At 42.1% G+C, this 70,991-nt stretch overlaps 4 protein-coding genes across 9 annotated transcripts in view; 2 read left to right on the top strand and 2 right to left on the bottom strand.

Moving 5' to 3' along the window:
* CTH (cystathionine gamma-lyase) overlaps positions 1 to 3,855 on the bottom strand; it is a 14,388-nt gene extending 10,533 nt beyond the window's left edge. The window contains exons 1-3 of the mRNA XM_080348953.1: positions 3,675 to 3,855; positions 2,257 to 2,338; positions 1,627 to 1,722 (exon numbers count right to left, since the gene is read on the bottom strand). Coding sequence (XP_080205079.1) covers positions 1,627 to 1,722; positions 2,257 to 2,338; positions 3,675 to 3,836 — 340 coding nt within the window. The 5' untranslated portion in view covers positions 3,837 to 3,855. The remainder of the gene's footprint in view (positions 1 to 1,626; positions 1,723 to 2,256; positions 2,339 to 3,674) is intronic.
* A 4,254-nt stretch (positions 3,856 to 8,109) lies between these two features.
* Positions 8,110 to 29,723, top strand: ANKRD13C (ankyrin repeat domain 13C). The gene is made up of 13 exons (XM_080348799.1): positions 8,110 to 8,541; positions 14,063 to 14,104; positions 17,620 to 17,724; positions 18,277 to 18,362; positions 19,834 to 19,879; positions 21,120 to 21,186; positions 22,540 to 22,684; positions 23,399 to 23,530; positions 23,847 to 24,008; positions 24,715 to 24,794; positions 26,271 to 26,369; positions 27,007 to 27,107; positions 28,245 to 29,723. Exons 1-13 carry the CDS (start codon positions 8,193 to 8,195, stop codon positions 28,373 to 28,375), a joined length of 1,545 nt encoding a protein of 514 aa, XP_080204925.1. The 5' UTR covers positions 8,110 to 8,192; the 3' UTR covers positions 28,376 to 29,723.
* A 3,964-nt stretch (positions 29,724 to 33,687) lies between these two features.
* SRSF11 (serine and arginine rich splicing factor 11) lies at positions 33,688 to 52,569 on the bottom strand (the record flags this gene model as incomplete). Of its 6 annotated transcripts, none has more annotated exons than XM_080348602.1 (13): positions 33,688 to 35,008; positions 35,115 to 35,253; positions 35,707 to 35,802; positions 36,414 to 36,503; positions 37,055 to 37,186; positions 37,281 to 37,362; positions 38,321 to 38,448; positions 38,909 to 38,958; positions 40,279 to 40,371; positions 42,289 to 42,398; positions 46,378 to 46,511; positions 52,260 to 52,409; positions 52,540 to 52,569. In XM_080348602.1, 12 exons carry the CDS (start codon positions 52,385 to 52,387, stop codon positions 34,811 to 34,813), a joined length of 1,380 nt encoding a protein of 459 aa, XP_080204728.1. In that variant the 3' UTR covers positions 33,688 to 34,810. The 6 variants fall into 6 exon arrangements, with proteins under 6 accessions (XP_080204728.1, XP_080204730.1, XP_080204732.1 ...); XM_080348604.1 differs by lacking the exon at positions 52,540 to 52,569 and adding an exon at positions 47,070 to 47,214 and having other exon boundaries at positions 52,260 to 52,379; XM_080348606.1 differs by lacking the exons at positions 46,378 to 46,511; positions 52,260 to 52,409; positions 52,540 to 52,569 and adding exons at positions 42,698 to 42,814; positions 43,452 to 43,560; positions 44,060 to 45,452.
* Positions 52,570 to 55,114: 2,545 nt separating this feature from the next.
* On the top strand, positions 55,115 to 70,735 carry LRRC40 (leucine rich repeat containing 40; the record flags this gene model as incomplete). Its single annotated transcript, XM_080349093.1, has 15 exons — positions 55,115 to 55,643; positions 56,480 to 56,661; positions 57,171 to 57,244; positions 58,191 to 58,320; positions 58,692 to 58,815; positions 59,594 to 59,736; positions 60,815 to 60,987; positions 61,296 to 61,386; positions 63,148 to 63,193; positions 65,205 to 65,310; positions 65,906 to 66,013; positions 67,602 to 67,712; positions 68,811 to 68,888; positions 69,282 to 69,467; positions 70,244 to 70,735. 15 exons carry the CDS (start codon positions 55,115 to 55,117, stop codon positions 70,347 to 70,349), a joined length of 2,187 nt encoding a protein of 728 aa, XP_080205219.1. The 3' UTR covers positions 70,350 to 70,735.
* Positions 70,736 to 70,991: the final 256 nt, after the last annotated feature.

Below are 70,991 nucleotides of genomic sequence, written 5' to 3'. Positions count from 1 at the left end.
CACAAAAAAGAAGCTTCCCAAAGTGTATCCTCCAGGAAGCAGGGACACATGCCGGTGCCCAGTCACCCAAAGGTTGGTACTACGGGGTTGAAGTACAAAAGGCTGCCCAGGGCAAGCATGGAGGAGTAAACCCCACACAGCAAGAAGTCAGCACGGGCAGGAGGTGGCTGAGCAAGGACCGGGCACAGTGTGTGCGAACGTGAGCAGGAAAGACAAGGAGGAACAGCCAGAAGAGCAGAGGCCGTGACAAAATCAAGCAGGGACTTTGGGGACAAAGAGTCCTGAATATCTGAGGGGAGAGAGAGAGAGGCTGAACACACGCTGGCCACAGATGTGCAGACGTACCATGTCACAGGGTGCGAGCTCTGCTGAATGAGGCTGTGTGAGGAAGCTGCTTCCTTTGCAACAAAAGTACGAGAAATTTCAGGGAAGAAACAGTGAAATTAATTTCTGCAGAAACCACTACAGGCTGAGGATTTAATGAGTGGCCGAACTGGTTTTGCTTGAAAAACGGGCCTTTCTGAAGTGAGGAACTGATAATATGCTTTGGTCAAATGACTTTGAAGTTCCATGGTGAGAGGGCCATGGATGAAAGGAGCAGATTGCCAGCAGGGATTCCTGCTGTCTCCACTCCGATCAGCTCCAGATGGACTTTGCTGAAGAGCTATCTGGCACGACAGAACCAAGACACTAAAAGCAAATGTGTATATTTATATTTGATGTGCATAAGCACAGAGAACTGACTGGCAAACAGTAATCACTCCTAGCAATGGGAAAGGTGACTACTCTTGCTAAAAGGTTTCCCAGCTATTGCTTGGGAAAACACTACCTGTCACTGACTTCTCTAACCTTCATTTGAAAACAGAGCAGGTTTGATCTCTTTGTGCCAAGGCCTTGAAGCAGACAGAGGGAGACAAGAGGAGACGGCAAGTTTTGTTGAGCAATGAAATGCAGGAGTGGGGCACCCAGGACACTGACTGTCACAGCATATTCTGGCAGATTTCCTGATTAAGGACTTTAGGGTGGCATTGGCCTTTTGAAGGACTTGGGCAGAGGTGGCTGCACTCCACTTGCTATTGGGGAGTTTCTTGAGGAATGGATAAAAAAATAACTGTGTAAGATCAAAACCTAATAGTGGACTGCAGCATTGCTGATGCATTCAGAAGACACGGGCATAACAGATGCAAGTTGTGCTTTCAGGTAAAATGACAGAATAGTTGTCTGAAACAGTCCAGATAAAATCCTGGTTGGTAAAGGGTCAAGCCTAGGGAAGTAATAGTTGAAATACCAGAAGCTGGAAAGCTGTGTTACATTGGAGAGCAGAATGCCCTGCTCTGCAAACAAGTCTGTGTGAAGCTACCATGTTGTTATTTTCCCCTCATTCAAGCATATATTACTAGTTAACTATATTTTTTGAACCTTTAAATTCTGTGCCACAGAATCATTCAGTATTCTAATTTCTACCACCAAATCAAACAGGAGGGTTCTGTGTTTTCATGAAGTGAAAAGACTTTACAGAAAAATAAGGTCCCACATGAGAAATTTGGAAAGTTCACAAGAAACACAAATAGGTACACTGAATCATTTGCACAATGAAGATCAAAACTATGCTTGTGCTTTGCATACCTCCATAGACGTCATCCATGCAGATAATCGTATCCCCTGCCTTTAGGAGGTGAGTAATATTCAAAGTAGCAGCTAAGCCAGAAGCATAAGCTAAACCTAAAACAGAAAAGAGTAAGTGGCAGACAAACTGTATTTTAATGTGATACAACCTTGTCAAACCTGACGTAGCTTTCCTCACTTTACTTTTCAAAAGAACCTGTTCTGTCACTCTCACTCACGCTATCTCTCTGGTTACGTGGATTCAGTAAAAGCAGCAGCTGGATTCCATGTGGGATGGAAGCCAGGATGAGCATGGGTAACACCGTCCGGTAACAGCAGCTCCCACTCCTTCCTGCACTCAGCACTGCTACATGGGATGGATTCAGTTCAGCTCAGGCATCAAATGCAGCATGACGAAGCAAAGCTGCTACAGAAAGTCCAGTGATTGAGCTGGGCTTTCCTGAACAAGAAGCATTGGACTCTTTCACACCACAAGGCTGCTTTTGCCCATCGCCAGCAGCCAGCGCCTGGGAAAGCCTGGTTGTGACACAACTGCTGCTGTGTCCCTGCTCCCCTCGCCATGCCTGCTGTAGGCACTGTCAGGAGACACATGTGCTGACATCTTGCTTGAGGAACCTATTAATTACTTACAATATTTAGCTCCATCTAGCATCGCCACAGCCTTCTCCAGGCAATTCCGGGTAGGGTTTCCACTCCGGCTGTATTCATAACCCTATTGGGAAAGCAAGAAACAAACAGATCTTAAGAGAGAGCATCAAAAAAGCTTCATACGATAATAGCCATGGGTTCCTTAAAAAGCCCTGGCTCACATTGCCCTCCTCCAAGAACAGCGGGCTGGTTTTCTGGCTGCATCAGGCTGCTGTACACAACATGCCATCAGGCATCCTCAACCTGGAAATGGTCTCTCAAGGTGCACAGGGGGCAGTTATCACACTGCCAGCCATGCTCTCCTGTTTTTTCCTAGATATCCATCTCTTGTCACTGGTGGGGAAAAGGCCTTGCTCTGACACAGTCCACTCAGTCTTACGTTAGCAGGAAGAATGTGTCCCATCTCTGCAATGCTCTGGTGTGAAAGATACTACAGGGCACTAGTCAGTGCCAACCTGTACCCAAGAGCTCCTGAATGCTCAGACCTTTCCCTAGCACACAATCAGGCCAAGTTCCACGCTGCAGTGCAATCAGGCTCTTATGTGACTACTGAGAAAATGTAAGGAGAAAAAAAATTCTTATACATGCATGGATGCACTTGCTAAAGAGAGAACCCCGCTAAGCACCCTGGTGTTCACGTACTTTCAGGATTTCTGTCTAATGACAACTTCATCACACTGAGGAATCCAGCAGCCCAGTCTCAGAGCTTCCAGCAGGATGTGGTGACTCTGATCAGCACACGGACACAGCAGTGTGACTCCTGTGATCTTCTAACACAGACACCGACTCACACACAACACTGGGAACGCTTCTAAGTGATTTTGTGTGGAATCAAAGATCACAAGGCAAATTCCTGTTGCCCAATCAGCAGTGTGACATCCAGACCTTGAGTTTGGAACAAATACTGCTTTATGAACTGCAAATTTGAGTCATTTCCCTCACACGCACATGGTACCCATTAGAAACTTCATGATAGTTCAATGCAAACACTTCCAGCACTTTTCTACAATACATCCACTGAATATCTATGAAATATTCATTGGGTCTTGAAGGACAACTAAAGCAGCCTCTTACAGAATACATATAAATGAGACAATGTGTTCTGCCCGGGCCCTGCAGCAAAGTAAAGCTTTGTTATCACACGGTCTTCAAGAAAGGCTCCAGCTGCATGCAAACCACGCGTCCGAGAGGAAAAAAGATGCTTGGGTTTTTTTGCAGGAGGTAGGACGAGGGAAAATATCTCCACACGTGGCAAAGCGGGAGCCCCCTCCCCTTCCCGGGCCTGCCGCCCCCCCGGAGCTCCATGGACAGCCCGCCAGGCCGGGCCGCACCCCCCGCTGCCGTCCTCCGCCCCCGGAGCCCCCCGGACACGGCCGGACCGGGGCTCCGGACGCACTCACCGCGTGCTGCCCGGGAGCCTGCTGCTTGAAGGTGGTAGAGAGGGAGATGGGCGGCACCACGGCGGCCGAGCGCCACTGCTCGGGCTCCTGCCCGGCGTGGATGGCCTGCGTGGCGAAGTGCGCGAAAGGCGGCAGAAAACCGGCCGACCCGCCCAGCTCCATGGCCACACTCCAGCTGCAGCTGCAGCTGCTCCTACTGCTGCTGCTTCTGCTGCTGCCGCCGCTGATATCGCCGCCGCCGCCGCCGCCACCTCAGGCACAGCCGCTGCCCCGCCCCGAGGGGCCCGGCGGGGGCGGGGCCTCAGCGCCGCCTCTCATTGGCTGGGGCGGGGCAGGGTGGTGTCCCTCATTGGCTGGGGCGGGGCTGGGCGGGGCCCGCGCCGCAGGGCAGGGAGCGGCGTCCCGCTGTGGCACCGCCCGCCCGCAGGGGGGCGCCGCCGGACTGCAGCGCGCTGCGGGCGGGAGGAGAAATGGCGGGAAGGCGCCGGACCTGGGGACAGGGGATAAGTGACCAGTGACAAGGGGCCCGGTGGCCCCACCGAGCGATCCCCGGGGAACGGCTTCCTCCTACCGCTGCACCTGAGGCTGCCAGCCCGACGTTTGCCCGTGGTCACACAGATGCAGACGGTGAGAGGCCTTTTCCTAACACACCTTCTCCTCTTACATTTCAGGCTGAATTTGAAATAATTGTCACTGCATCTGCAGGTGTATTTAGAGCAAAACTGGATCTAAGTAGAAGAAACACGCTGATAATTCTCAAGTCCGTTTTTCAGCCTCAGCAAGTAGTAGAACCCTGAAGTTTAGGGTGGCAGAATTGAATCCTGCAGTGACAAATCAGTGGGAAACATCTGCATGGATCCCACGGGCAAAGCTTTGCTTGGAACCCACCGTCCCACTAGGGCACCAAGGCACAAAGTTTCAGGTGGCCAGTTCAGTATCATAACATGTACGCTTTCTTTTTATAATAACCTGTATCATGACATTCATGACAATCAAGCTGAGACCAAGGGGAAAATGGAATTATTGTCATACAAAATTTCTTCCTCTCTCTGGGTTTCTCCTTGTGGTGATCCGTGCAGCCCATGGCAGGTTTGGTGGCTGTTCCTGGAGGAGGTTGTCCTGCCCGTAAGGACACAGCTCCTCACCCCCATATCCCCACAACTGGCTGCTGAAGCACTTCACAAAAAGGAACTAGTCCCACGGCTTCATCTGAGCAACTGAGTAAACAGCTTGTGGTTTTTTTCTTTTCTTTTTAATAAGAAGATATAGACATTTCTGAAGTGCTTCAGGACAGCACCAGTTGAAAAGAGAATTAATACTTCCCCTTGAACAGAAGCCATTGAGGCTACAGTGTCTTCAAATTTCTTACCTATTTTTTCCTGTTAATTTCCGTAAGTGTCCTTTGTCACTTTGACAAATGTGTTGCTGTCCAGCATCTCTCCAGCCACTCATTCTGAATGCCTGGGAGAAGCAGATGTTAATTTCTCCAGGGCTGGCAAATTCCATTCGCTGTCCTCCAGCACCTCATTTATTTTTGTTTTGCCTTGTGGAAATAAGGAAAAAGGCAACCAGAGAGCATTTCTCTATACTCGGGTGCTTTCAATATTCTATTAGGTATTCTTTATGAGTTTAAATGTTATTGTTAGATTTACAGCTAGAATAAATGCAGATGCACACTTACAGTATATCATTTTCATTTACTGCCTACCTTCGGGTTTTGTACAAATTTAGTCTTTTATTCCTCTCTATTTTTTGACCTATTCATTTCTATACTGAAGAAGTCAGCATCCTCCCTGGAGGAATCCACCCATGAGAAATTACTCCCCCATTATTTATTTCCTGATTGAGGAACTCCCTAAGTGAAGTTTCCAAAGACTCACAGCCCAGAAACTGTAGAAAATGCAGTTCCATGTTGCCACAATACCTGATCCTGCTGCTTTTATCTAAACAGCCTAGTGCTTGGAAGAGAGCGATTTAAGTAATTTGAGAAGATGGAGAATATAACCAAGACAAAGTTGTGTTGTTAGATAGTTAAAAAAAAAACATTCTCATGTATTTGTAGGTATGTAATAATTACTCAAAATAGTCCCAGATTCACCACCTGGATTCACCACAAATGCCAGTTTTCACAGGGCAGTTCCTATTAGTAATGTGTTCCTTCTGTTTTTGGGTTGAATAAGGGACTCCATAATAAGCTGGTAAACAGTGACTTCATGCCTCTGTCTCCTCTTAGCTGGCCTCCAGTAATTAAAAATGCAACATGAAGCTTCCAACATCAGCTAAAACCCGATGTTTCCAGCACGGCACCAGGGCAAACAGCCTGTTGTCCAGCACTGGAGAACAGATAAGAGACATCAGGGTTTCCAACAGTGTCAGCCTCTCAAATACTGTTAGTAAATGGCTTTTAATTTTCTCTAAAAACAAGAAGAGCCAGAAAAATCTTGTCAGAAAGACCAGTGAAGTACAAAGCAAAGGTGACATTTTTTTTCCCCCTTGTATTACTTAAAAATCCACCTTAGGATTGTAAGTAGCTGTGCGGGAAGCAGCTGTGCTGTCATGCAGAAGACAGCAGGCACAGAAATCATATTTCATAGCTTCCATCTCCACCTAGAATTCTTCTTAGCCACTTAGTATGAGAGATGATGCAAACCAGGTAAAGAAAGAGGTCACACACAAAGGCAGTTCTTTCGCCACTGCAGATCTAACTCTCCTGACTTGTAGGTTGTTGTCCCTGGACCTATTAGTCAAAAATCCAGTTTACCTAGAATTTGACACCATCCTTTTTATTTTAATGATTCATTGTACAATTGTAAGTAGATCCTTGCAGAACTAGTACTGAAGAGGAGCTCTTTTACGGAAATCTGGAAGCTCTGGACCTAATGCAGTTGCTTTATAAGATGGTAATCATCTGCAAGGGCTGATGTAAGGACAGGGCAACTGTCTCATCATTTCCTGGCACGTGCTTTTGAGGAAGAACACTGCTACAGGTCCCGTCATTCTCCACACAACGTCTCGTTTCACAGTCATTCATCACACTGGGTCGGTTTCCTTTCATTTCCCTTTCCTTTGGTGAATGAAACAGCCACGCAAAGGACACGGGTGTACAGTGAAGGGACCAGGCGACGTTTTGTGCACAACGGCATTAGCCTGTTTCTTGGCTCACAAGGGATTCTCGGGAGCACGGGCAGAGATGTGGGAACGCTGCCTTGAGGCCATGTTGAGAAATCCCTTGACCTTTTGTGACCTGGGAAGCGACCTGGAGCTTCTGCTCCCCTAGCAAACAAAGGGAATTGGCTCATGTCACTTATTACGCTGTTGTGTGGTTTGCTTACACCTCTGGCATGCCACAGCACACACAACATACACTGTTGTCTGTACAGTCGTGTAACTAAACCTCAAACCAAGACGCTCCTGGATCCACCTCGAATCTGATGGGAACCCCCGCGGAGTCCCCGTGGTGGGTTTTGCACCTAGACTGGTGCTGGGATAAATAGGGAGCACCTTCCCATAGGCACAGCCTGTGCTGCAGCACCAGCGATGCTCCGGGATGGGACGTGCAGTCTGGGGCAGCAGAGACCCTGGAAACCCAGTTCCCTTGGGATGAATGGCAGGCTGCCCGCCCCGAGGTGCCTCTGTACTCGTGAGGCCAGGCAGGCCCGCACTGCCAGCACAAGCACACAGAATCACAGAATGTCAGGGACTGGAAAGAACCTCGAAAGCTAATTCAGTCCAATCTCCCCGCCAGAGCAGGAACACCCAGATGAGGTTACACAGGAATGTGTCCAGGTGGGTTTTGAATGTCTGCAGAGGAGACTCCACAACCCCCCTGGGCAGCCTGTTCCAGTGTCTGTCACCCTCACTGTGAAGAAGTTTCTTCTCAAATTTAAGTGGAACCTCCTGTATTCCAGTTTATACCCATTGCCCCTTGTCCTATCATTGTCTGTCACCGAGAAGAGCCTGACTCCATCCTCGTGACACTCACCCTTTATATATTTGTAAACATTAATGAGGTCACCCCTCAGTCTCCTCCAAGCTAAAGAACCCCAGCTCCCTCAGCCTTTCCTCACACGAGAGATGCTCCACTCCATCATCTTCGTGGCTCTGCACTGGACTCTCTCCAGCAGTTCCCTGTCCTTCTTAGCAGCTGTTTTCCCAGAAATGCCGGACACATATTAGCGTGTGCATAAGGACAAACCGCAGCCCCAAACCAGAGCCTCAGGCTCCTGCCCGCCCCTGTGAGCTTCGGCCCTCCCGGGGCCGCCCATGCGGGCCGGGCGAGAGGCGGTATCGAACCCCCCACCTCACCGCCTCTTAACGCCTTCTCGCGGTGCCGGGGAAGTCTCGCCCTCGCCCCGCGTCTCTCGCGGGAGCATTCGGCCAAGATGGCGGCGCTGCCGGGCCGTTGAGCGGCTCCGGGCAGGTGGGGGATGCCGGCGGGACGGGACTCGCCGCCGCGGCTCTGAGCGCATCGACCCTCCGGCTGCGGCGAGCCCGCCCGGCGGGGCCCCGCCGCCGGCGATGACCGGAGAGAAGCTGCGCTCGCTGCGCAGGGACCACAAGCCCGGCAAGGAGGACGGGGACCTGCTGGCGCCCGGAGAGGAGGAGGCGGCAGCCGCGCCCGGAGGCATCTTCACCGGGGGGCGCGGGAGCAGCGGCAAGGGCGGTCGGGCCGGGGGCCACCGCGTCTTCAGCAACCACCACCGGCTGCCGCTCAAGGGGGGCCCGGCGGCCGGCGGGACGGGCCCGACCGCCGAGCCCGACAAGTGCCCGGCCAACTTCCCCGTCCACGAGTGCGTGTTCAAGGGGGACGTGCGGCGGCTGTCGGCCCTCATCCGCACCCAGGGCATCGGCCAGAAGGACAGTCACGGTGAGCGGCCGGAGCGACCGGGCCCGGCGGGTCGGAGGCGGCAGCTGGGGGGCTGTGGAGACCCGCGGAGCCGCTTCCCGCCCCTGCTCGGCCTGAGCCCCCGTCCCTGTGCTTTGGTGTTTGGTGTTTCTTTCTGTTCCCTGGTGTTTCTCTCGGGGGGCTGGCGGGGATTAATGGGTAAAGGGGTCTGCAGAGGAGTGCGGCCTCACGCCTGGAAGATTATTGGGATTTCGGTAAAATGAGTGAGCACGGGACCGGGTTTTGTAACGTGATGCTGCGAGAGCTTCCGCCCTCCGGGTGGTGCTTCATGTCCAAAAGCCTACTTCATTTAGAAAAAAAAAATACAGATATATATATATATATATATCTATATATCTATATATCTATATATCTATATCTGTATTTTTTTTAAAGTGCCTGAGCTATCACCTGTTTGCTTTTGGAAGTGAGTGCACTCAGGAGGGCTTCCTTTGGCTGTTGGTGGAACTGGTTTTGTTTTTTCAACAAAAAGCCCCAACAAGCTTTTTTTTCCTTTCTTTTTAAAATCCTTTAGTTCTGGAATTTGAAAGAGCCAAAATCTTGTTTTCTGCTCCTCTGCAAGCTTGCTTTGGACACAGAAGTGGCAGTTCCAGAGGCAGAAACGTGATTCTTGTGCTGCCCTCTAGTCCATAAACATTTAAAATCTTGCTAGGACATTATTTTAAAATAATACATTAAATTTGGGAAATGTTTTACATTGCTAAAAAATACTGCCTTACAAGTCAGCTTAAGTTTCAAGGTTAGTTTTCACCTCTACGTTTCTACCTATTTCAAGAGTAACATGATAGGTTTCTACTGGAGAACGCTAAGTTGTACCACATGTGGGATCTGGAGAAGTGATTAAAGGGTACAGTTACATTCGTGTTCTGACTAAGATACAAATGTGCCCTTTATTTTACTTGTGTTATGTAAAATAAAAAGGAACATTAAGGTAGAGCAGTGTTTGGGACTGGTACAATGGGAAGAATAATGTAATTGGCAATTAAAAGGCATGTCCATGGTAACAGGAGGCACTCGGAAACATGGACTAATGTATGTGGAGTAACAGACAGCTCAGTTTTCTCAGTCAAGACAGGGAGGAGTATTTCTTACAACTGTCATAACGTTTTTCTAAGAACGTTGTTACAAATATAGCTACAGATATATTTATCCTGTCGTCTTCATTCCAAACGTTGCAGCAAATACTGGTAGAATGAAAGCAACAGACTTGGGAGGAAATCTTCTCACTCCGTGTATTCCTTCTGCTGCCTTCTCCCCTATACCTCCTCCAGTTTTTCATCAAATAACTTTTCATCATAAGTGTAATATCTTTGCTTTGAAGGCACTTCGTGAGCCATCTTTGCTGTACTGCTATTACATACATTGATACAGTCCTTTTTTAAATATGTATATATACACACATGCACATATATATATGAATTTCAAATTACCATCTTTCTGCTTTCTCAGCATTGTTTACAGTAGGAATGTTTGAGGATTTCTCTCTCGTTACCTTCCTCCACGTTTTTACTGTAAGTGATGCTTTGGCCTTCAGTTTCCAAAAAAACCACAACAACAAAACCCTTGGTGTCTTTGACATACCAAAGGTCTGACTAATATTTCCTTGTTATTGTTTTCTTTCTGCCTGAATCCATCTGTCACTTGTTTACATATTTGAATTATGAGTTATTTGGGGTAGTTAACTTCAGCTTACAGTCAGAACTAAGCCAGAAGGATCCTAGTACATGATAAGGAAGTGACAGAGTGAAGAAATAACTTCTAGTAACAGTTATTGTTTATGATTCAGTCCCATTTTTAGTGTGCAGTTAAGTGCAGAAAAGCCAAGTCCTGTAGAATGTTAAACTCTTGATGTTCCAATAAAACAAACGCTGTCTGTGTCTGGAAATTGAGTGCAGCCCTGTCTCACTCTCTAAATTAACCTTCAAAAACATTACCCATTGGAAGATAGTATCGTTATTCCAGAAACAAAGAGTTTCTTGGGTGAAGCTTGTATGTATACCTGTTAGATTACTTTTATTTTTCCTAAAATAGGCATTTAAGAGCTTAAGCATATATTCAGAATAAAAGCGTGTTATATTCTGCAATAGACCAATCTTCTTGCTGAATTACTCTTGTCAAACAGACTGTGCTTCCTTGTAGGTGTGCCAGATGCCTAAGGAAAGGTTAAAAGCTACATGTGCACACGCTTGTGGACAAGTGCTGTATTTTACGTGCACATGGTTGTTGTTTGCGTGCCCTGGCTTGCTGGCACTGTTTGTCCCTGCTCCCTGGGAGTGAGGCCCTGCAGGCTGGATGGCTTGGGGAGGGAAGCACATATGCTCGTTTCCCAAAACTGTAGATATTGATGAAGTTGTCTTTAGATGGAAGGGAACGGTGAGATTTGTTTATATGGTGGATCAAGCTGTTGCAAAAAGAGAATGAATTTGGATGTGCTTGTTCAACTATGTGCCTACTCGTGTTCTGGTCTGTGTCCAGAAGTGATCATGTCAAACACAGGATCATTATGATTAAATTGCATGGAAGTCATCAAAACTACATTTCAATCACTTAATTGTTTACAGTGCCCTTTTTGTGACAGCTCTCTCACACAGGTAAATGATGCAGGTGTGTGCTTGCTCCCTTCTCTCTGGCCAGCAGCTGTCTCATGTAAAGCCATTTGTTTTTGTAGAATCTGACACTTGTGGCTTTTGCTGTGGTTTACCCCAAACCCCAAGCTGTTAGAAGCATCAATGCCACTGAAAGAAGTGAAACTGCTGTCTCCCACTCTCTTCCCTATCCTGGCAGAAACACTTAGTTGCACTGTGCCAGTACTGACTGGGTAAAATTATTAGTGTTAAAGTTCACCCTTTTTTCTCATAGGACTAATTTTATCTAGAATTATTCTGTATGCTCTGGATAGTGAGTGTTGTACGGGAACCACAGCTGTTCTTGCCATGATGAAGCAACTAAACATGATTTGTATTTTAGGATTGGTGGACTTTGAAGTTACAGTGTGATATAATTCCAGTAGATCGGTTCCCTTTGAGTCTTGTAAATACTGATACTAATTAATTTATTAGTCTGGGACTTACATTATTGAAATGCAAGCAGAGTGTGATAATGTGGCCCTGTTTCAGCAGCTGCTGGGACTGGGTTTACATTTGCAGATCCTGTCTCTCCCAAAGGAGCAGAGGTTGAGCTGTTGTACCTGCCAGCCAGCGGGTTTCTGAGAGGGGAATGCGCAGAAGGTCTTTGGCCGCTGCTCGCTTCAGACCCGGATCAGTGCTGCTGCTGCTCCATGGGGATGGTTGGCAGCTGGTGCTCGATGGAGACTGAGGCAGCACCAGTCTCATCCTTTCCAAGGTGTTTGTCTTCCCTGGGTTTTCCTGTGCAGAGCAAACACTTGCCTCTGCTTGAGACTATGGTCATACAGGAGAGGATCTTTCTGCTTCAACAGCTCTGCCCTTTCTCCTGAAGATTGCACAGAGGCGTTCTATGAGCTGCGTGATTCCTCACCTTAATGTCTTCATTTTGTGACATACAATGTTATGCAGTTTGGATGGCTTGTATTGATAAGTCAGAGTTAAATTTGCTACCGATAAAACCCATTTTGTTTGGCCCAAAGAGCATCAGGACCTCCCCAGGTAGCCCAGAGCGGTAGGAATTACAGTGATTCTTCCCAAGTTTCATAATGTCCCTTTTCAATGTGTTTATCTCCTTCTTACCCCTTTCCTAAAGTACTTCCCTGTTGGTGTGGCTCCTCTCCCATTGGCACAGCAGTCAGCCTCTTATTTTATTTCGCCAGTCTTTATTAAACCTTGGACTCCTCACTGCCACGGACTTACTGGCCAAAGACCAGCAAGCAGGATGTTGCCTGTTCTCAGCTTCCTCATAAATAGCTTCTTTAATTTTATTTATTTATTTTTTTTTTCTAGAATGGACAGATTCTACTTTCTGTGCTTTCTCGGTTGTTGTACTCTCTGGTTTTCTGCACGCTTCTCTCCCCCTGTCCCTTGGCTGTTGTGTCCAAGTTTCCCGTCTCATTTTTGAATTGCGTACTTTTTGGTGTGAAAACAATCATTAAGTCAAAGAAAAATCTGTATTGGAAGAGCTCTCTGGAGGTGATGTGTATGTATATCTATATATATCTCTCTCTATATATATATATCCCATTGAAGTGCTTGATACTCTGAGGAAAATGTTTACCCTGGCTTACATAATTTGAATTTTCTGAGTATGTGGTTTGGCTTGTTCTCAAGTTTGCTCCTCAATAACGTTGTTATTTCAGTCACTTAACAAAGAATGGCTGCATCCAGTATTCTAAATTATGTTTTGGCTCACAGATGTTACAAAATCTATTAATAGAAAATTTGAGGTTAGCTTGGAGTACATAATGAGCTAGGATGTAGCTGTCTGTGGTGTTGCTGCTGACCCACAAGAATAATTTGTGCTACATGGTGAGTGGCTCATTCCAAACCACTCAGCAAGTCTGGCTGTGGGTGGTTGCCTATCTTGATCAGAGATTTCACAATACGATAATGTGCTGCCAATTGCTTTGTACACAACCTCTCTGTTTTGGATTGCATCTTTTACATGTATGGTACATCATCCTTTGCATGTGGCAAGTACTTACTGCTAACATGATACTGTGAAATAACCCTAAAATCAAGTGCATTTGTTATAATTGCAAAATAAATTTGGTTTCCAGCAATTTTGCTATTAACTCCACTAAAAAAATGTTTAAGCATAGAAACAGAGTAACACAGTTAAATGGAAGAATTTTACGTCCTTAAGCTACATAAATGCGTCAGAATTCTTGTAGCAGCATTAATCCAGAAAAACAACTCTCTGTACCTTTGCAGTGCATATTGAAGAGCAGAACTACGAAATGTGTCATATGCATAGCCAGGAAAACAGGGTCGTGTTTGTAATGTCTGCTAATGACCTGGGAAGCTTTCTTTCAAAACAAGGCACTAAAATAACCAAAAGGCTTTTTTGTAGTGAAGTTACTGTTACTTCGCAATCTGGCCAATACTGTACTAGTAAAAATCTTGTACTAAAGCTTTGAAAAATTAATAAAATAAGCTCTTAAAATTTTAATCAGTATCATATCTTTGAGTAGCTTTTAACCTAGATATGCCATTCTGCGTAAAACACCAGACTTTTCTGACCATGATAAGCATAGAGGTATGGTTATCTCTTTCTTGAAGATACAATTAGATCTCTTTGGCCGGAGTAAATTTCAAGATGTAGTTTTTTTAAAATGGCTTTTTGCCTATGATTCATGTGTTTCAGAGATATTTATTTCAACAAGTATGATCCAAATGCTTGCTTAAAAAATTGTAACTGCTTTGGTGTATTTTAGTGTATTCCTTGGTTAGGTCATGTAAATCAAGTTTCTTAACACGTCACATTTGAGTTGTATGTGCAAACACCTGAAGGAATTGCAACGGATTCTGTTACCTTGGATCTAATATGTTTTTACTTCTATTATCTGTTTTAGGAAACACTCCTTTACATCTTGCTGTGATGCTGGGACATAAAGGTAGGCAAATCCATCAACTATATTAGCTGTTAAATGATCCTGAAGAATTAAGGGCAAGAGGAAAAAAAGATTTTTCAGTTTCCCTGAACGTGGTCTTGTGTTTCAAGCTAGTTCAAAATTGACATTTTCTGAAAAGAAGACACCATGTGGATTTAGAAGAGTTGGTGAAGAAATTAGAGCTGTTCTTGAGGCCAGAATGAAAGAGCTGGGTAGTGATTGGGTTGGATGGAAAGGAGTTGCAGCAGTTGGACTCTTTATGTGCAGAGAACACGAACTACTCTGCTTTTTGCAGAGTTAGTAGGAATTTGGGAAACTTACACTATCATAGAAGATCAGGAAACAACTGGAAGCAGCAGAGACAAGTGTGTGCACACCAGCTGCTTCCCCTCTGCTGTCTGAACAGCCGAATCAGAGGGAAATACTCAGCATGGGTAGGCAGGGGGCCTGATCCAGGCGCATCTGTAATGTGCAGTCAGTTCATGGTACAGAAAGGTTATTAATTTCTGTTTGTGTGATGATACCTTGTCTCTTTATCAACACTTTGGGTTAGTAGTGTCACTGTGTTTGTTGCTGACCTGCTCACTCGCGGTGCTGAACAACCCTTTGAAGTGAATCGAAATAACACTCTCTAGAAAAAATGACTCTGAGTGGAAATGTGAGCTCACCTGCTTTCCGCACACCCCCTCACTCACTTCATTCCCGTTTCCGACTCGCTGCGGGCACAGGGCGGCCCCTTGATTCGCCATGGCTCTCATCTTCCCAGATACCCTTTGGGGATTTCTTTACAGCAGAATTTCAAGGCACAGGATTTAAATTTCTACTTCAAATAGAAAGTATAGAAATAGACATATTTCAAGAAACCTGTAATATGATTGTTCAGTCTTTGTGACCGTACAATTCCTTTTCACTACTGAAATGAGAATCCTTTGGTTTCATTCATCTGTGTGAGTCCTGTGCCTGGAATGTTGTGCTGATCCATGAGAGCTGTTGTTAACTGAAACACCTGACGATTTGGAGAGGGGAATGCAGGAAATGCAATAAGTTGTCTCAGGATGTTTTGATAATACCTAGGAAGTGATCTAAGATAATTGAGAGTTAGAGTGGGAAGTAATTTTGAAGAAAGGAGGGAGAGAAGTGGTTTATGCAGAAGAAGCGGTAGAGCTTGCTGGAATCTGCCAGTATTGATCTAGCCTGTAGTACTTCTTAAATTTAAAAAACCAGAAAATATTTGCAAGTCTTTTTGAGACAGCAATGAGGCAAATGTGTTTTACAAGTGCCCGTCTGCTAGAAGACACAGATAGGTTTTTTTTTTTCAACTTGCAAAAAATGGGGCTTCATCAAAACTGCTTTTTTTCAGTGAGGGTCCTAGACTAAAGGCTTGAAGCAGCAGAAGGAAACGGAGGCAGAAGCCTTTCTTTAATTTCTCAGGCTTAAATAAGGCATTTTTCTTTTTAAGACAGATTTTAGTTTTGTAACTACTTTGTGTTTTCAAGCAATGAGGATGAGCTATGTGTATGACTTCTGTTGTGCCTTGCTGCAGTGTTTGTTTCAAGCTTTAGTTTATGACAGTCATTAGTTTATATTTACAATTTTGTGTTGTTGGGCAATAGGAGGGCTTGTGTAGTTTCGATTAAAAGGCAATCAGCTATCATGAAGGGATGCTTTCCATATAGCCGCAACAGTATCATACCACATTAATAAATGCAAACAATTTTGATCAAGGATGCCTCTTCTAATAAAACTGATAGAAAAGAGTTTACCCACTTTAATTCAGTACGGTTGAATATTTATTCCAAGTTTCTCTTAAAATGTCATTATGTTTCAGGTTTAGGATAAAAAGCAATCTATTCAGTGCTGGCAGATTCCTTGGATATGAGTTATCCTCATGGCTAGCATATCAAGGAGAGGCATTTCTCTCTTGACTTCTTTTTGCCTTGGCTGCATGTTTTAGATTTCAGTTTGCAGTTCACCCTTGGCTTCTTTCCATATGGTCTGTCCCCCTATGTGTAAAGCCCTCACTCCTTTGGGATGCTTGTGCTGAGTTTTCCTGTAACTGCCTGGAGCAGGGCTGTTTGTGCCTGATATCCAGCACAACACCTGGTTTTACTGTTTTGACTTGGGACCCTGCATAGTTGTTGATGCCCCGAGAGCCCAGCATTTTCCTGCCGTGCTGCTCTGTCTCACTGGTATTGAAGGCTGGTTTCTGTTTCCTGGAGTGATGCAGACAGGTTGTTGAGCTGTGTACATCGATGTTACAGCCTGTCTATTCCAAAGCGCGGGTGAGTTGCCATCCTGTTTGTCTAACTGAAACTCTGGCTGGTCAATGTGAGCTTGTTTGCCTGCTGACTGTGGGGTGGTGGTGTTGTGTCAGGCACTATATTTAAGCAACCATAAAAATACCTCTCTGTGTTTGCTAACAGAGTAGTCAGGGCTTTGGTTTATTTGCCACCCGAGATAGTACATTCACCAGTGAAGTGTTTCTTCCTTCCCAAACACTGTGCTGGCCAGTGACTCATGATTGCTGCATCTGGAATGACGAGTACGGTTTCCTGGAACACTCTATAGGAGAATAATGCAGGAAGTCCCTCTGTCTGTCACGCCTGCCCATCCTATTCGTAATGAGACCTTTCTTCAGCTGACCGGCCCTGCTCTGTCATTACAGATGGGTCAGGTTGGTTTTAATGAGACGTGGTGAGGAAACTTTCCATAGTTAGAAACAGAAGAACCGTTTCAAATGAGGACAGCTTATTCAAAACACGGAAACATTGAAAGCTTTCTTCTCTCCTTAATTTTAAGGCTCGTTCATCTTTCCACCGTCTCCTTTTCCCTGTAGACAGAGAAGGCAGTGCAAGCTGAGCTGTGCCTTTGAGATGTGGATGCTGCTGTGCCAGCACCGTATGTGTGCTGAGCAACGGGGAGCTTTTAGATGGCTTTAGATGCCACAAGATGTTACAGCACAGGGGTTGTATTAGTGCCACAGCTTCAGCTCAGCCTCCTGAACATGCAATATTCTCTCGATTTCCCTAAAGTCTGTGTCTCCCTGCACGTTTCTAACAAATCAGTTCCCCAGGGGCCTTTGAGGAGAGAGCTGTACGGGGAGGACCAGCAAGTGTGTCTTGATACACAGTTTTGTGCGTTAAGTAGAGAGAACTGATGTCATATTTTAAAAATATTTGTTCTGTAATGTTGTGTATGTATGCACATTCAGAAATGCATCTTTATAAAATGCAAAATACGAGAAGCAGAAGGGACGTTTCTTCAGTGTTTTTGTAATTGGTGGTGGATCACCAATGGTGGTTTTAAGTGCTGATATTTAACAGGGAAGTGCTGTAAGTACTTACATAAATGTTTTGTGTCAGTTTAAGGTTTAAGTCACAATCTGGATATGTATCTTTATAAACTATTTAATATATTGAATATTTACTGCTCTTGCTTTATTACTGTTTTCTTTATTATGAATTATATTGCTGTATCCTTGATGTTTACTGTAAATAATTGTTACTATTTTATTACAGAATGTGCCCACTTGCTTTTAGCCCACAATGCTCCAGTGAAGGTGAAAAATGCTCAGGGATGGAGCCCTCTCGCAGAAGCCATCAGCTACGGAGACAGACAGATGAGTAAGAACCTCTGCTTCCCACCTCAAATACAGAGCTTGAAGTGAAATACTCGTTCACTTCAGATAAGAAGTAGTAAAGCAAAAATTATTCTGCTACTACTCACTGGTGAATGTTAATGGTATTTGGTATTACCATGTCTCATAGCAGAAAACTCACTATCCTTGTTCATAATATATTTATACTAGTTTGTGAGATCTTAATGACGTTCTGCATGTCAGCTCCTCACTGCTGAAGAATTTTCCCAGTGGGAGTAGATGTTACGTGATGTACAGGCTCCTGTTCAATAATATATGTGTGTACCCACATGTTTACTAGTACATGTGTAAAAGACCTCTGCCATGATTGTATACTTTCGATTACAAACAGTTATTGAGGCTTTTCCTCCTGTTGTGATCAGGCTATGTATAATTACTATAAGTTGAAGTAAATTTAATCAAAGTCTGATGAAATGTTACATTTGTTTTCTTTTTTTTTAAGATGTCAAATAGTGACACTAACGTGTTAATAACAAATAAATAGAATAGATTTACCTTATAGTTAATTTCTGTTTAGTTACAGCTCTCCTAAGGAAGCTTAAACAGCAATCCAGGGAAAGTGTTGAAGAAAAGCGACCTCGATTATTAAAAGCCCTGAAAGAGGTAAGTTCAAGGCAGTTGTGTTGACAAAATGGGATTGTGATGGAAAGCAGTGGCTTGTACCCTTAGTGTGGACACTCTGGCAATCTAAAAAAGTTTTTTACTTGTTTTTACCAATCTATTTTGCTCTTAAATTCAGTCTTGGCTTTCAGTGTCCATTTTAAGGAGTCACAGAATTATTTTAAGGTATTTTTAAGATAATACTTCCTTCTCAACTAGAAATTCAAATAGGAAGGTTTATGTAAGACAGACATGCTAGCTGTCTTTGCAATCTAAAAGTTAAATAGTGTATTTTCAATCTGTATCTATATCATTAGATTTTTAAGGCTTTCTTAAATCTTTTGGTGAATAATTTGCTGGTTTTGTTTAATCACGAGGCATTAATGACACTTTCTTGCTTAGAAGTGGAGGAGTTTTGGTTTAATTCTCCATATACATGCAGCAGCCAGTTCTTGAGCATGGTAAAGCATTTCTCGATTTAGAGAAACCAGTAAAAAACCTCAGTTTCCTACATTTTGAACTACTGCTAGTGTACTGAAAATGGGGTTATAAACCTCAGGTTTTTATTTCCCTTTTAGTGGGGTGGGCTTCTCCTGCCTAGACAAGGGGTAAAATAGGAATGGGCTTGTAGAAAACCAACTATTTATCTTTGGTTAATTAAACCGTACATCTGAACAGCTGAGCTCTACGCTGCGTCAGTGATACACTATGAATACGCTCCACCAATGTGCCTACGTTTTCATTGCTCCGATACAAGAACTGCCACATGTAGAAGTGAAAAGCTTGGGGTTTGTGAGTGTGAGCAGACACTGCCTTGCTAAAACAGCTCTGCTGGTCCTTACTCCTGCTGCTGCAAGGCCTGGCTTTGAGTCCTGTGTTTTTCTTCTGTGTGGGATGGCAGTGTGTGGCTGCCTCCCTGTGTTACCAACATCTGCTGCTTTAGTTGTCACCCCTTGCTTTGCTTTTACTTGTGTATGGTTTAAAGGGATTGGCTGGAGTGTGTTTATGGAGGTAGAGGAATTTTCATGTAAGTACTTTAGCATATTTCCAGAAGATAAATTGAAGTTTTTGTGTGTGAATACTGCTATCTGAAACTCAACTGATTAATTTAAGCCAGCACATATAATTCCATATGATTTGATGTGGTCATGCACAGAGCTCCACAGATTTATTTTATTTTTAAAACCTATATTTACAATAAATCTCTTAAAACCCACAGTTTAATAGCTGTCTAAATTATTATTTCCAAAAATTCACTAAAAAATGGGTAGTTCAAATGAGTTACCTAATTCTATCATTATTGATTGTACTCTAGTTAAAGCTTCAGAAGTGTTTTAAGTTCAGTTTAAATTCAAATACAAACATTAGAGAAGAAGATTTTTCTGTTTGGCAAAACACAACTGCCTATCTTTCAGCAAATTTTACAGTTGTCGTTCAGACTAAAAAGCGTGTTAATATATTCTTTTCATCTCAGCTAGGTGACTTCTACCTAGAGCTTCACTGGGATTTTCAAAGTTGGGGTAAGCAATCAATCGCATATTCCTTTCGGGGTGGGGGGTGGAAATAGTATAATCAGTCTTCAGCACACTTGGTCTCTCAAGCTGAAATTCTCTTCTGGTTTGCGTGTTGGAAAATTCCCAATCCCATTCTCAAAATCAAAGTTATAAAGAAAGGACAGACAGCTTTTTTTTTCTGAATTATTTTTGTTTACTCTTGTTTGGAGCTGAATTCTGTTGTATAATCTGATGACACAATATGGTGCTGTTTTTTACTTTAAGAAATTGATTATTAGAAAAGGAAAATATTCAAATGCATCTGGTCAGTTGGTGTCACTATAGAGCAGTGGTTTGAACAGTTGAGTTGAGTAACTGGACTTGGGGCATTTAACTTCTGGAATTTCAGCCTATATACTCTGAATGGTGACTGTCAGTTAAGTGCAACTCTGTGGTGAGTTCTTCAAACCTCAACGTTTCTCTCGTGACTATATAAGGTTTAGTTTTTTCTCAATCTCCCCCTCCCCTGGAGAAGAAAAGTCAAAATAAATTAGCAAAAATATATTAACAATGATCAACATGTGTGAATAATGTAAAAATACCAAAGTGATCCCTGCTGTTCCTGGTTGAAACTTCAGTTAGTTAGCCAGGCTGCCATCACGGGATGGACATGGAACAAAAACCTTGTTTTTCCAGGTGCCCAACCATGCGCTGTGCATTGAATTCTTTGTAGTTCACTTTGGGTTGAAATGCCATTGTGCTGAATTGGTTTTATTGCTATATAAGTGGGCCCGTAAGGACAGACGCAGTCTCATATCCATCCCACAATACTGGACGGGCTCTCAGTTCCGCTGGTGGTTTAATGTTTGCTTGAGGTTTTAAGCTTAGTGCATTGGATTTTTATTCCTGCTCGAGTGTGTTGTGCTGTAAATGCAGCTAGGATTGCAGTTGGTACAATAGATAAGTAAACAAGGAAACCATAGAACTAAAATTTCAAACAGCTTGAAGATGAGTTATTGGAATTTATGAATGATTCAGTTGTGGCTGAGGACATATTAAATTATCTGTGCAATTGCAGATCAATTTTGCAGTTATTGAATAGAAAACCCCTGGTATTTGTCACTTGAGTTGAGATTCTGATGGATAATGGGTGTGCTGTATTTGTATTAAAATACACTGCGATTCAAACTGCAGTATAGTTGTAATAGAAACACTTTCCAGAGGAACCTCGGTGTCCTAATTATATTTTTTCTCTCTCTGCTTCTAGTGCCTTTACTTTCCCGAATTCTGCCTTCTGATGCATGTAAAATACACAAACAAGGTATAAATATCAGGTAAGTGCTGATTTTACACTGTGTGTCATCTAAGTCATGAATATCCGCATGTTAGTGAAAGGCAGGTTCTGGTGTACGGCAGCATCGCCTTGTGCAGTGCTGTTCAGAGGCAAGCAGGCCTTTGAAATTCTTTTTTTCTCTCTTGATCTGAATTTAACTTCAATTCTTGAGTCACTTAAAATATAAATGAAAAGCAGCTAAGCTATATAAGGCTTTGTATACCAGACAGGTCAATGATTGAAAAGTAGGAATTTTATATTTTTAACATACTTTCTAATAAATGAGCTTTCAGTATTTTGTGGAGAAATGTTTCTGCTCGTTTATGTCATAAAAAAGTGGTGTAGTTTCTCTTTTTAATACACTTAATGTGAGAGATTCCCAAACTCCGTGGAGCACTTCCACAAGTCTTTTCTAGCTCAGCTCTTCAACTGGTTTAGTTTGGGCTTTTGGATTTGTATGTCTCTTCTGTCTTTGCTTTAGTTTCTAAGGTTTAAAACAAAAAGTCAATAATATGATTCCAAAGATTCAATCTGTCAAAAATGTAGTTCTACTAAAGCTGTGAGCATAGCTGTGTGAACTGCCTTTTTAGGTCAAATTTGAGTCTGAGACCAATTTTTTTCCTTCATATTCCTGTGTGCTCTGCTGGTCCAAGACTGGCACAGATGGAAATAGCTACAGATTGTTTCTTGAAATCAGAGGCCAATACATGACCCCTTAGAGCTGAAATGGGCACTAAATTCAGGTTCTTTAGCCATTTTATTAAAGTAATAAATGTTCTAGCAATAATGGATATGAATTACTAGAGAGATCTTTGTCCTTGGCTCCATCTTCTAGTTATTAGGTCAGCAGAAGCATTTCTTTTATGCTGCTGAGGGGCGAAAAATAGAAATAGCAACTAAAATAAGTCAAATAAAAAAAAATCAGACTGTTTTGTAGTCCTCTTCATAATTTGGGTCATGTCCTAATATTGTCACTCAGATCAGTGGCTGCTGCTTGTAGAGCAGGATGCTGATCACAGGGAGAAGTTGTAGTTCTCAGTGTGTAGCACATACTGTATAAATTCTGTCACTTCTTTGTGCTGGCAGTTTTGAAATAAAGTTTTCTCCAGAAAACTTGACCTTTGCTTATGAAGTTAGTGTAAGAATAGTTTGGGATGCATTTATAATGGTAGAGATGTTATAATGTGAAACTTATCAACTGTTAATAGCATATATTTTTTTATTTTGGCATCCAGGCTACACTTAGAAAATATTCTATGAAAATGTAGACCTTAGTATGTTTGGTTGTGATTTTAAAAAGTGTATTTGAGTGTTTATGGGTAACTTCTTTTAAAGTATCGGTATATTTTCACAGGCTGGACACAACTCTCATAGACTTTACCGACATGAAGTGCCAACGGGGGGATTTAAGCTTCATTTTTAATGGTGATGCCGCACCCTCTGAATCTTTTGTAGTTTTAGACAATGAGCAAAAAGTTTACCAGCGAATACATCATGAGGTGAGATCTGTGTGAATGCAGGGTGGGAAGTACCTCAAGCTTTTACTTCGCATCAGAAGTCTGACTTATTTCTCTCAAAAAGACCCAAACAAGCTCCAAAGAAATGCAAACCAGAGAAGTTTTTGTTCAGTTGTTATAATTTAAGCTGTATAGTTGACATAAAATGTTATGAAAAGCAGTGCTTTTGAATACAGAGTGCTACATGAGGAAAAAGTTGGAATGTGAATATTTTGGGAAAATCTTTCACCATACTGAATAGGGGAATTACGTTTTAAGTTATGACATCTGATACTTCGGATCTTTCCAGTGGGCTCAGTTCAGGTGCCCTGAGGTGGCTTTTCAGACTTACTTCCATCCATTTGGTCACTCACTGGTCAGGTCGGTTGTTAACAACGCAAAGGACAACAGGGTGGACCCCTCCTATTTAGTCCAGTTTTTAATTACAGCTTTTTTGCCCAGTCACTTAAGCATGTGGATCTTTGCCTGTGGAAAGGTGTGGCTGCTGAGCTTCTGGGTGAATCACACTTGGATGCTTTATTTGCATTAATATTGGAGATAAAACTGTTTGGTAAGAGTTTGGCCAGAGCTTCTATGAAACAGTTTGAAAACTCAGGAAATGCTGTTTCTGGGAAAAGTGCCAAAGGAAAAGGTTTATTGATTGATTTATAATTTTTTTTTGAAGTTCTATTCAGTATTTGGGAATTTTTCTTCTAGGAATCTGAGATGGAAACAGAAGAAGAGGTTGACATTTTGATGAGCAGCGATATTTACTCAGCAACATTATCAACCAAATCAATTACGTTCACGCGTGCCCAGACAGGATGGCTCTTCCGAGAGGACAAAACAGTAAGCTGGAAGAAAATTGCGCAGACTGCATTGCTGGAGACAAAAGTAGTTCAGCCAGCCTTGCAGTGATGTGGTGGGGAAGAAGAAAAGAGTTAAATATGTTGAGGATGAAGGAGAGATGTCTCCCCTTACCCTCCCCAGTTGTCACTAGTTTGGCCACAAAGAATATATATAATGATCTGCTTTCATCAGGAAAAAGCCTGGAAGACAGATAGCAAACTGTGGCTATTGTGCAGGGGGAGAATAGATAATGTATAATTTAAATGTTTTTATTTTATATTCTGTGAGTTGTTAACGTCCAGTTCCTTTTGTGCAGGAAAGAGTAGGCAACTTTTTGGCAGATTTCTACTTGGTGAATGGACTTGTATTAGAATCGAGGAAGAGAAGAGAACATCTCAGTGAGGAGGATATTCTTCGAAATAAAGCAATCATGGAGAGCCTGAGCAAAGGTGGCAACTTAATGGAACAAAATTTTGAGGTATACTTAAGGAATTCTTCACAATATGTGATTTTTTGCATAGGAGAGTAATCTTTTACACCAGTTATTTAGCAAAATCCAAAAGAATGTGTTTATTCCGATTGTCTTAATTTGAAAATAACAATGATGATCCACAAGTATAATCATGGTGATATGTTAATGACTTATCCTGATTAGTGCACACATTGGGGAATTCCTGTGATTATATTGGATATTTCAGTCTTAATTTGTCTCTTAGTAAAAGATGACGGGTTTGGCTATGGCAAATCACTGACTTCTAGACCAAGTGGTTATTTTTAGAATGCCTTTCTGGTTTTCAGTCGTGTTTTCCTTTATCTTCATTAAAATGGACTAAGGCTGTTATTATCACCACGAAATCAAGAGCTATTCAGAATGAGCCAGATATCATCTGCGAACAAGCATGCGGCCTTTGAAAAATGATTAATTTATTTCTGTATTAGCGTATGCTTTGTGCTTGTCGTTCAGACACTTCAATTAACTGATTAACTGATGACTGAAACCAGCCAGCTTTTATCGTAAAAGACAGTTTGAGGCCAAGAGCAGGAGCTGGAAAAGCCCCCAGACTGCATAGACCACACTGCTCTTCTTTGTAGAATCGAAGTATTATACGGTTGCGCCTTTGCATGGCAAAATCCTAAGGGAATATAAGGTGAGATAAAGGGTTAAGCCATGTTTCTCTGAACAGCCTGTCCGCCGGCAGTCGCTCACTCCGCCATCCCCCAACACCATTACGTGGGAAGAGTACATCTCTGCGGAGAACGGAAAGTGAGTATTGGGGTTTGGTGGCATGAACTGCCTGATATTGTTGCTTTGGGGTTGTGGTGTGTTCTCTAGTTCCTGGGTGCTTTTTGTTTGTAGTTTTCTGGGGACAGAGGAATGTTGGTTTTGATGTCTCTCGGCCATTTAATTTGTCAGTAGGCTGGCTGGGAAGCTGATAGCTGTATATGTAAATAGGATTATTGCATCTGCTCATGATTAAAAAACAGCAGATGGGTGTCTACCTGATACTCATGGCTTGAAATTCAAACATTTTGAAAATACACACATCTAAGCTGGCATTTTATTTTAAGGAAAATTTTCTGACAAATTCACTGCTGCAATTAATTTATCTTATGATACTAATGAATAATGCAATTCACCATGTTTAAAAGAAAAGTTTAGGATTTAATGAGACTGATAGCATTGGCAGAGTACAAAAATGTACCCTTCTGGAATATGGGGAGGTACAGATGCCCTAGGACTGCCCAGATCTTTGCAAGATACTCCCAAGTGTGTAGCTAGGTGGCAAACAGCTATAATTTCAATTAATTTACAGTACTTGACTCGTAGCAGATGCAAACAGTGGAGTTGATTTCCTGGGGCTGTGTGCTGCCCAGCTGCTCCGTGGAGAAGGAGCAAAAAACGTACTGGAGGTTTTACATAAGTACTAATGATAAAAGTCCTTTCTCCAAAAATATTAGACTAACCTGTCACGGATGTTACTGGGAATATGGTGATATGACATTACAGGCTTAGTAAAAAATGACAGGTGTCTGATTTGGGATTTGTAGGGTTTTTTGATCTAATGTATTTGAGGTAGAATGAATGGTTAAGCAAAATAAATAGGTTATGATTACTATTGAGACAGAAATATGTGTGTAAGATTTTGCTTTGTTTAATAGTCAGATTAACAGAAGGGAGTTTAATGGGAAATTTAGTTTCTAGCTAATGTAAAGCAAAAGAGGAAAGATCTGCTCTCTTGTCACTTTTCTGTCATAGGAGAGGAACAGACTTTTCTGTCCTGTATTTTCCAGTATTGCCTCCTTGTGATGGGAACTTTTCCACTTTCTCTGAGATTGTTTCACATTTTAGGCTGAATGCAAATCAACCTTTTTCTAGTTCCACGTGGTACTTTGCTCACATATTGACTATTTTAATTAACATCTGAAATCAGTTGTGTGTATTTCTGGGTAGTCGTCATGTCTTTCTGTAGTGTTTTTTTTGATAGAATGTTAATGATGAATTATTTGAAGAATTTTAAGTTCTTTCCCTGTTTTTGTCTTGTCTCCAGATTTAGCAGAACTCTAAATTACAATGGTTACTGATCCATTTTTACAATGCATAGCTTTTACTTTTAAAGCATTAGATTTATTGTAGGGGTTCTTTACTGACATCTTCAACTCAAGTCTGTCTTCCTGTCTTTCAAACCAAGGTTTCCCTGAAAGCAAAACTGACTGTGTGTCCCTCCCATCCCTCTTGCAGAGCTCCTCACCTGGGCAGAGAGCTGGTGTGCAAAGAAAGCAAGAAAACCTTCAAAGCCACAATAGCTATGAGCCAGGAATTTCCCCTAGGGATTGAATCGTAAGTCAGAATTACTGGCTGTGAATGTTACTTGTATGGGGAGATGTTTCAATGAGTTTATGAACTGCAAAATTCTTTGTGTCTTTGGCTCTGGGAATTCAGCAGTTTCAAACCTGGGAATGAGGTCTTGCTGTTCAGTGAGTAAACTTAGAATTAGAGACCTTGGTGCTGATGGGCCTGGTGTTGGGAGGGCCAAGCACGGGTCTCCCTTGTGAACACCAGAGATTTGATAGCTTTTATCATTTACCACAATACTCACGTGCCTGATTCCACAGAATTCTGAAGCGTTTTTGCCCGTAACAAGTTTTAGCACAAAGTTATGTCCTCTAAATGAATACAAACCGTGGCAGGTTCCTTCTGGCCATGGAGGAGAGGATGGGGTGCTATATACTTCAGTCTTTTGTGTGAAATTAGGAGAGTAAATTAATGTCTTGATGTCTATTTGTACACCTATGGTAATATGACACATTGTAACTGAATGTCAGGATGCTGATCTTGAGGCTTGAAGGAGATAAATAAGCATGATGTCGTTTTTCATCTCCTTTTTCATCACCTTGCTCTTTGGGTCACTTTTATCTTTCCTTGAGGAAAAGCTTGTGAAACAAGACTTTGTAATGAAATCTGGTTTCCTTTTCAGATTGTTGAATGTTTTAGAAGTAATTGCACCCTTCAAGCACTTTAACAAACTTAGAGAATTTGTTCAAATGAAGCTTCCACCAGGCTTTCCTGTAAAATTAGGTAAGATGACTCCAGCAACTCTTGTGGCTTTACATTTCCAAAATATGTGTACTTACTCATGCAGTATGTTTAAAACGTCTGAGTTTTGGATGAGAACTCTCTTACATAAATGTGTTGCTGTACATTTCAGGAGGACATAGTTAAGTGAGTGGAAATAACATTGGGCAGGAAATCTGCAGCTGGAAGGTGACTATAGTCCTAGTCTGGAACAGAGCAGTGTAATTTACATTTTCCTAAAGCTGGAGCCTTGCTCTGAGGATAGTGTAGGTATGCTGAGTTATCCTTGCATACAAGGATGATCTCAGTCACGAGTTAAGTATTTAGTAGCATTTTTGTATTCGTTTTTTCTCAAGGATAACTGGCAATATATTATTTCACTTACAAATTGATAAAAGAGTATTACAGTTCTAACAAAGGAAAATGTATAAAGCAATTTATTCATGGTATAGATTATCACAGCATAAACTGCCAAAAAGTCGTAGTACCTTTTTGTAGCATTAGAGGATTTCTAGCACACCAGTGAGCTCTTTAAGCCGGACAGTTCTGAACAGACTGTGTTCTCCCTCCTATCATGTTTGCACAGCTCTGTTTATTGACGGCTGGATTTTTGCTTGGCTCATTACATTAGTCCATGGGCAGACCGGTGTTACTGAGGACAACTCTTCAGTATTCAAGCTCAGTTTAAATTGGGAAGGGGTATATATTTAAAGCAAGCATTTAAAGTGTTCATCTTTTCGTGTGACGTTGCTCAGCTGAAGCCTATATGTGACAAGGTTATTTTATCCTGTATCACTTTTGGGCCAGTGTCCTCTGTTTAACTGGTCAATCTGAAACCACAGCACCTTGGTTTCCATGTCAGTCTGCATCAAGAAAGGAAAACCACTGATTGGGAGTTTTTTGGATGTTGTATTGAGCTGGGTATTGTTTCCATGCTCAGGGTACCTTAGTATATTCTGAAATGACTTTTTTGAAACCACCTGCTTTTGTAAGAGCTTTGAATCACCATGGTATAGAACAGTAAAAAAGAGTCTATGACTGTAGCAACACCGAAGTTACAAATCTCTCAGTACCAGTTGGTTACTGTTGGTCAGTCTGGGTTTCCTTGTTCCTCATTGTACCGTTTTGCCTCCTCTCTAGATATTCCTGTATTTCCCACCATCACAGCCACTGTGACTTTTCAGGAGTTCCGTTACGACGAGTTTGACGAATCCATCTTCACAATTCCTGAGGACTACAAGGAGGACCCCAGCCGCTTCCCCGACCTCTAACTCAACTGGAAGGTTCCTGGTGCACAGCCCACCAGTGACCACGGTGACAGCAAACGGTGCACACAGCCCACAGTCACAGGCAAAGTGGGTTATAAAGGAAGGGATAAACTTAATAATCCAGAAGAAAAGGGAACATGCATCAAATGACTGATGTATTGATACTATAATGGGCATCTAATCTCGTTCCTGATTTACAGCAAGTCTCCTTCTCACTTTTCTACATCCAGTACTGCAAGCGTGCTAGTCTGACACCTCAGCGACCCTGAGAACACGTAACAGCCGTGAGGACTATCATTCGTTTTTAAAGTTTTTTACACTACTTGGTGATACAAAAAGCACTCTTGGACCATTAGCGTCAAAGTTGAGATGTCTTAGCTGGATATTAGCCCTATAAAACAGCCCACCGTACTTAAGGTGACCATATTATATTCTTTCAAGCTTTGTTTTCATGGATTGTAAACTATGTATCATTATGTATAGTTCAGTAATTTGAATGTTAGTTGAACGTATATTAGAAGGAATGCATTTTCTGTAGATGAATGAACCAAATGGTGACCATTAAACGATTGCGTTTGGATCCTGCAGTGCAGGTGGGAGGCGGCGTTTGCTGCGTGGGGAGCGCGGTCCCTCCAGTGCAGCCTTTCCCTTCCCCACAGAGCCGTTTGTCCATCCTCCTGGTGCCGGCTCTGCCGCTGTGCTGAGGTTCATCACCCAGAAATTGTCCCTTTTTTGTTCTTGTCTCACCCTCCCTTAAGAGACTTGCTGAGCATCACCTGGGTTGTCTTGCATTTGCATTCAGCAGCCACTCGAGCGCATGGGATGTACAGAAAGTTACTAGAACAATAAGCTCGAGCATTAAATTTTCATATAAGCAAAAGTTTCTCTTGAAGTTAGTTTAATTGTAGTGCACATTGAATAGGGCTCACACTGGGATATTTGATTTGCACATGCCTTAGGATGTTTCCAGATTCATTTCCTTCCTCTCGATGTTTTGACTACGTAGGTATTTCAGTACTCCGGCTTCTTGAGCTGATTCTTATTCCAAGTGGTTCCAGTCTCCTAATTCGACAATAATCCAGCTTTCTGGTTTGTTAGGAAGAATTTGTGCAAAAGGCTAATGGTGCTATTTGTTTGTATTAAGAAATTTAGATTAAAGTGCTGTGGTGTAATTGTACAAAAATGTAAATATTTTCAAAATTATATTCTTTGTGCACTGTAGTTAAAACTTTTTCTGGAAATCAATAGAGTTAAGCATCAAATGTTACGTTAGAGTGTGATCAGTGCTAGTGCAGGTGCCCAGCCTGGCTGACCGAGCGGTGGAGGCGACTCCTTGCAGGCAATAAAGCAGAATCTGTCTGTATCAAACCCAAAGCGGCTGCTCCAGCTCTGTCAGAGTCCCGGGCAATCAGATGGACAGAAATCGGGAGCCAAGGTTGATCCCGTTCCCATGTCGCTGTCACCCTGCGCTGGGCAGGTGAGTGGCGAGTGCTCTGCAGACTGGGATTGATGCGCTGGAGCTACCAACTCAAAATCAGAAATAAAACTATAGGGCGGGGGGGAAAGCAAAGGGAACTGCAGAATTGTGATTGTTGAAATACTGTGTCAGAAGCAGATGTGGAACATGTGGCAGGAATGATGGAACTTGTTCTTCCAAGTAATTATGAATTCCTGAAGTGTGTTACATCTGTAGTGTGTGCTGACCTCCACCTCCTGCTGCTCCGAGAGGCAGCTGAGGTCCTGACAAAGGGTACCCAGGGCTGGGAAGGTTCAGCAAACGCGGAGCAACGTCTCTGCACAAGGTGAATGTCAGAAATCCCTTTTCTCAGTGTTCCAGGGAAAGAATCATGTGTTTCATGTTACTTTGCATTTTTGGTTATTCTGGATTGCCATGCCAGAGCTTGCTACCGCAGGAAGGAGCGCACGTAGCTGGAGCGGTGGACTTCAGAAAAAAGAACAAAAGCTTTTTGTGTAGCCTGACATAAAGCAGCGGGTTCTGTGGACCAGCCCGTGTGTTCGGTGGAGCCCACCGCAGCTTGTGGATACGTTTCCTCTGCTTTCCATGGGCTCTGGCTGCAGATCTGGTGGGTTTTTTAACCTTTGCAATTACATTACTAACTTTGATACATTTTAAGATTTGCAGGAACTTTTTATAGTGGGTTGCCGCATTAAGGCTCGCTCTAATCTGGAGTGTCAGCAAAGGCTGGACACAGGTTTGACTGTCGTGTTTTTACGTTATTACGGTGACCATTCCCTGCTGCTGCTTTTGTTCTTAGTGCGGAGCTGAACGATCTGACTCAGACTGTCCTGTCCGGCTCAGTGACAGTTTCCAGGTTCCTGTGACAGCCTCATGACGTGAGGCTCCAACTGTTCCTCGGTACATTTCCTTCTGACTTTTGGTGATGTGTCTCCTGTTTGAAGCATTCCTGGTGACCAGCTTTGAAATGTGAATCGGGGACACCCAGGCCGTGGTTTCCCGTGGGATTCGCTGCAGGAATCCCTGTTAGTGAGCGGGACGTGGGGCTGAGCGGGGTGAGGAGCGGGGATGGTGGCAGCGCTCATAGAAATATTCCATCCACTGTCGTTTGTTCTGCTTGCCAGGGTGTTTGTGTCGCCCTGTGCTGGTTTGTGGATCTGGATGTGTTGGGTGAAGCGCCTCTAGCAGAGGAGCCTCCGTCGGGTGCTGCCGGCATCTCCTGCTCAGATGCCTTTTGGAAATTTGTTTTTCCTACAACTTCATTTTTGGGTTTCCCCTCATCTTTTCCTGCAGACTGTGTTGGGTGTTCAGGGCTGGTTTTGTCCTGTGAACTTACCACAGGGGGTTTGCAGAGCTTGTCTCCACTGCTGGGCAGCAAGGAGTGAGTTGGCTGCAACACCTCAGCGTCACTTGTGTAGGGATGTTAATGGCAACGAGGAGCCCAGGAATGCATTAATAAGAATGTCTGGGTGACTCAAAATGCTGTAGTGTAGGGCACCGCTCTGCTCAACACAGGTGGGATGACAATGGTTTGGGTAGGAATTGCCTGACAAGACACGCTGACACCATGGTGGCCTTTGGGGTGACGCTGAGAACAGGGCGAGTGGAGGAGGGAAGCCCGACCCCTGCGCATCTGAGCTTGTGTTATTCTGTTTTCTGGTGGCTGCAAGGTGGTTTTTTTATGAACAAGTATTAAAAGTCAGCCATCAGTGTGGTAACTGAAATAATAAGAAATTGTTGCAAAAGAATTCCTGGGGTTGTTTCTTAACCAAACTGTTCCACTGGTCTTCCAAAACATTGCTTTACTTTGTGGCAAAGGGAATGTGTTTTTCCTTTCAAGGAGCTGCTGTTCCAGTCACTGTCCTCACTTTACTGCAATTCTTCATTTATATATTGAAATTATTTGTTACAAAAAAGCTCTGGATATGTTTGTGCTGGAAACCCACCTTGTTGAGTTGATAGTCAAAGCAACTGTCTGGTTTTTAAATGTATTTGTTCTTGAGTTGTAATTCATGCAAGGATAACTGCATTATTTAATCTGTATTAACAAATTTCCTGTAATGCTGCAGTTTCACATTTATTTTCCTTACAATTTGTAATTATCATGGAAACAATGTCACTTTTTTGCATTTTACTAGTTGTCTGGTCCATGTTTTTAACTTACCTTCACTGATAGTAACTTTTGGTTGTATCATTTGTTAGAATAAAGACCAAAATACGATGTTTGATTCTTAAACTGTTCAACAGGTGAAAATCAAGTTTACTTTTCCCCTCCCCATACTTTTCCAGAGATGCAGATGTATCTACAGAGACTATAGACGTGCATCTCTGAGGGAACAGGTTCACAGTGCTGCATTCTGCAAGGGCATTTGTTTGGTCCATTTTTAAATATAATCTTGCATTTTCAGTACAGACTGTTCTCTACCCTGTGGCCTGTCTGGTTCAGTGGAACAGCAGCAGTTGGAGGAGCCCTTGGAGTTTGCTGAACCACAATTGGTAATTACACAAGTTTTATCTCCTAAAGCCAGAGGTGTTATCATTTCAATAACACGATGTGACAGCTGCTTATAACAGTTGTCTCTTGGAAGAGCTGTGAATGACTTAAAGGGCAAAACCTGGAACTTCAGAAGATTAATTTTTGCCTTGTAGAAGGTTTTTTTGGTTTAGTTTTGACCCAGAATGGATCTTCTGGCCTCCTGCAAGCACCAAAGCTTGAGCTTGCAGAGCAGAGATCAGCACATCCCTTTACAGCTAAGAGTTTGCTAACCCTTAAAAAAAAGATCTCATATTTACAAAGGGTAAAGAGAACTGACATTTGCAGTTACAGAAGGTGCTTAAAACACCACGGGCTAGAACCTGAGATTGAGGTGAACTGTGGTTGTAGTCTGGATGTTGCTGTTCTGCATTCCTGGAAAGCAATAAACAAAATATGTAAGTTGTGTTTGTGATTAGCAAATGTGGCCTAAAACCACCTGTTTCTCCAGTGTGTGTTTGCGCAGGTAGGACACAACACAGCCCTGGGGTGTTAGTAAAATAATTACACGTATCCCTTGATCTCCCCTCTTGAGCTCAATTCCCTGACTTGGGCCTTTGTTTCAGCATGTGAACAACTCTCACAACAACGGAGTCCCCAGAGGTTTTACCTTACTACTATAAATCCATTTATGTTCTTGTACTTCACATATACATATGTGATGACAAGGATGAGACACATCTCTGAAGTCATCATGCACCTGGTACTAACTCTCCCTCTCTCCACTGGAAATAAAAGCCTAGAACTGGTTGTATAACACTTACCTCTGTATTGACAAAATACTCAAAACAGAATTGGTAGAAATGTACATTTTTACCAACTGAAAGTGATACCATGTATCTAAATGGCAAGTTCCGCTTTGCCTGGGGCAACAGGCTGGTTTAGAGCAGAGGGGTTTTGACCATTGAGCTTCATTCCAAACCTTCCCCATCCAAACCCACAGGGTGTAGCTGCCATGGACAGCTCTGTCCATACACTCAATCGCTGTTCCCACGCCTGGAGAGGTGGGTGTTGGTATTTCAATGAAAATACAAACAAGTTTTACAAATGCATATTTCTTTTTAAAAGTACTTGTCCTATAATGCCTCTAGATTCCCAGTCTAAGCCCTTTCCCTTCATTCCTCCCCAAAATACCATAATTCTTTCTTTAGTGTAACATACTCACCTGTGCTTATAGGAGTTGTCAAGATCTTTTAAAAATAGACAGAAGAAAAATGTGTCCTCTAACTGAATGAGGTAAAGCCTCATATATTCAGTGGTGTAAATAAATACCAGCAGAGTTTTATAGGAACATGAGTATAAGTTTAAGGGTTTTATTATCAAAGTTTTGTAAAACAATTTCAGAAACTGTACATCAACATGGCACAGACTGTCGCCTACTTTTGTCTTTTTACCTGCACAAAAGTAAAAGCTCTTGAACTTGGGTAACTAAGAAAACAGCTTGTCTAACTACTCTGCAGATAACATGGAATCACTGTGTGCATAAGATACTACTGCAGTGACAGTAACACAAATTTATTAGTTTATACAACTTGAGATCAAGTAAAAAGTACATTATCAAGTAGACCTGCTTTTAAAAGCATACAAAGGTTGATCTTAAAATGCACTACCTTTTTGCAATGTGTTCAGCTCAATAACAAATTAAACGACCTGGCTTATGAAAACTGCACAAATCAACCTTTAATCACTGGGCACTGATCAAGCGGAGATTTTCAATTCCCAAGGCTCAAGAGAAAAAGCGAAGAACCATTACGACTCACCTGAGATGGACTTGAACAGACAGATTACAAAAAGCCCTCAAAAAGGTTAGTGCATTTTAACTTTGTCAAAGCAAAACAAAACCCACTGGGAAAAACAAAACAAAACCAACCCCAGCCACACGCATGGCTTAAAAAAACCCAAAACAAAACAAAACCCCTACCTATACCAGAATGCTTACTTGCAGATGTACTGTCACTTTATTTTTGTGTAGTCACACTTAAGACCCTTAAGTAGATCCACCATATGCTGTAGGATTTTGGAACATGTAGGATGTTTCTGCCACGATCAACATGCAGTCAGTGCATTCCCTATACTGCTCTATTACTGCAATGAATCAAATTCTAGGAACACTATCGTAGGTGAGCTGGTTCACTACAAGGAGGTCAGACACCAACAGTCTGTGCCTGCTGGAGACGCATGCAGCTGGTCACTTGCGCTCGAAGCGTCACCAAGTCAGCGAAACCGCCTTGGGACGCGTCCCTCTGGGCCGTGACGAGGATGGTTCCCTCTCTAAAAGCGTTCGACGGGAGTTAGTACGGGAGATTTACAAACCATGGAGAGCTCAGAGCTGTGTACAGCTAGATTTAGGATTAACGAGTACAGCGTAAAAGAATCACACAGGAATGACACTGACGCACGTCTGCAGCCGGTTCGCTGCAAAGGCTCCTCAGTCACTCATGTCCATGTCCTCCTCGTGATGATCATCCCCATTGACTTTGGATTCCCTGCCTGAATCCCCGCTGCCCTTCTCTGCCGCAGACTCCTTCACCTTAGGGGAGGAAGAATCTGCCATTTTCTTTTCTTCTTTCTTCTCCTTCTCGCTGTCATATCCTTGTTCCTCTTCATCATAATCCCTTGTGACCTGCTTTGCCGAGATAAATAAAAAAGTCAAACTTGCTTTCAAATCCCCCGTTGCTTTAAGGTTAATACTGTGGGACAGGCAGGGAAGGTAAAGAGGTTTTTAAACATACTTTCACGTCTTTATCACTCTCGGATTTTCGTTCTCGATCCTTCTCTTTGTCTTTGCTCTTTTTTTTCTTGCTTGTTGACCGCTCCCTCTCATCTCTACTTCTCTCCTTGTCTTTATCCTTCTTTTTTTCCTTTTTATGCCTACAACGACAAAGCACGTGGAAAAATGAAAAGCACAATCACAGCGCTCCATCACCAGAGCACAGACCACGGCCAGACTGTGACACACAGCTCATTACAGTCTGACGGGAGAAATGGCTGCATGCAACTAAATGCACCATTCACTCAGAAAATAACCAAACATGCTGATTTGTCAGCCCTGGATCAAACCCCATGCTGAGATGAGCGACACTGTGTGTGTGATGCTGGAGCTCCTTCCGTCCCAGTTCAGCCCTGGGCACCAGCGCAGGGACGCTCGGAGCTGGAAGCCGATTAAACCACAGCAGAGACGGCAGCAGAGATGAACTTGCTGCTCCCAGGACATCACGTGAAGGCCAAACAGCACCTTGACAACCCATCGTCACCTTCGCTACATCACATCTTGGGAATTTTCCACCCACACACCGTATTTTTTTAGCCAAGAGGTTCACTGACCTTCTTGGAGATGGGGAGCGGGACATTTTCCTTTTGGGAGACCTGGGTTTTTTAGGTGACCGTGATCCACTCCTGCTTCTTCGACGTCGTCTTTCTCTACAGGAAAGAGAAATAGAGCATCTTTTTTTATTTTATTATTTTTTTAAAGCTACAAATCAATCTCTGACTCCAAAACCAGTACTGCTCAAAAGGCAGCGAACATGTTGAGTTGAGAATGGATATTTGATCTCAGCAGCACTGCAGACCCACAGATACAGAGCAGCAGAGCAAGTCGTGTCCTGCTCTGCCTCCACCTTTGTGAGCAAAGTGCCAGCTTGTACCCTGCTACAGATACTGCCCCTCTTTCTTTGTTTTTGTTAATATGGCAAGTTGATTTTCAAAGCTTTTTTAAAAGAGAATGGTACCCATTTGCATGTATTTATCCCATAAATCAGGAAAGCGTTTAAATGTGACCTCAAAGCATCATGTTCTCCTTGATACAGAGCAAGTAGAAACTATTCTAAGCCCAAACAACACTCCAGAAAATTACAGCATCAGGGACAAAAGTAAAGCATCTTCTAGACACAGGTAGAGAACACATATATATACATATCCTCAATATATCCACAACAGAATCATCCTCCTATTGCACACTAGAACGTTCTTTCTACTAAGTGGATAAAGCATGCTGGAAATGGAGACCAAGGAAAACTTTCCTGTTACTGTACCTGCTTGTGCTTCGCGATCGTCTAGTTGTGCTGTAGCTTTTGGGGGGAGTTTTAGAACGTTTCTTTTCTTTCTCTTCCTTCTTTTTATCCCTTTTAGTAAAATACAGATTTTAAGTTTAAGTCATTTTCAAACTATTCAAGTAGCATTCACTACTTTTGCTATGTAGGAAAATGAATGCAGACATCATTACTTTGGATAACATAGATGGTTTAGTTTTTTCTGGAGCCAGTCGTATTATATTAATGGAAAAGAAAGAAAGATTACAGTTATCTCACGCTATATACAAGAACAGCTCTTTTGTAGCTTCTGTGTATGAACAGCACAAAATCTGCAAGTCTGGACGCCTCCTGCTCTGCAAAGACAGCGACTGATTCAGCCCCAGCCTCCGGCACCTCCTGACTCTTGGGAAAAGCACATTCCCTGCTTCCGTGTCCCTGACTGTGCACACATACGGGACAGTGGATCAGAGTTCCATAGGATCTTACATGGGACTGGTACTTCAGAAGAGCCGCTAGTTCATTTTTCCCAAGGTCTGTTGTTTCTTTGTGGTTTTTGTATGGTTTGTTTGGGGTTTTTTTTTAAGCAAGCACCAAAACATAAGAACTTCTAGCAAACAGGATGAATTTACTGAAGCAATTACCTGGTTTTGGATGTGCTCCTGGACCTTCTGCTCCTCTCTCTGGAATGAGATCTTCTCCGCCTTGGACTTTTAGATCGCCTCCTGCTTCTCGATTTTGAATGGGACCTTCTCCTTGATCTGCTTCTTGACCGTCTGGCAGCAACACACAGACACAGGAGATAAATAGTTAATTATTGTTTCATCTATGGTTTCTGTTTGTTTGTTTTAAAGCAAATAAGCTACCTACCTGTGTCTAGATGAAGAAGGCGTCCTCCTCCTCCTTGAGCGTGACCTGGACCTTGAATGCCTTCGTTTTTCATCTTTTTTGTCTGGAGTTAAAAAGGAAAAGCAGAGTAAAAAACCCAATGTTATTTTAGTATTCAAAAAGATTTTATAAAGGTAAGGAAGTTGAGCTTCATACTATAGATATAAATAAGGTAAAGAAAACCTAAGGAATATTTTGACAATTGAAATAAAGGCTTATCTATCCTTTTCTTTAAAAGATGACACACAAAGAATGAGCACATGACAAAGACAGGTATGTGGCATAAACCAGCATAAAGTTTTATGCAAAATTCAGAAAATATTTTATTTACATCAGTGAAAAGATGATAGCTGCAGGGCAACGTAGTCTCCTTGGAATCTCAGAATCTCTGCCATTTTGCAATGGACTAAAGAACCTCTCAAATTACTGCTTTGAATTGCCCACAAAAAGTCTCAGGCAAAACCATCATCACTTTTTTTCTGGTATAATAGAAGAAAAGGAGCTCTATTCTTTCCTGAAAATGATCAGGAGGCTGCAAAACTATATTTACGGTGTTCCACATTATTGCTTCTCAGATTTGTGGATGAACTGCTGCATCTTATTCTAAAGTAAAATCTACTGAAATAAGTTATTAAAAAAAAACTCTTTAGAGAGTTCCACAGATGAGAAATGAAAAGAAAGGACATCGCCCCCAAGAACAAACCAGCAGCACTCAGGTCGTTCAGCGACTTGCTGTTTCCAGTGAAATCTCAGAACTTCAACCAGGGAAAGCTCAAAGCATTTTACCATCTTCAAATCAAGTGAATTTTGGGGCAAACAAGAGGCGATTAACTCCCTGCATCATTCTGCAGGACATGTGCAGAATCCATGTTGTGGGACAATTACAAACCTGTCAACTATAAACTGAGTCACTTTAGAACATGAAAGCATTAAGCCAATATTCTGCAGACCGCTAGTTTTTATCACACACTATGTCGAAACTCCATCGGGACTGAAGGAGTTCTTCTACAATTTCAAATTACCTGGCTCAATAGCAGCAGAAATTAACGACTGTGCTTCTCGTACTCTTTTCATTGCCTCTTCTATTTCTTTACTGGAGGTATCTGATTTCAGACTCGGTGAAACAAGACCTGCAGCTACATGGTTCAGCCTGGTAAATTAAAGAGAATATTGGAAGTTCAGCATTGATGAGCCCAAGAAATACATTCATAGCGGCTGATTCAAGTGAATCGCAACCTGCCTGCATTTTGTCACAGCTGGGTAACAGCGCAGTAAGTCTAAGATGTGGTATCTGTGCTGAACGCAGTGGCACGAGACACCAGCACCAACAAGACACAGTGACAAAAATGACATACAAAAAAACCTGGATTTCTGTCCCTAGCTCAATTAAATCCCACAGATCGGCTGGTGTTACTCCATAGATACAAGGCTGAATGACGTTCATTTCCTCCCCCTCTTCTCTCTACCACAGAGTCTGCACAAGGCTCCAAGACACAAGTTTTCTACAACGTTAATTAGATCCAGCCGGACACAGATCAGATACTGAATCCCAACCGACACTCCCCAGATCAGTGTACTGAAACACAAATACTTCAAGCACTGATGCTTACTTTGGATCCACGGTGCTCATGAGTTTTAGTAGCTGATCTGCTGCAAGAGACTGGGAGAGGAAAAAAAAGGTTAAAACCATGTTGCATGCTCAAGAAGATGATCTTCCTTCAATGTGGCCAAAGCAAAGATTTTTTTTCCAAAGTGGCCAAACACAGGTGCTCTCTTGGAAAGAATCGAAGCACTTTAAAATAAAACCCACCACACTTCTGGTATCTACAGGTTATTTCTCTGTTACTTCAAGAGAACAGAGACCTCATTAGCAAACTAATTCACCTGTCCATGGGCAGTCCTCAATGTCCATTTAAGAACAATATGTGAAAGCTTGGTTATTCTAAAAATTCCATTAAAAATATATTTTGCAGCTCTTAGGAAAATCTAGATGTCATTACAATTGCACTTCCCACTAATTCTCTTCATATAGAGGCAGCCACGTGCTGAACCCAAACAGTTCTACAGTCAGTTGCCTTAACGGGCACAGAAAATAATCCTTCATCAGACCAAGGGTAGATTTTTCTAATATGCATTTAGAATGCTTATTTTTTTTTATTTGTTATTTTACTATCAGCCTTATTTACTTGTCACTACACATGGTATGCATGGAGAATCCTAAATGATGGACTTCATAGCACTGCATTAAATCATTACTACTTCTTGCATCTATAAAACATGTTCTCTGGTTTTATATCTTAAATAAGATATTTATTTATGTCTTCAACAAGACATTTTATATCTTAAATATTAACTCAATATTCTACTATTTCTTAGTAAAGTCTTTTAAAATTCATTTTTAAAATGACTACAGCCTAACAAAGTCTCATCAGTATTTTCACCATCTACAAAACTAAAACAAACATTTTTTTTTTACTATAAGTACAAGAGAGATTTATAGCTTGATAATGACACCTATCTGGAATATTTCATCACTAGTCCCAAATAATTTTTTAGGTCCTTCTGGACTTTAATTTGACACTACTACTGATACTATTTATTCCAAACAGGTACTTGGAAAAAATAAATCACTGCATTTTCAGAAAGTGGCTGTTGAACTGATATAAATGAAAATTGCTTTTAAGACAGGCAAAAGCGGTCATATATCAACCGGCTATGCCAAGAAACAAAGACTGTATGCTATAACCACTTTAAGAAGTTTAAAGAACCATCAGGATGTGCAGACTACATCGATTCAGGCCTTTCAGAAAAAGTAATACCTCCTAACACTTGTTCCAACCTAAGTGTAGTATTTCCAGATCTTCAGCTTGTTATTTAATAGAACGGGTAAACACTAAGAGCATAACATATTCTAGTGAAATGTATCTGCTATACAAATATAGATAAAAAAATAAAGCAAACGTTAGTATGTGTGACATACCTGAGAGTTTAAGTTTGCTCCAGGAAGCCCCAGAGCCGCCAGGGCAGGATCAAGAGCAGGAGCTCCCAAAGCAGCTAAAGGAACAGCACCGATCTGCAAAGAGACACAGTTACACACAGCCCTCTGCCCAGAACGGCACTCGGATCAGCATCCCGAGCCTCAGACACCTGGAAACCTGACCTGGGGTTTAGTCAGGCTTTAGCTACAGGAACCATTACACTAACGTCAGTCAGAATATTCAGTTTTCCTTATTCAAGTATTCCAAAGCTTGGTACAGGAAAGACTATTTTTCTTCCCCATAAATCTTCCAACAGGAAATTCTGTCTCCTTTGCATCCCAACAGGTAGGAGGAAAAAAAAGAAAGAAGTAAAAAAATGTAAAAATAATAAAGCATTCCACTGTCTTCACAAATAGTTTGAAATGAATTTCTTTTTCAGAGTTAAAATGAAAATTAATTTTAAGTTTCTGAGCCAACTACCCCATACCTAATGAATTTAGTATTGAAATAAACATGTTTTATCTTAAATGACAATGTAATATTGTTACATCTCTGCAAATTTATCTAATTTGGTTAAAACTGGCAAATGGGTTGAAAAGCCACTAGAGGATGATGGCTTAAGTCTGAATTGCTTAAATTAATCTAGACACCTCAGGTAAGAACCTCATTTTTTGGCCATTGGAAGCGAGATAATCAAAACATGCCCTTCCTTCCTTCTCACTGCCCCTCTGCCTGCTCTGCCACCCAAGACTCTTGTCACCCAGTTCAACCCACCCACCCATCAGTGAATAATTTCTGCGCTGTCTGCATCGACATAGAGTTCACAAAAGGACCCGACGAGCTCCAGAGCCGGCACAACCACAGCTGCGAGGGCGGGTGGTGGAAGGGAGCAGAACCTTCCACTTGGTGAGTTTTTCACTCAGCTGATTTCTGGAAACTGCCCAGGCCTCTCCCTGCGGCCTCCAAAGAAAAAGCCGCATTCCCACATCCTGATTTTGGGAACATGAACTACAACGATATGGAATTTTTACCAAGTGAGATGAGCAGCTCCCAGTGACAGTCAAAGGAGCTGACTGTCCACCATCATTTTCCCCAAAACGGATGTGCTAAATTCCACCATTAGATAGGCTGTGATTCAACATGACAGAACTCAAATTAAGGTGTTTGCAGGAATTTATATAGATACAGCTTTTGGTGAAGTGAATCTTTAAGAGAGTATTTGTTTCTTCCATTCCTTTCCTCAAGTTTCCAAGCGAAACTTCAGACTTTTTCCTGTACACAGGATTAAAATGCCATTCTGAGCAGCTCAAAGGCAAGTGTGTCTCTCACACAATCAGAAATCACAGCAGATGCTGCACAAGGAAGAGCCCAGCACAAGCTAAAGAAGTACGTTTGAGAGCTGCAGGACTAATGACGCTTTATTCTTATTAATTTGACTCTTGTACTTTTGATTCTCTGTTCCCTAACAAGATATGTGCTTCGACTAAAACTTCTTCCACAATGTATCATTCTTACTGTTCATCTTCCACAAGAATTCTTATGGATCTAGATAACGAGCAAACAGGCTACAATTTTTTCCCCTCCGTTGCAGTAATAATGGAAGGTATCTCCACAGCACGTCAACTCCTGGAATTAAAATCTACGAGATCTCTACTGCTCGTCAAATCTGCCCCTAAGTGTAAAATGGATAATAGGGGTGAGAGATAAAAACACAGGGCCCTTGAGATACCAGTAACATGGTATTAGGGAAATGAACGTGCATCATCTAGCAACTTAGCACCATTTTGCCACAGTTCATATCAGACAGCGGTAACAATCCATCAAGGTATATGCACTAAAACATTCCAGAAAGCAGCATCAGCACATCAATCTACTTGTGCTGAAAATAATTTAAAATAAAACTAAAAGTAGTTTTTTAAAAAAGGAACACACACAAAAATCCCACCAAAAACCCCCCAAACAACATCAAAAAATAAAGCAACTAACTGAAGAGAATCTGTACAGGACAGTACCTGAGAGAGCGGGTTGGGTGTGGGCAGCAGTCCCCCCCCGGGCAGCAGACCTGCCACCGCGTTGGCTGGTGCCAAGAGAGACAGAGCCTTAGTCTCATCAGGAATCACTCCTGCAGAGAAACAGCCTCGCATTAGAGCGTGTCCCATTCCCCAGGCAGAAAATACACAAATACACCCAGAAAATGTCTCCCTGATACACCACCTGAGTTTGTTGAAAGTACTTATGTTGGCTAAAATACAAAGCTTGATGTCTATTAATATTTATCATTAATTTTTATGTCAGAATGAAACTTCAATGTGTGAAAATTTGACTGTTCCTTTTTCTCTACAAAAGGTTAAGTTTCTAGAGCAAAAAAAAAATAGCACAATACACACTACTTTTTTGTTAACACTGCCAAGATTTCATCACCTGTACTCGATTTTTAAGTCATGAACCAAACGTAAGCAAGCACAGTCGGTTCTCCAGGGGTGTGCTCTCAACTTTCAAAAGCTGTTTTATGAACAACGACTCGTGTCGGCTGCTTCACTACAAAGCACACAGAAAAATCAAGATACACAAGACAAAAAAAGTTTGATTTAGGGGTTAATAATATGGTACAGTTCACTAAGTTTTCTTTTACACCTACCATATAAATTTTGTAAAACTTAAAGAGAAGGTATGGAAATATTTTGGGTTGAATCAAGCGTAGGGCTTTTGCTGACTTGTCAAATGACCACGAAAGGCTCTGCAGGTCTGCAATGCGCTGTGTGTGTGTCTGGGGGTGGTGGCTGCAGACATACAGTACGGTGCGGCACATTCCTTACCTGCGCAGTAAATTGCATTTGTTCCAACATGTGCCATGTTATTGTACCAAGAATGCTGCTACATACTGCCACTGCAGAAGGAACTTCTGGCCCAAAATCTTGCAGCCAACTAAGGCAAGTGTCTTACTTTACTGCCTGCTCTGCACATATAATTTTAAGGGCCCTACTATGAAACAGGTAATTGTGTAGGTATTTTTATTCTATCCAACAGCAAAAGCCCTATACAGATGGATTAATTTGTTAATGTGCCCAAGCCCCCAAAATGAGAGTTCAATAAAACAATTTTACTATATAGTTGCAAATACCAGTAGTGTTTCTGTAATACACATTAAGAAACTGCATCTCATCATAAAACATACAATATGTACAGGGCACTTAAGAGAAACTGGATAAGCTGCAGAAGAAAACTGTTGGGTGGTATTTTCAGCAGGGCCTGGTATATAGTTCAGGCTGAACCAGGGAAAAGAACTGTAAAACACAACAACAAAAAAGAAAAACCACTGTTAAATAAAGGTAATGGTTCCTTCCACCTATACTGAGAAGTGCCGATAATATAAACAAATGTATAATACACAGCACTGTTATCTTGCTTGTGTCATTGAGCTGTCACCAATTTAGATACCAGAAGTTATGGAGGGAGAGGGGGGAAAAAGGTCATTTAGATAAAGGGCATTAATGCATAAATATATTAACATACCTACAGAGAGATTATGGGGTAATTTTGCATGCAAAATTATGTCTCAGAGGATATTTATAAATTATATCTAAACATTTCAAATTAGTGCAACTACAACATTTCTGGCATCTAAATACAAATCCTCAGACTTATCTTGAGACACCTCATAGAAGATCTGCATCCATTAAAAAAAAAATCATGCATCTGATCCTCTACTTGTTTTGGTTTTTTTTAAAAATATTTAGAAATAAATAAACTACAATTTAAAAAAAAAGCAATGAGGCCCCTCACCAGTTAATTTTCATGCTTCAAGAGTTTTTTTTTTACTGCTGCTTTGTTAGAACCATGAAATACTGCATGAATGTGTAGAAATGAAAGAAAAAGAAACAGACAAAAGAAACAAACATTAACCAAAGAACCTAAATACCCCCCCAGCCACCTTTAACCTTAGAATTCCTTCCAAATCTAGGAATATCACAGAGAAAATTACAAATACTAAACCTTACCGTAGACTTTGTGTATAGTTCTATAACACAAAGCAACAGCCAACACCAAAGTGTCTGTGTATGTTAAAACTGGAGTGCACTTGTGATATAGGGGATAATTACTGCACTAAACAGACAATAAACATTTACTTTAGTGACAGGCAATATTAATACAGCATCATCACAATAGAAAATAAAAGAGAGAAGGGCCCAGTTCAGCACAGTAGTTAAGCATATGCCTGGCTTTAAGCACACAAGCAGTTTCACTATGGTTTTAAGAACCTTGCTGTATCATGCTCAAACAGCTTCTTCAATTAGAACTCTGGCAGGATGTGTTTGTGGGGAAAACTCTCCTCCAGCACAGGGACGGAGCACTGAAAACCAGGGGGCAGAACTTCATGGGCTGAACATATCTCTTGTGATATGCCACATCATTATGCCAAAAACATTAATATTCTGAACCGCTAGAATGTCCCAGAAAAGGCCCATGAGGAACTCCTTGATTTAAATAGGCCCATTCAAATATTCTGCTTTATTAGTTTTATTTTCTTTACACAGTCTGCACCAAAACTGCTGGGCGGATTTCTCCATGTGCCAGATTTATCTACCATGAAGCACACGGACAAAGGCAGACTGACGAAGAGAAAAATGTTTTCATCCTTATTGGAAAAGTTAAACACTAACACTCTTCACCATGGGCCTTGGAGAACATTTCAGGACTAACTCAGAGGGACTGCTGCTATAATATATCATGTTTTAATATGAAGACAAGGACAAGATGCCTTTCAACTATGCTATTATACCTAAACTGGTGAAAGCAGAAGCAGTAACTCAAGGGCAATTTCAGAATGTGTTCCGTACCCTAAAAAGCAGCACATCTTAATCAAAGGTCACGCTGCAGATTCCTACATTCCAGAAATTAAATTTTCACATCTTTTAAGTTTAAGGAATACAAAGATAAGACAGCTCACCAGGCCTCAAAAGGCAGCCTACAGCGTTACCATGTCTTGATTATAGGTCTGAACCCAGGCCACGTACCAAATTTATTACTGTAGTACGACTTAATCTGCAGAGATTCTATTGAATTCAAGAGATCTGGGAAAATCCATTATTTCAGAAGAAGATAAAGAAACAGTACAATGGAAATCAATTACGTCTAAAGCAAGTCTAGAAGAGTTTAATAAGACTTCTGCAAGAAGAGGTGTCTTCTCGGCACTTTGCTTTTAAGGTAAGTTCCAAAAACCCTGCTCATTGCCTTTCAAATTACTGTAACACCCTAAAATGTAAAAATAAAAAGAAGAAGAGAAAATGCAGTTAACAAGTGGTTACACCAGGAAAACACTTGGGGACTTGAGTGCTTGCTGGCCTTTAGTTAATGTCTAGAATCCCCTGTAGCTGCAGAGGACCCACTGTTTTTCAGTCATCTGGAAGGGCTTTGCATTTGCCTTCTCCACTACAAAAATCACACACACAAATAACAGAGAGAAGAGTTTATTATTCAGTGAAATTCGGATGAACAAGAAAACTTGGAATAAAAAACTAGTACCAGTGCCCATTTGGCACCTCTCGGAAGATCTCACTTTCAAATTACACCAGAATTATTCAAACCCTTGGTATACCGGACTTCAGAGGAGAGCGAGCGCCCTGGCAGGGAAGCTCCCAACTCAAGGCAGTGGCAGCATATCTCAAAATAACATTAATCTGCTCTCCCAGGCACTCTTGGGGAGGGAGAAACCACTCTCATGAAGAGATTTATGCTTATGTGAAAGTGGCAAACAATTAAGGCAAAACTGCCTTAAAATGCTGACCTGTTTGGATAAGTCTGTTTAGGAAAATGTCTCATTGAGACTGATAAAGAGCAAAATTTGCAAATAATTCTGCCTAAAATGTTAATATTCTAAACTTAAAGACACACAAAACCAGTAAGAGGTAAACTTTTCACTTTCATTCAGTGGCACTAGATAAAAATATATTTAATCCATGGGCCAACGGCAATATACCAAGGGTTTCAAAACGTTAATATCTTATGTGTTTGACATTCTACTAATCCTCATTTTTGTGAACTATACTGGAACAAAATGCCATCATATGGTGGCTTCATAGGCCATTAAACAATGCACAAACCTTCTGCATACGGTACGACTATCAAGGCTCTGTCAACGAATACAGTGTTTGTCAGATGTTGGGCCACAACTGCTGAGTCCGGATCATGGAACTTTACAAAACAGACACGCGATGAAACAGGCAAAGGAGAATCACTGAAAAAGAAAGAAAGAAAGAAATTACTCATATGGGAGCAAGTCTGACAGTATGAAACTTGTAAATTGTCCTGTCTTCCCAGCCCAGGAAGGCACAGGGGACTCCGGGTACTTCTCTGTGCAAGAACACGATTGCAGGTTTCATACCAATCATCATTTTGCATGACGGTGGACACAAAATTACACTGAAGGAAGCCAATTCACTGCAAAACTGCAGAAACAGTGTTATTGACTGATTTGTAACTGGGCATTAATTCTGTTATGCACAATATATCTACGACCAGTCACCTAAATAGAAATCAGTTTTCATGACCAGTCTATGAGAAGGGAAAGAGACAAAGAAAAGCTTTGTTTGAGAAAGACAAAAAGTTCCCTTCTACAAAAACCACGTAAATTAACAAAACCAGCAGTTTTACACTCTCTGGTTTAGGCCTCAAATTACTTATTAAGGTAGATTATGAAACAAAGAGGGTAATGATTGAAAGACTGCTATGATTTTACTTATGAACACAATTTCATTGAAGCTTCCAAACCAAACTTCATCAAACTCAAACATACAGAAACTGCCAAGTCCGTGCTGAAGGGACGGGCACTGCTAAAAATGCATCTGTCATTCATCGTTAAGAGAACTAAACAAATATAAATTCAGGAAGTTCAGGCAGGCAACACTTCAGTTTAAATCTCACTAATGGGTGAAAAGTTCCTGGGGGAAAAAAAAAAAAAAAAGAAAAAAAAAAAAATCAATCAGGAAACAGAGAGTTCTTGACACAATAGAGCTTTAACTATCTCCAGCCATGGAGAATGCAAAAGAGAATGCACAAGTTTTGAGTCATTTGGAAAACAAACAAACAAACAAACAAACCCAAACAGAATACCTACTTCCTACAACAATAGGAAAGAATGCTTGGCCATGTAACTGTGCCCCCCGCAGCTTCCCTGAAACAAACCAAACCCAACCCGCCCCAAACCAGAGGCAGAATCAGCTCTGTAAAGGGCCAGAATTGGTTTTGAAAGTCCAGATATCCTGAAAACGGTGCAGGTTTTGCTTTAGTCAGGTGTATAAGCTACAAAACAGCAAGAAAAATCATTATGCAGACACAACTGTGCAGCAGGTGAGTCAAAAGCTGCCTCCAGAAGGCACAGGGCAGGTACTGAAAATAGTAGAAAGTCCTAAACCCCTCGTTCCTAAACGAGGCCACGGTACAGACGTCAGCCCTGCCCTCAAGTACCAGAAACACAGTCACTGATTCTTTATGACAAAGATCTGCCATTACTAACTAGGTTCCCAGAACCTGTTATAAGACCAGCTCTTCAAATTGCATCCCGCTGCCAAAACAATTTTATCTGGGTTGAAGAACACTGATCAAGTCCTAAAGCACTGTAAGCACAGAGAGAGTTATCAGAATTCAGGAGAATGACTTCGACATCAACAGACATCCCAGATCTATTTTTGTTAGTGCAAATGCCAAAATCTCTCTAACCTTCACCACCACTGAGCAAGTCATGCAAACTCCAGAACCGCCCTAAATGCCCTAACCTGATACTAAAAACTAGATTGGAGCCAACACACTGTAGCTTTTAAAATACCAAAATTAGAAACATCCACTTCATCTTGCACATTCAATAAAACAGAAAGTAACATTGTAGAGGTAAATGGCACAGCCATAGAAAAATGGAAACTATTAGCCCTTTTGTATCTAGGAATACACAGCAACTTGCCAAAGTGGTGCCTTTTCTTAACCCCTTTGTATGAAAACATAAAAACCAAAGCAGCATTAGCAGATAGTGCTTAACAAAATCACAGTAGTAACATTTTAAAGAAGAGTAAATCAAGGAGTTATGGCATACCTGAATGGCACACTAACCTAAGTTCCAAATAATTTCTAACGTAAATGCAGTACAATATTTTCAAACATTCTTAAAATGTCTGTGGTAACATGAGAACATGAAATAGGGAAGATACTGTTGATAAAGATCAGTACCACTACCTACTAAACTGTACAGCTAACCCAGTCTACAAAACAACACCAAAAATACATAAAGGCTGCGCTTATGCAGCCTGACATTTAATATAAATCAGCATATGTTGTTTTAAAAATGTATTTCCAGTCATTCTAAAAATCCAGGCTGTGGCTGAGCAAAATTCATCAAGAACAGAACGTTCCCAACAGTTACCAAAAAAAGACCATCATTATTCTAATTCACTGGAGATCAAAAAAATTCAGTAATTCTCTCTCAGACATCGTGCTAGTGAACGCCAAGACATCCAACAATTTACTGCGTCTGGTGTCTGAACAACGTGCCCATCCTGAAGCATGGCAGATTCTGAAATACAGCGGCTAAACAGGGAAATCCAACCTTCGTATTGTAATCTCTAAGTACTCGCTCCACCAAGTTCCCTCATATTGCAACCAGCATCTTAAATATTAAATCCGGGGTTTTTTAAAGGGATATTTGTGCCGCTTACACAAACTTTATTACTGATGTAAAATCAGGCTAGAATCAGGCTGGAGTTCATAGATTATCCATGCAAGAGATGTTCTTCAACATTATTGTGTTCATGGGGTGGGAAAAAAAGAAGAGTAAAAACCAAACCAAAACAAAAACAAACAACAGCAAAAGTCGTTGTCATCCTTTTTCACACTTTCTCAGCAGAGCAGCAGCAACTGCAATAATGCCCATGTTCTGACACAGGCCTTGGAGAATTTTCATCAGCAGTTACCGATCAAGGCAAAAGATGTTGCCAATTACTATGCCATCCAATACAAGAAATTATTATTAAGTATGCTCCTAATTTCATCAAGCTTTAACTCTGCAGACTGTATTTTTCACCTGATGAGCTTTTTTCTTTGTAAAATTCTTTGTCCATAAAAATTTGGCCAGATTATTCAAATCTAAAGAGCAACCACAGAACATGCTGGTTTATCTTTCAAGCACAATGGCGTAAGACCTTTTATGTCAAAGTTTCAGAGCAGAAACTTAAGTTTTGATGGAAAGGCAGTTTTCATATGCTAAACAGAATATGCTGGAATAAGCTTTTTAATATATATGCGTGTATACGCACACACTTTTTTTTTTAAATAAAGCACTCTCAGAAAATCCATTCCCTCCACTTTTCAGGTTTGCCCACCACAGAAAATGAAGCTCCATGGAATACAATAAAGACAAGAACCAGGAAATGGAGTTGAGGAAAAGCAGAAGAATGAGGCCAGAAAAGGTTTGGCAGAAGCCACCCAGCTGGCTGTGGATTAAAGCTGTAATATGAAGCTGAGGTATACATAAAGCTTGTAGCAGCCGATTAAATAAACTGGAATAAGGAGATGGATAAGGGGAAAGAAATAAATGTAGAGACACTCAGGAAGTTTTATCTGGGAAAATCGGGAGCTTCTCTAGGGGCCAGCAGAACCTGGGTGACTGAGGGAAGGATCAAACAAGGAGGCGGAGCAATGGCAATGGGACCAGTTAGGCAGGAATACTATATGCAAAAAACAATCCCAACATAATCTGGGACACAGACATTCCGATTATAGAGAAGATTTACAAAGCATAATTTATATCCTGTGCCCTCCTAAAAATGGGTGAACACCATGGGCACGGAAAAGTCAGGACGTGAAGTTTAAAGGAGAAAGAACAGAAACAGCTTTAGAAGAAACAGATAAAAGAACCTGGCGCTATTAGAAAATACACCCCTCTTTGATATGAAATGAAGTCGGAGGCTCCAAAATACCCTAAGATGAGATCCCCAGCAGAGACCAGCAGTGGGTTTAGAGCACTGTTGGCATCCCTGTATGGACTGGAACACAATGGAAATGACACAAAACCTCCTTAAAATAAAACTAAAAACTAACCCTAGTCCAAAAAAGTGCCTGGTCTAGTTACCAACAGTACAATCTTTGTATACATTTTGCAACAATGGTCTTTTTCCACCAAGACATACACTCCAGAATGGAAATATATAATAATGTTCTCTTTCAACAGCTGTTCCATATTTTCTACATCTTCTGCGCAAGACTATTTAGTTACATTGTATCTCTTGTTCTGTATTAATTTATTCAGTGGCTTTTCTATATTTTTTCTATATAGTTTCCTTTAAAAAATTTTTTTCTGTAACTTTTACATAAATATTAAGAAATCCTCACAATATTCCTATGGGATGAAGAAGTATTATCCTCCTCTTTCATCACAGTGTTTGAAATACAAAATAAAATTGAGGCCAAATTTGTAAAGTAATTTTTGGTCATCCAGTTTGGGCTGACACCTGCATTACTGGGGTTATTTGCACCTTGTTGCCTTTTGTCCACTGCCACGCTGTAAAGGCAGGCAGCTTGGTATGTTTCTGTACCAACAAAGTGACCCAGCTGCAGTGACAAGAATGTGATGCCAGAACAAAGGAGGCAGGTGTCATCACTTCATTCTGATACCACAGAAGTAATCTTTCAACAGATTGGTAAACGTTATCTAAAACTACAAAGTTTCAGAAACAGAATTCACCTATAATGAACTTCATTAAAAACTGGACAAAACATTAAAATACAGTGCAGCACATCAAATAACTGCATCTGTTTAAAGGTGAGGTACTTCACTAGCTGCCAAGCCTTAACAGTTTTGCCATTTAAGAACAATTATCCCAGCTATTAACACAACTCTTGTGCCTGGAACTGTTCCCCAATTCCAGTTACACATAAATTCCAATTCCTTCTATGCTTCAGTTTCCAACATGTAATTGTCACAATTCAACCCAAAAAAGGAAACCGCAAGAACACCGGAAATACTCTTTCTGAATTTGCATATATGACCAGCCAGCGGGATGGGTGAAATCTCCAGGTTTTGTGCTAGAAAGAATTGAAGACTCAATGATGAAAAGAACTAAATTATGAAAATAATAAAAAACTCAATGATGAAAATAACTTTTTTTTCCCCTAAAACAAAAAAATCCAAATAGTCTCGGGTATCAGAAATAATGGACTGTGTTCTTGTTTGATTTTTCTCTAATCAAACAATCCTCGTTCATCACAGCACAAAGAAAGCTTTTTACTTACATAATATCCATGCAAAAGATCAACATATAATGACATTAAGTTTTGTAAAATAAACTGACATTGCCAAAATCAACGTTAACATCTAACATCAGAAATGTACATGTTTTTTATATTAGTGATTACCTGCCCACTTTGCACAGAATTCTCTGCAAGGAATGCATATTGATGTGGAAATTTTAGTTGTAGGGCCAACTGTCCAGAAACTGCCTACAGTTCTGGAGGTTAAGCCGAGAGAGACAAATAGCTCCTGAAGAAAAACGTGCACTAGGAAGAGCCTGCGTGTAACTGAACCATGTAAAGCACCGTCTTTTCCCCACACACGTGCGGAGTGTAAATACACGAAAAATCACCATTGCAATAAGCACGTGAACTCTTACAGCAACTTTATGAGAGAGGAGAGAAGGCAGCAGGCGCACAGGAGAGGAGATTCGTTCCGCCGAGCACCCCCGCACGGCGCTGAGCGAGGGGGCCCGCGGGGATCCCGCGCCACACGATCGGGCCGAGGGGCACCGCGGTGGGGCCGGGGGCAGGCCGGGAGCGGGCCGGGCCGGGCGGTTGTCCCGCCGCCAGCCGCCATGGAGGCCGCAGTCGGGCCGCGGCCTCGCTGGGGGAGGGGAGGGCGGAGGCGGCGGCCGGGCCGCGGGGAGGCGGAGGAAAGGCCATGCTCCCCGCGGGGGATGTGGGAAGAGGGGCCGGGGCCGGCACTCACTCGGGGGGAAAGAGCCGCAGCTCCTCGATCTTTCCGAGGAAGCCGAAGAGCGTCCGCATCTGCTCGGAGCTGGCGCTGGGGGAGACGTTGGTGACCTGGATCACGTCGGTGCCGCTGCTCGAAGCCATCGCGCCGCCGCCCGCTCGGCTGCTACAGACACACCAGGGAGAGGAAGAGCGCGTTAAGCCCGAGCAGCCCCCGGCGGCGCCTCCTCCGCCGTCGCTCGGGCCCGGCCCGGCCCGACCCGGCCCCGCCGTGCCCGCACCGCCGCCCGCCTCACCAGCCTGCCCGGGCCGCAGTGTCCCACAATGCTTCGCGGCCGCTCCCCGCGCAGGCGCACGCAGGCTCACCGCGCGGCGCCCGCGCCCAGCGGCCGCGCCTACGCACGCGCGTGGCCCCGGCCCCTCCCGGGAGCGCGCGGGGACGGCGCGTGCGTGGACAGAGCTCCCTCCCCCTCCCCCTCCCCCTCCCCCCCTCCAAGTCCCGCGAGGTTTCCCCCCCACCCTCGCGCACGCGTCGTACCGGCTCCGTGCGCGCGGGTAGCGCCGCTCATGCGCAGAATGGGAGCGGCTGTTGGCGGGAACGGCGTGAGGGGCTGGCGGGCGCTGCCGGTTGCCTCAGGGGCTGACAGGAGAGCGCTGGGCCCGGGCTGTCCGTGGTTCCCAGGCTGCGCTTTGTACCAGCTGTACTCGAGCTCGTCCAGCTGGCGGCCAGGCTTCCAGAGCACTGGGGTTCTCAGGAGGCTTCAGCTGAGGCTGGCATGTTGCTAAAGGTGACCTGCCTGAGGTGTTCCAGGCCGGCTTGGTGATGCCACAACACCCAGATGAGGTTACACAGGAGTGTGTCCAGATGGGTTTTCAATGTCTCCAGAGGAGACCCCACAACCTGTTCCAGGCTCTGTCACCCTCACTGAGAAGAAGTTTCTTCTCAAATTTATATGGAACCTCCTGTGTTCCAGTTTGAACCCATTACCCCTTGTCTTACCATTGGTTGTCACCAAGAAGAGCCTGGCTCCATCTTCGTGACACTCACCTTTTACATATTTATAAACATTAATGAGGTCACCCCTCAGTCTCCTCCAAACTAAAGAGCCCCAGCTCCCTCAGCCTTTCCTCACACAGGAGATGCTCCACTCCCATCATCTTCGTTGTCCTGCACTGGACTCTCTCCAGCAGTTCCCTGTCCTTCTGGAACTGAGGGGCCCAGAACTGGGCACAATATTCCAGGTGTGATTGCAGTGTTTTTAACAGGCTAGGTCAATTGGCACATCAATTAATTACATAGAGATGAGAGGAACGGGTATTTTGTTGCCTGGATTCACTGAGATGAACGTATTTTGAGTGCTGTGGAGGAAATGTTTTCTCCTCTATCATTTCTGGCATCACATAATAAATAAAGCAATCAGTTATTTCTGAAGTCCATAAAAGCGATTTTTAAGTGACCAATATGAATCATTTTAGGAAGTTCAGCCTTCTCCTCAGCCCTTCCTATCCGTTGGTATTTCTGTCTCTCTTGAACCAGCCTCAGCTTGTTAACTCCAACTTTCCAAATACATTTTTTAGGGGAATAAACAAACTGAACTAGCAAGTGTCCATAGGAAATGGGGATTTCCAGTACTATTTTTTTTAAGACTCAGTTGAAATACCCAGCTTTTTCTTAAGATGGCTGCCTGGTGACTCCCAAAGGGAAACACAAAAAAGGGTAATTAAAAAGTAAAAATAAGTGGGCCATATCCTTAGTCAAGTGCTACTGCCTGAAGTATATGAAACATTTCTTGAATCACAAGCTGTTTTACCTAACGTGGTATTTGGTCCTTAACTAATTAGTTTTAAATTAAATTGAACTATTAGTAGAAGCTATTTCCAAAAAGGGTGGCGTTTGAAACACAAATCTGGTGATTCAAAGTTGAAAGAGCTACAACTCAAAACAAGGGCTGGGCAGGAGCTTCTCAGCAGGAGCTGAACTGCTGGCAGGATCTGCCAGACTCACCCTGACTTGCAGAACTGGTAATTTCAAGCACTGGCAGGCGGCATCTTTCAGTCTGTACTGTTGTTATTTAGTTTGCAAGCTCAGGACAAAGGGAAAATGAAATAATGAAGCGCAGTGCCTTCTTATTTGATATGTGCCACGTGTATCTTTAAAATGTTTTCCCAGGCTGTCTGGTCTGGATGCACAGTTGTGACCCAAGCGGACAGATCAGCAAACACAACTGGGGAGGAAGGGTGGGAGGGGAGATCTGTGTCATGGGGCAAGCAAGTTGCTGAGTCTCCTTTGTAATTATTAGTAAGAATTTAATGTCCACAGACCTGTCGTCAGCAACAGCTTCTAGTCTTGCTTCGTCACAGGATGCCTGGGGTTGCACACCCTTTTTTAATGAATATTCAGGTTGCTGTTGAGGGGACGGGGCCTCTCCTTTGTCCTCCCATTTGGGGGGGGAATTATGGCCAGAACTGGGAGCTGGTCAGTGTAGGAAACTATTACCTTGCCAATAGAATAGGCCAATGCAGAATCTTTCAGCAAAGTGTATTTTATTAATGATTTTGCAAGACCAGGTGTTCTACCTAAAGGTCAGCACATGGAATAGGGCAAAAAGCCCTTGCTTATATCCCTCCCCCCAATCCCAGCTGCAAATTCCCTCCCTTGTTCCCCGGGGGGTTGGTATTGCAGGGTTTACAGACTGCCCGACCCTGCCTCATTTATCTAATTCTAACAATCCCCTCCCCTTATTGATTAATTTAAAATAGGGATTCCTGGCTCTTTGGTTACTCTTCCCCCTAGATTAACTTTTTAAATACAGTTTGCATTCCGGGATTAGTTCGAAGAGACTGTGTTTTACATTAAGGATTGACAGTCCGATGTCTCTTGCTCCGTCCGCCACGCTGGGGTCAGACGCCAGGTCCCCAGCTTTTTATAAAAACATTCCCCCTTCAATGGCTCCTCACATCAGGGCGGTGGGAACCCGTTCGGCCCGGGAGCGGCCGTGTCCATGTCGCATAGAGGTGACACTGCTACATCTCAGCACTGTAACAGCTTCGTCCACCGCAAAAGCCCTTTGGGGCGATGCCTTTGTGCCCGCAGCCCCGGGGCCGCTCCGTTGTCGGTGCCGGGCGGGAAATGGCGGCGCTGTCGGGCGGGGGGGCGGTGTCGGCGGCTGCCAGCACCGGCAGCCCCGTGGAGCGGCCCCGCCAGGCCCCGCCTGCTCGGCGAGCAGCGGGCGGTGCCCGCCCGGCCCTGGCTCACAGATGGCGGCGCGGAGAGCGCGGGATTCCCGCGCGGGCTTCAGGCGGCCGGAGGCAGACCTGGGCCCAGCCGTGCCGCAGGGGCTGCTCCGGGCGGCGCGGAAGAGCGGGCAGTTAAACCTGGCGGGCCGGGGCCTCGGCGAGGGTGAGCGAGGAGACGTGGGGCAGGGGTGTTTGTGGGCGCTTGGTGCTCTCGCTGGGCCTCTGTTCGGAGAAGCGAACGGAGCTGGTGAGGGGCTGGAGCACAAGTGTGATGGGAGCAGCTGAGGGACCTGGGGGGTTCAGCTGGAGAACAGGAGCTGAGGGGAGACCTTCTGGTCTCTGAACTGCCTGAAAGGAGCTTGGAGCCGGGGGTGTCGGTCTCTGCTCCCAAGGAACAAGCGCCAGGACAAGAGGAAAGGACCTCAAGTTGCACCAGGGGAGGTTGAGGTTGGATGTTGGGAACAATTTCTTCCCCAAAGGGCTGTCGGGCATTGGAACAGGCTGCCCAGGGCAGTGGTGGAGTCACCATCCCTGGAGGGGCTGAACAGAGAGAGATGAGGTTCTCAGGGACATGGGCTAGTTCCAGCGGTAGGTTAACAGCTGTACTTGATATTAAAGGTCTAGAACTATTTTAGTTGGAACAGACTCTCAAGATCATCAACTCCAACCATTAACCTGTAATTCTATGCTTGGCAATGTCATCCTGGCAGTACTGAAAAAATAGGGAGGGACCAACAGCCATGAATATTTCCTGCCATTTGTTTGCAGCTCAGCTTACTTGTGGCTGTTGCTGGCAGATTTCCAACAGCATGTTATTGTCAGTTCTGGAAAAATGTCTCTAGAAATACATTTGACTATATGTGCATATGTATATAGAATCATAGAATCACAGAATCGTTTGGGTTGGGAGAGACCCCCAGGTATATGAAAAGCATTACAACAGTAGAAGTTTGAGAGTAAATAGAAGAATTTAATTGATGCGTGTGTTTGTTTATTTAGTGCCTCAACATGTGTGGCGGATAAATTTGGATACTCCAGAGGAAGCTTATCAGAATCTCTCTTTTGGTGCTGCGGATCGCTGGTGGGAGCAAACAGACCTGACCAAGCTGATACTGGCCTCAAACAAGCTGCAGAGTCTGTCAGAGGATGTCAAACTTCTGCCTGCACTCACTGTTCTGGATGTAAGTCCAATGATCATGTGGTGCCACTGTCCTCTCTGGAGGAGGTGGGAAAACATGGTCCTAGATCTTTGTTTCCATTTCACTGCAGTGGTGAATGTGGAGAGGTGGCACTGGTGTCTTCTCAGGATAAAGAAAAAATGGTTACAGATTGCTCTGTTAATATATCTGTTTATATACCAGTGGCAGGTACTGATCTGTAGAAAGATCTGGGAAGTTTTATTGTGGACACTGAAGGAAGGAGTTTACTGGATGCAACCACTTTTTCTGCACTCCCCCTTCCCTCCTCCCATCATATCTAATCTCTCAGTGTTCACTATCAATTCAGTAGAATTTTGCCAGATTGGCAGTTGCAGTGCTGCTGTTGGTAGTTGATTTGAGACATGTACATTGCTGTTACTTGTGCACAAAATTAGTCTGTGTATTAGTTAGCTTGATTTGTTTCTGGAGTAGGGAAGGAAAACCTGCAAGGTACAAATTAGTAACTATATTCTAAAAACTTTATTTTCCAGGTGCATGATAATCAACTGACATCGCTTCCTTCTGCTTTAGGACAATTAGAAAACCTTCAGAAACTTGATGTCAGGTGAGTACATGTTACAAAACTGGAGCGTGAGTAATATTGCAGTGACTTTTGTGGTATCAATAAGAGATTGCAGTATATCAAGTTTTATTTCAGAAAATTAATTTCAGATTTTTTAACTAGAGAATGTAAGTATATTGAGAATCCCAAGTTTTGGATCAAAACTGATGATCTTAGGTTTGTTAGAATTATTGTCACTAGCGTTCAAAGTCGCCGTCTTACTTTGGAAGGTGAAAATGGTGATATTTTTAATAATTACACAAAAGCAATGTCCACATACATTTGCTTTAATCTGGCAGATTTGACTGAAAATATTTTTTGCCATGAATAATAAACATTGGAAATAATTGTATAGATCTTGTTCAGGCTGGAAAGTTTATAATCTTCTCTTTACTGGAGTAATTTTGTGTATTTGTGCACGGGGATAAAGAGCGTATGCTGCCACAGCTATGTGAACTACATAAACCAAAACGAATTAAGATCCAGCTGGAATATTGTAAATTCAGATGAGGACTAAAAGCACTCTTGAACAAACAAACAAACACACAAAATTAATTTCTCCCAGGAAATGAATCCATTGTAGAGGGCTGTCGCAGTTGTAGGAGACAGATTTTCCTTAGGGGTGACAGTACCCGGCACAGCAGGTGTATGTGCTGTAGCATGGGAATGTTTTGCTGGAGCCTATCTCGCTGCAGACGCAATCAATAGTTGGTCTGTGCCACACGAATATCCAATGTATGTGATGCTGGGTGCACTTCGTCTGTGCTCTGGAGTGTGAAGACTTTGCGTTTCAACAGACTGTGTGTGGTTTGGATAATCCAGCCGATACAAGCGTTGACGCTCTTGGTTGGATCGCGTTGTGTGTAACAGCAATGTTCTGTATGCAGTTGTATTCTTAAAACTACTTAGTAAATGCTTTTTCCCTTTGTGTTCTGTGTTTTAATACCAGCCACAACAAACTGAGAAGTATCCCAGAGGAGCTGACGCAATTGCCACATTTGAAGAGCCTTCTTCTTCAGCACAACGAGCTGACTCACTTGCCGGCAGGGTTTGGGCAGCTTGTCAATTTAGAAGAACTAGTAAATTACAACTTTTTGAAAAATATTTATTTGTGTAGAAAGGCTATGTTTTGTTACTGCTAATGGTAGAACTTTGTGAATATCCTAGTGACTTCCGTAGATTGTCAGCTATTACACGGTGGGCTTTATTTTGTTGTTTGAAACCAAGTTTTGCTCTTGGTTTGCTAAATATTTTAAGAAATATCAAATCCCTTGTAATCTTTCAGTCATGGGAGACTTGTTTCTTCTTTTCATATCCTGGGAGATCCTGAAGATCTCAGCCATCTAATTTTAATGTTCTGCCAGTAATTAACTTTGCAGCAGCAGTACTCATGGGATATTTTAAACATCTCTATTTCTAACCTTTCTCTCTTTCTTTTTTTAATCTTCAGGATCTGTCCAACAACCATCTCACAGACATTCCAACAAGTTTTGCTTTGCTCATTAACTTAGTGCGTCTCAATTTGGCCTGTAACCAACTCAAGAGCCTACCTGCAGATATCAGTGCCATGAAAAGTAAATTAGTTTCCTCAGATTATTAAATGCCACGTAGCCAGCTCTGTAGTCATGTTCAGAAACATAGTTCATATTATTCATGATTGAAAAATACATTCTTAAAGTGTTAATGTATTCTCAAGAAGTTTAGTCCAGAATTATTTTTAAAGATCAGCTACTATATGTCGTCTTGAGGTTTATATTTCTTGATAAATGGGGCACAGAATGATCAGAAGAGTTTAAGAATTAATATTACTCTGTTTAAAAGTTACTAGTTTTAAGACTGCAATAAGAAATTGACTTTTTTTTCTTTATTTCACATTTTTAGTGGAAAATAAAGTATAAATGAGAGACAGCTGAAATTATTGGAGAGAAAAAAATAACACCAATTATAGACTAACAAAATTGACTTCTAATATTAGAATGTGAAATCCCAAGGTGACTAGTGGTTGATATGAAGTGCAGGTTTAATAGGTGTGGCAGATCCACAGGAGCAGCAGGGGACGGCCAGCATTGAGAGATGCTGCAGAAATTACCTCCAGACCTTTCGGAGATGTCTGTGAAATCAGACCCTTGCTTGCCAAGAGCTAATGTCTGGCATTCCAGAACATTCTATGAAAAAACAAGATGCCTTGTTTTCAGGCATGTTGATGTTAACTGATCTGTTTTCTGCCAAAATTCTGGTTGGTGAAATGCTGTTAAATTTATTATAAAGCCACACGATTTTTATGCTTCTGTAGAAAACAACTTTTATTTTCTCTTATTATCCCATTTGTCACTTGTCCATTTACTTCATCAGGCTTAAGACAACTGGATTGTTCTAAAAACTACCTGGAAACTGTACCTTCTAAAATAGTGACTATGGCATCTTTGGAACAACTTTATCTGAGAAAAAATAAATTACGTTCCTTACCAGAATTTTCCTCCTGCAAGTTACTGAAGGTAAGGCTTTAAATGGTTGGTACACTGCGAATGTATTTGCTGGAGACTGTTAAAATAATGACAGTTACTTTCAACACAGATTTTTGCGAATTGGTGTGATCAGAAGTTCTTTGTGTAGAACTCTGATTCATACATCTCCATTTTTATTTACTGCCCACATGGGTCAGTCTTAACGTCATTTGGAAGACAAATCTGCAGAGTACTCTTCAGATTTGGAAAATAAATATTTAGAAGAGCAAAGACTGAAAAAGTGGATCTAATATTTCCCGCAATGGTTATTTTTTATCTCTAGTAACATTTTCTGGATATAATTACTTTGTTCATGATAATTTTTTTCTTTATAACTGTAGAGAAAGTATACTTCTTTTTTCTTTTAGCATAGTCAGATCTTCCAGATATTGAATTCCTAACATGTTTAAAATTGAAAGTCACCTGTCTCATAACATCAGAATATGGTTACTCAACTAATAGACAAATGAGTGGGCCAGTGAAGGTCTGTATCACTGTGCTGTTTCCTCTGACCAAATCCATCCAAGGATGCAGATACCTTCTTAGTTCTGCATAACTCTGAGCTGAGCTGTTACAATCTCCAGCTATTTCAGCATTTTCTAACAAAATGTGTGTTGGTGAGTGAAGCTCTGTGCCTTAGTGCATCCAGCAGCATGTGTACACTCTTTTTGGTCTCAAGAACCATTGAATTTTTCCATTTTAAGTGAAACACTTCCAGCAGGGACACGGAGAGCCGCCCTTGAGATTTCCTGTAACTTGGAATTTAAGGAACTTCTTGAGTAAAGAAGTTGTTGACAAGTTCTTGACAAAAGTGGAGCAAATTTATGCCTAGCTTGGGGATGGAGATCAAACCTGAGGGCTCTGTGACAGTTTCAGAAAAGCCCAGTTCAGACTCATGTCTCTGGATCTTCACAGGCTTTGATATTTCATGTGCAAATGTAAGGAAACACAGGTGTGTATTTTCTCCACATCATTGTATGCTTTTACCAATGCATGATTTAGGAGATAAATAAGTTATAAAGTAATTTTAATAGAGTAACATCATTGTGGGTGATCTTTGTTTCCATAGGAATTACATGCTGGTGAAAATCAGATCGAAACATTAAATGCAGAGAATCTGAAGCATTTGAATTCCCTCTCTGTACTGGAACTTAGAGACAACAAGATAAAATCAGTTCCTGATGAAATTACTTTGCTTCAGAAGCTGGAGCGACTTGACCTGGCCAACAATGATATCAGTAGGTAATATTAAAAACTGCATTATGTCTGTGATGAGGCTTAGCTAATGACCTCTAATGACAACTAATTCTATAGCTGATGTATTCCACTTGGTAAAATGGGATTAAAAACGGACTCAGTCATAAAATAAAGGAACCCTTTCTGTGTTATGTAAATGCTATGAGCAAACTGTGCCCTTCTTACATGTAATATGTTCTGTATCTTGTTATTTGAACCTGAACTTCAGAATACCAGGCCATCTGACAAACCACTGCAAATTGTTTAAATTTAGTTTTGAAACTCCTTTGAAATGAGTTGTTTTCCATTTGCAGGTTACCTTACACACTGGGGAACCTTTCTCAGTTGAAATTCCTGGCATTAGAAGGAAATCCTTTGAGAACCATTCGAAGAGACCTTCTGCAAGTAAGCATTCTAGACAGGGTATCAAATTTGGTGATGTTGCATGAGTATGTTAACCAAATTGTGTAACCAGAGCATTAAGTGAGGTTAGAAAACACCTGGATTTCAAGTAGCTGGTGCAGCTTTAGTCCATCTCTTTAGTTTGTGTGTGCTGTGGTTTGGGTGCTCTTCCCACTGCAGTTTGATGCGATGCATGAGACCCTAGGAACTGTGGAACAAAGGTGCTCCCAGCTTCTTAGGACCTGTTTCTGATTGCTACAGAAGCTGTAATGTAGGTTGCAAATAAAACTGCTACTGCTACTCTAGAATTCCCTTTTGTTTTCTCTCCAGCAGGCCCCTCTTCTTATTGTTGGTATACATTACTTTTCTGTGTTTTTGCCAGTGTTATAAATGTTTAGAGAGCACTGGGATTCTTTAAAAAAGCAACACTGAAGACTTTCTGTTGAAATGAAGTTTTGCAATATCTGTCAGAAGAGGGAAAACATGGTGTGCCTGATTAAGTGGGCATTGTATGCACTAAGTTAATGAACTCGGGTTCTGCGGATGGAAGTCATGTGTGATTTCAGAGTTCTAAGTAGGCTTAAAATGCACATGAAATGGAACCTGGGTTAGTGCTGCCTGCCCACTTTAGTGCTGGTATTCCCTGGCTTCTGAGGGTTTGCTGTCTTTCAAATCTAAGAGCATAGATGTGCGTAATCTCTCGTGTATATTTCACATTTGAGCAAAGGACAGGTACAAGGATTCCATTATGATCTTTTATACTTATACTGTCTTGATCCATTCCCAACACTGCAAATTCATATAACTGGAATTTTATATGCCTATATAGATTTTGTTGCACTTGATTTAGAGGAGTAATTGATAAAGCTTGTAGGGTTCCCCAGACGCTTCTTAGCAGCAGGTGAATACTGAGGATTGGCAGGGACTGGGGTAAGTGTAGCCTAGCAGGCACAGATTCTTTTGTCTCTGTGTTATCTCAGCAGGTTCCTTGTGAGAGTCCTTCCCCTTCATTTCCTTCAACCCCTCTGCGTTCAGATCATTAAGTCTCTTACTGTGTATAATACAGTTGTCAGCTGGAATGAGAAATATTAATTCATATTCAGCACTTCAGGTCAGTCCCTGGTTTTAAAGCATCAAGGAGAAGCGTGTAAAATTGTAAGGAAACCATAGCTTTATCATAAAAGCTATGGGTGAGATTATGTTTAATTGCTCATAGATTGTGCAGATAATAACTGTGTTTGACCAGCAGAAGTTGCTATGAGAGGACTGAAGGTCAAGTCTTTGGAGAAACCAGCTGTTAAAAATGCACGCAAATTATGTCAACTGAAGTGTTTTACCCAGACTTTGTAATTTTGGACATAAAAAGTTCCTGGAACACTGAGCAGTCAACTTCCTTGACAAATTTTAGATTTCTTCCCCAAAGCATAATCATGCTAGACATTTTTAAAAAGGAGATTAAGTTCATTTGAACATTTTTTGCTTGTTCTTGGAACTGGCTCACTTCTTCAGATAAAAAACTAAAAATGTGAAGCCTGAGGTAGTGATGTGGGATTGGAAATTTTCAACTGGAATAAATAAACAGAATTGTGAATAGGCAAATTCATACACTGTTTCAAAGAGGGTTTTTCTCTGGAAAGCATCAGGTGGCTTTTATAGTCTGCAGTGCCATGGGCTCCACCTGTGTGCCTGGAATTGTCATTATGCACCTGTGGAAACACTGGCTGGCAAACGCTTATTGACCTCTCTTTTGTGTTTTCTTTTAAGAAAGGCACACAGGAACTTCTGAAATATCTAAGAAGCAAAATCCAAGGTATGCTCCTCCATTGCATTGTATTTTAATGAGAATTATTCTAAGAAATTCAGGTAGAACCTATGAAGGGTAGCTGTTTCAATCCAGTTATCCTTCAGTTATCCTGCAATAATAGAGTTTTCTTCACTTACCAGTTTGCTCTGCTATTTTAGTGCTGTTTCTTATTCTGGTAGATAAAACCAAATAACAAACGTTCATTATTGAGGATTATAATTTAGAAAAATAATCTGAAGCGTTTTCCCCCAGCCCCTTTATGTATTTTGCATGAGGAATTCCAGTAGTTTTTCTATTTTTCCTCTAAACATCACGGGGAGTTTACAGAAGGGGTTCTTTTCAAGCTTTGCCGTCTGTCTGCTGCCCTGGTCACAGTATAGAGGAGCAGGTGAGGTTTTGCAGATGTATTCTGTGTTATTCATTCGTCAACAACACGGGCAGTACGGTCCTGGGATTCCTAGTGTGTACGTGCATGGAAAAGTCTGTGTGATGCCATGAAAACTGCCCTGCAGCTGACTAAGGATATAATAAGTTTTTGGGGAAGAAAGTAACTGATTATTTTAAACATCATTCTAATCCTGGCCTGTTAGAATTCATCTTTCTACTATCTAATAGTCTTGATCGCAACATGTCCTATGGAAATAATTAGAAAGTCATAAAGCAGAAAATGAGATGAAATATTTCAAGGGGGTTACTTCTCTGTGCAAATGCTGTGTGCTTTCTGCAGAATCCTCTCTGCTACTGTGGACTGCAGAGCGCCTAGATGATTCTGTATCACAATTCTCTAACAGATGTGGTACTTTGTAAAAATAAACTGATAGTATTAAAAAAGGGAACAAAAAGTTGCTAATTGCTTTTGCACACTCAGGTCACTTTCCCAGGCTTCTAATTTGACTGAGATATTTTGGGTTTTGTTTTGTTTGTTTGTGGTTTTTGTTTGGGTCTTTTTGTTTTGTTTTGTTCTGTGTTTCCTAAACAAAAGAGCAGAGATGAAAGTTTATTTTTGTTATATAGGAAACAGGCTGTCAGAGTCTTTAAGTAACTTTCCTGCTGGGGAGATTAAATTCTTTGAAAACAGGAATTCAGTTTGCCATCTTTAGAAATCTTCATCTTAAGGTTTAAAACATGAAGTAGGCAAAATGACTGAGTTCACTGGTCTTGTTAAAGGTAATATGGAAATGATTATGCTGCACTTAGCACAAAATGATGAACTTCTTAATTTAGAAGGGGCCTTCATAATACCTGCAGGCAACTTGTGTTGATAATGGTATGTGTGCATTTTCCTTTTTGCCAAGTGGGTTTTTTTGCCGTGTGCCAGAGGATGGCAGTATTAATTAGGTTACTGCAGCATAAAAAATTGCTTCAAAATGTCAGGTTCAATGCAAATATGACACATTATTAACTTGACATAAATTAATTGGATGCTAGAGTGCGTACTCAGAAGCTTATCTGGTGAACTATGATAATATAATTGTGGATGATAAAAGTAGCTAATGTGTTGCATGTACAACAGTGCCTGTGATTTTACCTGTTCCGGTGTCTCATTTGAAGCTGAACCAGCCACAGTCCTGTTTCTGTAGAGGCTGAAATTGGAGCAAGGCCTCTTTTTGCTTGTTTTTGGCCTTTATTAATGAAGGGATAACTAGTTGGGACTGGGTGCAATTGTTAGTAGACTTTTATTCATGAATGCTGCTGACTTTCCATGGAGTTTTGTTCCATTTTTTTAGTGGAAGTTGCTTTTGTTATCCTTTCCCCTGGTGAGGTGTGTGTGAGTCCCTGGGGTGTGATGCCACTGCTCGGGTGTGCAGAACAGTGGGTTTAATCTCTTGCATTTCTTAAATATTCCATGTGGCCTTGCCCTGCCCATGGCTTTGTCACCTGGATAGCAAAATGGACTCTGCAGAGGAAGGAGTGATGGGGGTTTCCATCAATATTTTAGTTATAATTGCGGCCATCTAGGTCATTCAGAGCGCTGCATCTGCCGGCAGTTCTGTGACTGTGTACGTGTGTTCTCTAGACGAGCCCAGCCCCACCGGAGAGCCCCCGGTGACTGCCATGACCCTTCCCAGCGAGTCCAGGATCAACATGCACGCCGTAACCTCACTGAAATTATTGGAATATAGGTATGTGTTTTGAAATACTACCTATTTTTTCTAAAGTTATAAGAACTCTTTCTTATTTTTTTTTACCCTTCACAATATGTATCAAACTGTCTGCAAATCCTGCTGCATTTGTGCATTTTTCACTTCAATTTGTGTGCTCGGGAATAGGCAGAATTGAATTGCAGGGGTATTTAATTATTTCTTTGTATTATCAAATATTCCACAGTGACATTCCTTTTAACTCACTGAAATGCTTAATACCTTCAGGTGCTTTTAGTACCTTTTAAACTTCTTTAGCGATTTTCATTAAGTCTTAGCACATCTTGTAGTGGGTGAATATCTCTTTAGTTATTTCTTAAATGTAACCAGCAATATGTTAGGTTGGGAAAGGGGAAAAAAAACCCTGTTTGCAGAGAAGTGCTGGGTGAAATGCTCAGTCCTGCTGGGAGCTGAGGGCGGTGAAAGGGCTGGGCAGTCCTTTGAGGACTTCAAACTGTAGATATTTACATATCTGTTCTACTACTCCTCTTTTTTCTAAAAGAAGATGAAAATGTCTTGTTAATAAGTAGGAAACGCTGAACTTGTGTTAGTGAGCTAAATCCATGTCATTGTTCAGTGAGAAGCAGGCAGCCGTGATTCCCGATGAAATGTTTGACGCGGTCAGAAGCCATCCTGTCGCCACTGCCAACTTCAGCAAAAACCAGCTGAGTGAAGTTCCTCCAAGGTATGTTTGTAAAGATTTTTCTCTGTTTCTTTATTTTCTATACTTGTTCCTCAGCATCTCGTGTTTTTTTCTGATCAAGTGTATTTACACTTTATGCTGTGTATGTGTGTGAATATACTTGGACACATCAATGAAAATGTAAGTGAGATGCTGAAAAATCCTCTTGCATTTCTCGAAGGGGCAGCACACAGGTGGTTCATTGATCAGCACAGAGACTGCAGGAAAAGCAGCTTCGCCACCCTCAGTGCATGACACGTTTGTCATCTTGCTTTGCTCAGCATTGTTGAAATGAATGAGGGGAAACTGATGTGGCTTCCAATCATAATCAAGTGCTGTACTTCACGGCAGTGTCGTGTTGTTTCCTCTATAAAGCTGCCTTTTTCCCACAGCAAGATAATCTGTGTGGATTCACCACTTTATTGGGCGATACCTTGTACTATAGCTGAGGTTCTATTTAAATTTGGTTTATTCAAATAGCATAATTGTTCGTGGTTTTTTTTAAGGAAGCCTGAACAATTTCCCTACCTCTTTTTTTGATGGGTTTTGTGTCCTGTCACATAGCACTTGATATTACTGTGATTTTTACTTCATCCTCAAACAAGGAAAAGCTTTCTGTTGACAATAATGGGAGTGAATAGTCATTTTGTGTAAGGAGGAAAATTATTGCATCTCTAGTAGCCCAAGAAAATCCTCAAAGCTGATTTTTAAGGATACCACCACGTTTGTGGGGGTAACTTATTTCTGTTCTTGGACCCAAGTGTGCTGAATGTTTAACCTTTAGCCCACAGAGCTTGCAGAGGTGCCATCTCTTTCTCATAGGAAAAAAACCTCTTTTCAGTACAGTTTGTAGAAAATCAGTTTAGTGAGATAATGCTTGTGCCTCCTGTGCTTTTGCATTCCCTGAGGAGGAAGGTGTAGGTGTGCGGCTGCTGGTGCCAGAGAATTCATTTCGCATCCAGACAGGAGAGTGGAGCATTTGGTTCATTCAATTACCTCGGTTTTAGGGCTAAAACAGAGATTCTGTGTTACAGAGATTCAAAAGGCTAACTTTTTGAGCTGTTAAATACTTCACACCAAAACATCTTAATATAATATCCTTTTACAAGAAGGAGCAAGAATGCTGTTTCCTGGCATCTGTAATAGCAGAAAGCGGAACAGAGATGAAAGATGGAAATAAAATAATCTCGTTCTGTTTCCCTGCTAAGATGGATGGTCTTTTTGTTAAAACCTGTGCAGGGCAAGGAGAGGGCAGCGATGGGCATCTGTGCCATAGTTCCTGAAATAGCTCTTAACTGCATTGAGTAAAATTTGCTCTTCTAATCAGCAAGAGAAAATTTACCCTTCTAATAACTTCAGAAAACTGATTCTGAGCCCTGTCTTTACTTGGGGATTAGGACTCCAGGACAGGCAGCTTTCACAGGCAGAGTTTCCATTATCTTCACTCCACAAAATTGCTTCAGAAATGTCAAGAAACACAGTGTCCTTGATTTATAGAATAAAGCAGGTTTGGTTTTTATTTTAAATAACTTAGAAAATGAAATGCAAATGCGAGCTTCCATAACAGGAATATATTCATATTTGGTTTCAGGATTGTGGAGCTGAAGGACTCGGTTTGTGATGTCAACCTTGGCTTCAATAGAATCTCATCTATTTCCTTGGAGCTTTGTGTGCTCCACAAATTGACACATTTGGATATCAGGTTTGTGATGTGTGTTGGACTCCCTTTCTCAGTAACTGATTTTCATGCCTTTCCAAACCCGCCATCTGTTACAGTGGAATAGCAGCGCTGAAATAGTTTTTCATTTCCCAAAATGCCTCTGTGACAGCTGAGTGACCGGCAGGTCTGAAATAGCAAGTGCCCCAGATTTAGGCATTGGTTAAAGAAAACTGCAAGAAACAAGTGGATGAGCTCTGAGACTTGCTGTGATGAAAGGTCTTGTCTGAGGCATGAAAGGGTCTCAGGGATGTTAAGTTGCTATCTAAAAACAGCCTCTTCTCCCCCAAACCCAGCAGAGAATCCTGGAGGGCGGCTGAAAGTGGTGCAGTGAAGGCACACTGTAGGGATGTTATTTGTTATTTAGTTAGTTATTTACTGTCATTTCACCTTCGCTGCTTCTGAAAAATGCTCGTTGCATTCGCTTAGACATCCTGACCAGCTCACTGGCATTTGTTGTCTTTGGTGTTTCACAGAATGAGAAGTGGCAAAGGACCATTGCAGGGACAGGTTTTTTACCTTGGTTGGGTTTAAAGTCACAGACCGCTCACTGAAAGACACCTATGTATGTTCCTGTGTCACCCTCAGGAAATACTGTGTTTGTCCTTACAAACCCCTCTTTTCTTCGTATATAAGAAGCTTCTGAATGGCTTCCCATGGTGGGAAACAGCAGCATAAACAGGTTTAACAGCAACCAGGTACCAGGCTAAAGGAATTCTGAAGATATTTAGAGTTATTCCACTGATTCGCTTTGGCACCAAGATCTGGGCAGTTTCACAAGCTCCTCTGAAACGCGAGGAGCTGAGCTGCCAAGCGGGTTTGTGGAGCTGTTGGATGCTTTGAAATACTCGGGAATCTTAAGCAGACAGACATAAATCTGCTGCTGACAGAAATGAGAATGCAAACCTGGCTTGCATTAGGTAGTGTCTGTACTTGAGCGTGGTCTTGACCCACTTCTGAAGCAATTAATTGGTTTAAGACAGCACATTAGCACTGATAAATATGTGTATTCTGTCTCTGTGGATTCTTAACTGAAACTTCATAGAAGTTAGTGATTATTGTTTGTCTTCATTTGCTCCACAGAAATAATTTTTTGACGTCTTTACCTGAGGAAATGGAGGCACTGGCAAGACTGCAAATAATAAATCTTTCTTTTAATAGGTAAGCAACTATTTAGATTTTTTTTTTAATATATATTCAATAATAAACAGAGCTGGACTGAATTCAATACAATGTAAGAATGAGAAGGCACTTGATCACCAGCTGTGAGCTTAACACAGAGGAAGTGCCTGTACTTCTTTACACAATGGATCGTGTATTTTTGGAACTTACCACCACAAAACATTTGGAGAGAGACTGGTTAAAAAAAGAGATTAAACAATCTTGTGAACTACATATCAAATACTGGATACCAACAGGGCTGCCCTTTGGCATCTATAATACAGCAGCTCTGAACTAACAGGAGCTACAACACGCTCAGATTTTTAAGGCTGCTGATTCTTTGAATGCCCTGTTTCTGACTTTCTTTGGTTTGCTTCCTTCTTCTTCCCGAAGATTTAAAGTTTTTCCCAGTGTCCTGTATCGCATGGGAGCACTGGAGACCATCCTGCTCAGCAACAACCAGGTGGGTTCCATAGACCCTCTGCAGCTGAAGAACATGGACAAGCTGGGGACGCTGGATCTGCAGAACAACGACCTCCTGCAGGTGCCACCCGAGCTTGGAAACTGTGAAACTCTGAGGTGTGTGTCCTAACTGGTGACTCGGTTTATGTGTATATATATATATGTAGGTTTGTGTAAATCTGTCATTTACCTTGTTGGTACGTACAGACACTGCTGGTGCACCTATAGACCAGCTGAGCCAGGGCACATTTAGCTCCTTACCTGTGTAACTCATGTTAATATGACAGAGACAGGACAACCCTCTCTAAAGGATGTCCAGAGAGACGTGGCTGAATATCCTGTCATTGTACACCTCAAAATAGACAGTTATGCACAAGTGATTACTCTCGTCAAAGACAACAAGTCACTGGTCCCTGTGGTTTTCCCCTTTAAGGACACTTTCCAGAGGGACTTCAAAAATACAAAATAAAACACCACCTCCCCCTAAAACAAAACCCTCCACAGAGATTTATGTGCACCAAGGACTAGCGGACCAGCAGCTAAGCTGGGAAGTGGAGGGTTATGATTGAATGTAGTTTCCCCTTTTACTGTGCTATTTCTGTATGTAAGAAGTTCTTTTTCTCACTCTTTCTTCTGGCAGAGGGTTGTGAAAGAAGTAGGGGGTGTGTGTATTGTGTGTCTACTATAATGCACCAGCACTGATTTATTAGCATAAATTAAAATCTAGATGTCTCTCAAGAAGATAAGTTAGTGTGAACTAGGGAAGCAGAAATTGAAATTCTTTTAGTAGAAGAGAGGAGGAATTATGACTTTCAAAAGATTTTAAAACCTATGAATGTGTTGGTACAAGGAAAAACCTTTATATGAGTAGCTCACGTTCTGTGTTTCTCCAGGACTCTGCTGCTGGAAGGCAACCCATTCCGCACGCCCCGTGCAGCCATCCTGGCCAAGGGAACAGCCGCCGTGCTGGAGTACCTGAGGAGCCGGATCCCTGCATGACGCAGGACAGACGGACAGGAACAGAAGGAACCTGTCTGACCAAGCGCTTCCAGGTTTTACTGCCCTGGCTGTTTGGTTTTAATATTGTTTGTAATTTGCATGTTAAGAACTCACCTATGAGACATTTTCCCCTCAAGGCTGCACGATTCAGGAGTGCATTTTGAAATACCACAATATATGTTTACACTTTTTGTAATCAAGAATGCTGTCGAAAGCTGCCTTCAGTAATAGCAATGATGTTTTTTCTACAATTAAGATAATGTTTAAAAGAATTGTCAACATCAAAGTATTTGAGCAAAAGGCAGAAGTAAGCACTTTGATTTTGTGTACCTGTTTTACAATCTCCTGTAAGGTGTTTATCCCTCTGCTGGTGATAAAACACTGGACCCCTCAAGCTGTGTGACGGTGCTGAGGACACGGTACGAGATGCGCTGCACCTGTGCACACCTCACAGAAAATAAGCAGAAGGTGGTTGCTGTTGGTAGCTGCACTGACACAATAAAAGTTTCCTGTCGGATGGTTTGGGTTGGTTTTCTTTTTTTGTCAGCATTAAACTGTCCCAGTTCTGAATGTGTCTGGAATGAATGTAAAATACAGTTGATGCATGCTCAAGATCTCCAGGTTTGGGGAGGACCGGAGGTG

Source organism: Nesoenas mayeri (genome assembly GCF_963082525.1).
Source record: "Nesoenas mayeri genome assembly, chromosome: 8".
In the NCBI taxonomy this organism is placed as follows: Eukaryota; Metazoa; Chordata; class Aves; order Columbiformes; family Columbidae; genus Nesoenas; species Nesoenas mayeri.
The sequence above is the reverse complement of the archived record's forward strand: the minus strand, read 5'-3'. Positions and strand labels throughout refer to the sequence as shown.

Coding starts and splice junctions, on each gene's coding strand:
- ANKRD13C (XM_080348799.1), top strand. CDS start 8,193: ATGACCGGAGAGAAGCTGCGCTCGCTGCGCAGGGACCACAAGCCCGGC. Junction 18,363..19,833: donor TATTAAAAGCCCTGAAAGAG/GTAAGTTCAAGG, acceptor TTTTCATCTCAG/CTAGGTGACTTCTACCTAGA. Junction 24,795..26,270: donor ATCTCTGCGGAGAACGGAAA/GTGAGTATTGGG, acceptor TCCCTCTTGCAG/AGCTCCTCACCTGGGCAGAG.